Here is a 72,089-nt window from a genome sequence, read left to right as displayed (position 1 = left end):
GGATAGTGTTTGATTAAATTTAAATATATATATTTTCTTTACCTGTCTACATATTGCTGGTCAAGAAACGACCCACAGCAATTTAGATCAGTAATAGACAGGAAAAGAAAAAAACAACAACCAATTTAAGCAAAGTAATTTATCATATCAGCAATGATTTAGCAGACACAAGAAAAATAATTTCCTTTCCTCTAACTCTCAACAGACAATCAGAGGAAGTATTTAATTTCCAATATCTTGAAGTGGCTCATAAGTCACTTCAGGATACTGGAAATTGACACCAGAAGTAGCTGCAAAGGCTCTAGTTTAGTCCATTCCAAGGAAACCACTTGCTGGGAATGGGCTAAACAAGCTGCATCAAATAAGAAAAAACCCTGACAGGGGTTCAAAATGGTGCAGGTTGAGGCAAATTGGTTCACTACAGTGATGTGGACACACACACACACACAAAGAGTGGACCAACCCAACCCATTAGCACACCAAAACAGCGGGACAAATGACTGTATAGACATGCTCTGATATGGCATTTGAAATCGCTCCTAGAATATATTCTTGAAAAAACATTCATTCTAATTATACGCATTGCAACAGAGATATGGTTTTGCTAAGACACAACAGGAGTAATAATTCTGAAAGACAGAAATCAAACATCCAGAGTCACATTTAAAATGTCATTTAAAAATTGGTATGCTTCTGTTCGCTGACTTTCCTTTCTATTGCTACCCTTGTCAGTGAAATACGAATGTTGAAACATACTGGAGTTTTTACCACCAGCTTTACTTCTTGAGTAAAAAGAAGTGCCAGAGGTTTCTAGGGAAAGAACTGACAATTTATATTTTTAAGTTTTACACCTAGAATTTGCCTGTTTCGGTAGACAAAGGGACCCTTAGTCACATAAGTAGAAAAGCACCAATAAATTTGAAGTAGCTTATGCATGTTAGGCACTAATGAATGCCATCTTCTGTTTTGTCATGAAAAAAGATCTTTCGGCTGCTAAAGGAGACTGATTTAGATTATGAATAGCAGTCCTGATTTGCAAAAATGGCTCCAGAGAGAGAATCGGAGATTCCATAGACTTGTGGCACTTGAGGTTTCTGCCCTTTTTGTTGAAAATTAATTTGTCCTGTGGGTTATTGGATTCCAGCTCAGCCAATGTATATTGCTCAGTCATCACAAATTTACTTAAAATTTAGTGTAGCTGAAGTTCATTCAGGAAGACAAAAATCTACACCTGAAAGCTTCTAGAAAATCTTCTTGGAAAACCATCCAGTGCATTTCAAAGCCCTGTTTTCCCCAAGCACTTTCACAATATGTTCCTTTTATTGATATTAGACCACATTCCAACACCATATTCGAAAGCATATAATGAATAAGTCCAGAGAATATTGTCGTGATGGTCGTTTACTAGAGATTATTAATAAATAGTGTCTAAAGAATAGTATTATAATGGTCAATTTCCTTGACCACTATGGCCAAAATATAGTTCAGTTCTAAAAAAGAAACAAACAAACAAAAACACCAGTTTAGCTGTCATTAGCATTGTCAATATTCAGGTTTCTATGTAAAGCTTGGTATCCTTTTATCCTTTTCCTATAAAGCTATCTTCCCTTTTTCCAAACCCTTTCTCTGGGATAGGCAAGGTGAGAAAGAAAGGTTATATCAGATCAAAATCTCTATGGACATGTTATGTGCATGTTTTCCAAAAGACACTCACTTACGTTTTGAATTTTTTAAAAAAAATGGGGGGGGAGGTGGGAGTTAGCAAAGAGTTCCAGTTAGCACTGGAAGCTAAGGTCAAAATCATCAATATTATGTGAAAGAAAGAAAGGAAAGAAAGACAGGGGCAAAAAACAACTCATTTGAATTGTGGTATTGGAGAAGAGCCTTACAGATAGCACAGACAGCCAGAAAGGCAGAAAAGTGGATGCACAATGAGGTCAAAGCCTGAATTCTCATCAGAGTAAAAATTAGTAATGGAAATACAGAAGTGACCAGAATAAACTATATTGCTGAAGAAAGTGGGTTGAGCAGAGGAAAAGAGGAAGATCTAACATGAGATGAGTCCACTAAATAACGTAAGCCGCAACTCTTAGTTTCCAAGACATGAATAGAACATACTGGAAAAGACAATACAGTGGTGCCCCGTTAGATGCTTAGCCCGCATAACGGTGAAATCGCTTAATGACGACATTTTTGTGATCGCTATTGTGATTGCAAAATGGTGGTTCCAATGGGGCAAATCCGCTTGACGTTGATTAGGAGCCTGCTTTGAGAACCGTTTGTTCACAAAATGATGTTTTTTCCTGCTCCGCAAAATGGCTTCCCTCCCTTCTCAAAATGGCTGCTTTCCGGACGGAAGCTTCGCATTACAGCAATTTAGAACAGCTGATCGGTGGTTCTCTATGGGCAATCTTCACTGGACGAGCAGGTATTTCCCCCACTGGAGCACATAGACCAATTTTCAATGCATTCCAATGGGGATTTTTTTCACTTGACGACGATTTCACTTAACAGCAATTTTGCTGGAACGCATTATCGTCGTCAAGCGGGGCACCACTGTATTAGTAGGAAGAAGGGAACAGTAGGAAGAGAGAATAACTAAACATTAGAACTTGTTGGTTTGCAAGATCTGAGCAGAGTTGTTAATGATAGGACATTTGGGAGGTCATTAACTCATATAGTCACCACACATCAGAAAAGACTTCATGGCACATAACATCTTTGGAGTCTTTTTCTTAATTACCAGATAATTTTATAATGACAAGACAGATGTAATGGTTGAAACTATGGCAATATATAGGCACCAAAGCTTAGCTAATATTAAGACCACCACCCCAGCTACACAAAGCAAGAAACAGTAATTTCACAGCTTCAGCAAATTAACTTCTGAATATTTATTTTCTATTTTTTAAAAAAATGTATTTTTAAATATTTTTACGACCAGACACAGAATCCCAAAGGCCTGTTAGGCCAAAAAGGAGTTAAAAGTTATCCTACTGAGAGTCAGCTAACTGGGCCCCAATTGACACTGTCAAAAGTTCAGATTGTGCCAGACCTGGAGATGATTTCTCCTTTGAAGACTTGTGTATGCTAATTCCTTGGAAATACCTGGCAAAATATCCCTTTCTGGAACATTGTCAGTCTATTACTTTCTTTAAGGAAAACTCTTCGAAGAAAAACTGTATTTTGACTGTTTCTGTGACCTTTCATTGCCCTTCAAACATCTCCCTCCTCAGGCCACAAAGCTGCAACAGTGTATTTTCTTTGGAATGCTCTTGCTGGTAAACTGTTCTACCCATGCTCAGTATTATAAGAAAGTAGTTGTTTTTTCCATTTGAAAGGTAATTTTTGAGGATCAGTATTTCAGCCCCAGCAGCCTTGATTCTTTCCAAATAAAAAAAAGAAGTGGGACAAACCATTCTCTGTCAAGATAAGCAAGATTAGTCTTTACAATTTGTATGAGCTATTTTAAATCTGGGGACATTTGTTGAGAATTTTGGTTAAATATGTATTCTCAGGACATAAGCAGAGTTAGGAGATATCAGGTTGCAAAGACACTATAACACTGAGAGAATAAAATACCAACTTAGTCTATTAAAATATATACAGAGAGAATAAGCATTCATCTGGCAGCATAAGATGACATGGCACAATACATAGCATAGAAATAAGAGCTCTGACTTACAGCAGATAAAATGTCCCCTTTATATATGACTTATATAAATTCTTGGGACCAATCAGAAAATACATTACTTCATTTTCTACTTACATAAGATTACATCATGTACAACAGCTATACAACATCAAGTCCTTAACCTTGGTACCCACACCTGAATACACTCACTACATGACTCAGGTAAAATCAGCCATTTTACTTTCTACTATACAACATTTATATTTAATACATTTTGAGATCAACAACATTTGGGGTCGCTTGTCTCTGCATGGGGAGAAGGAGGTAAAGCAGCTTTACCTTTTAGAAATCCTAACTAGAAAATCCTTTGCCCAAACTTTTAATACCTTCATTTTAATACCTGTGAAGAGTGGGGATACAGAGTTGTAACAGAGAAGTGTATATAGATATTAGAAGGACAAATCATTCAATGGAACTAGAACAAAAAGAAAAGGGGGAAAAAACACAATACACAGTGAAATAAAGCGAAATAATGAGAACTTAATGCTCATGAAGGAGGATTCTTCACAACCACAATATCTATCTGTTGTCTGCAGAACGTTGATGCCTCATTTAAAACATTGGGCCTATCAAACGGAAACCTCTTAAGGCAAGATGTCTTTAGTTTAGGTAAGTATAAACTGGCAAACCATTTTAAAAATTCTTGTAAATATTTTCATTGCTTGGTAATTTTTATATAGAAACTTTATACTCAAAAATATGTTTGTCAGCCTTAGGTTGACAGGACAACAATGGCTATTAAAGACTAGCATGGTCAAAAATGTTTCATATCATACGAACCTTGCTGTTTAGAGTATTTTAATGCATCTCCCCTTTTTCACTCCATCGATATGTCCATTCCAGCTTTGAGGCTATCATCTTTGTGCTTTAGACACAACCCTTACACAACTACAAGAAATGAGATTCCATGTGAAAACCAGAGAGTAGCACAATGAACTGGAAATTTTTGATTAATAAACAACTTCTACTGGGGAACTAAATAACTTTTACAGTTTTATCTCTGGCTATTTGTTTCTTTGGAGATCTATGCTCTTTTTCAAAGATATGTATCCGATGTCTTATTTCTCTCAGTTAAAGAAAGAGAGTTTTAAAAAAGGTTTTTGAGTGGCACAATTGGCAATTATCTAGGCTTTTATATGAAAAAAAATGAGAAAGAGAAAGAGCCAACTTCCAAGTTAAATAAGAATATCTTGATGGCTTCCATTGGAATGGCCTGAGAAGGGTCTGAATATCAGTTAAATAAATCTAGTTACCTACCATCAATAGAACACCAACGTGCTTGCCCAGTGTTGCTAGCAACACTTCCTTTATGGTGGAATTAAAGCTCCTTTTCCTGAAGGCTGCTTTCATTGATTGATGCTTAAAGTTTGGAAACTAAAAACCCATTGAGCTATTACAAAGCTCTTTTAACCAAGCCTTTTCCTTTGAAAGCAGCAGGCTCAATTGAAACTGGCAGCCCATGATTTTAGGTTTCAGGCAGCTCTGTCATTCTGGAAGGAATGTGCCTGCCACTTCACAGGATGGGTTGAACTGAAAGACATGTACGTTGAATCAGGGAATCAATAGAACACTTAATGGACAATTAGGAGAACAGCTGTAGGACTGTCAGAGGCCCATCTGTATACTACTCAAACAGCCGTGGCCTGGACAGGGCACAGAAAACAAAGTACGCTGCTGCAGGGCATTAGCTTCCATTACAAAACATTGCTTCCATTCCCCCATTGAATGTTAATATAATGTAGGCTCCCTCTCACCCTTTTTTTTTCCATTGCAAAATTTAACACGTGTAGAAAATTATGGAAATTGCTTGAGCCATTTGTCAACTTACATCATGAGAATTGATCAATAAATTTTACCACTTTGTTGTTAATGTAGATAAATTTTGGCATTTAATTAAGCAATCGCAAAAATGTGGCCACTTTCAATTTCAGCAGATGCTACCTTTTCATCTCTAATGCAAGAGCCGCACCGGCAAATACGAGCCAGTTGCTAAATATTTATAGACAACATGACAATACAGAAAAGAGTTATCATCGGTGATTTTGATGCAGAAACAATTAACATGGTTAGAAAAGAGCCCATGTGTGATGATGAAGTGGAAATGATTTTCCTAGGAAATAAATTACCCTGATGTCTCAAAAAGAAAGAAAGAAACGCATTTATGCTCAAAGGCACATTGCATGCAACATACTAACGAAGCAATAATGGTGTTTAATTTCTTACTGCCCCAAGCCTTCAGAAAATAAAATGGATATATATGTGCACACATGCATACCTTTGCAAAAAATAGTGGACAGTTATCTAGAAGTATAGCTATATTCCATGCATAGTTGTCTACATACATAGGAATCGACATATATGCAATGTAGTCATACTTTGTATGACTACAGGTTTACAGAGGATAACTTAATGGCACCGATTCCCTAAAGGTGTGCCAAAAGAATTGTTGACATTTTCCTTTTAAATGACTCAGCTCCAATGTCACACTGCTGACTACTTTTGAAGCACTGGCTTGTTTCCAAACAAGGATTTATCTACAGTAGAGAATGAGTGGGCAATGGATCTTTTATAAGACATGCCAAAGCTCCCTGTGGGATATGGAATCCGTTGTGCAAGTTTATGGAGCCAAGCCAGTCTATGTAAACAACGGTGTACTTTGCATCTTGTCTAATATTCTCATCTGGTTTCTTATTTTCCGTAGTCTTGTCAACACTCTTGATTATGATGGCAAATGCAGATTTCTTATTCCTCCTCTCTTAAAAGATTTCAAGCACATCTGTTTTTTAAAAGACAAACAACAAGAAGGATGCAAAAAACCCATGATCATTACAACCATGTACTCAAGAAGACTCGTATGTTACAAATCTAAATATGACACGGCAACCTTGTTTGTTTTTAAAAAAGAGTTTCAATATCAGCAGACCATATGGACTCATTGCTGTTGAAAATTTTTTAACAGTATTTACTGTTACTAAACAGTAAGAATAATTCATATAATCATTATTACTATTTTTGCTGTACGTGCCCAAACCCTTAGACATGTCTAAAATATTTTAATGTATAAACTCTAGTTATATAGTCTAGTATAAGCTCTAGTTTGTTGTTTGTTTGTTTGTTTGTTTGTTTGTTTGTTTGTTTGTTTGTTTGTTTGTTTGTTTGTTTGTTTGTTTGTTTATACCCCGCCCCTCTAGACCATGTTTACTCGGGACGGCTTCAGTTGTATTCCAAAATGTGTCTATCTATTATAATAGAGTTTAGTAATGAATGCATTATTTGCCCCAGAAGAAGGGAATGGAAAAACCACTTCTGAGTATTCTCTATCTAGAAAATCAAGAAAAGGGTCACCATAAATCGGAATTGACCTGATGGCACACAATTATTAAACACAGAGGTGTGTACAGTTTTAGTTTACATGTATACACATAGTGCACAACAACTATTCCAATATTTCACCAAGCAAATTTATTTATAATTTTTATAATATTCTAAAGTAATCTGCTTTCAGACTATATGCAAATCACCACTGCTAAAGGAAGAACTGCAATTAAAAAGAGTTTTCTCAAAAACTGACTAAAATGTATTTGAAATTTTTGTGTTGGGCATTTGTGCTTCTGAATCCATGTGAGTGTAAATTTTTTTTACATTTTTTTATTTTAATTAAAACATAAACATAAAATACACAAACCAAAATACAATTTAACTGGGTTCCCCACCACCATAGATGGGACCTCTTGCAATAATCTTCTTCTTCATCCATCTATATTCTCCCTCTTCTTTTATTGTTCTCTGCTCCAGAACTGCATTGGTTCTTGATTTGGAGCTTTCCCCTTTCCTCTTATTAGTACATATTCCAAGAATCTGCCCCATGTTTCATAAAAAATATACTTTTTCAACTCTCCTTTCTTAACCTTTAGATTACAAGTTAATTTATCATTTATAGCTATATTCCATATTTCATTATACCATTCATGCATTTGAAATTCAGAACTTGATTTTCATTGCCTAGCTATTATTAATCTTGCTGCTGTTAATAAATTAGTTATCAATTCTTTAATCATCTTATCATATTCCACATTCTCAAATATTGATAACAAAGCAATCGCAGGATTCAATTCTATGTCTTTTTCACATATATCATTTAATTCTTTTAAAAATTATTTCCAAAATCTTTGTACTTTTTCACATTCCCATCACATATGAAAGTATGTACCAATTTCCTTCTCACATTTCCAACAGACATTCAGATAACTAGCATTAATTTTATTTAATTTTGTTGGTGTTAAATACCATCTTAGACACAGTTTAAATTTTCCCCCTTATTCTCACTGACATAAATCTTAAAACCCTCATATTCCACATCTTCCTCCATTCTTCCTAGCTTATCCTTTTTCCAAAGTCTTGTTCCCACACTAGCTTCACCCCTTCTTTACCTCTTTCTTTTTCTTCTAGATCGAGCAGGAATCCATAAATTTTATTCACTGTGCCCTTTACTGAATCAGTCATCTGAATGTCTTCATGTGATAATAGAAATTGTTCATACTTCATGTATTCTCTGCCTTTGTTATATTTCTTTATCCATTCATTAGTCCATCTTTCTAATTGTATATAATTCAACTATGAGATATTCTTACTCTGAAGAATTTGTTTCATTTGCTCTATTGATCTCCTTTCATACAACCAATCTTTCAGTCTAATCACTTTTTTTCGTTAAATAATTCCACATACAGGAAAATTCTCTATTTCTGTCACTAATCCAAATGGAGAGTTAGATGAGCATAAATTCTTTCTATACCATATGTTAACATTGTCTTTAAGAACAAGTTTTTAATTTCACTTATTTTATATTTCTTAACCATACCAAATAAATATTTTTCAATATCTACCTGTATTTCTGATGATTCCATTTTCCAGTAAATTAACCTTTCTGGGTTATATGTAATTGCTTCAATAAACCTCAACTGATTAGCCAAATAATAATTTTTTATATTTGGTAAACCTATACCACCTTTTGTTAATCTATACCAATACTTTTTATTTATTCTGGCTCTCTTCCCTTCATTATAATATTTGTTAATCATTCCTTGCCAAAATTTCAAATCATCCTCTGTTGACTGTACTGGTAACAGTCTAAATAAAAAATTGATTTTTGGTAAGATTTTCATTTTTATCAACGCAATCTTTCAAAACCAAGAAAGTTTAAAATATTATACTCCTGTAATTGCTTTTTAATTACTTTCTTTAATTTATTATAATTATATTACTTTATTTTTGTATGGTTTTTTTGTAAATTTATACCTAAATATTTAACTGATTTACAAATCTTGAAATCATATTTCTCAGCAAACTTTTCTTGTTCTAATTTATTATGATTAAACAACATTATTTCAGATTTTTGCCAGTTTACACATAATCCAGTTATTTTTCCAAAAGTTTCCAAATGAATTTTAGTTCTATCTATACTTTCTAACGGGTTTTTCACTGTCAATAAGGAATCATCAGCAAATAGATTAATCTTTATTTTATTATTTTCACCAGTACCTTCTATTGTATCATCATTCCTTATTAAGTTTGCTAACATTTCAATAATCAAACAAAATAGAACTGGAGAAGAGGGCAACCTTGTCTAGTGCCTCGGCCTAGAGCTATCTATTCTGTCATTCCATCATTGACTATTAGTACAGAGGTATTTTCCACATATAGTTGGTCTATTTTCCTCCTAAATTTCTTTCTAAAACCCCAGCCCTTTAAAAGAATCTTTAATGTTGGCCAATCTACGCAGTCAAATGCCTTAAAAATATCTAATGATAAGATACCTGCCTTTAATTTTTCTTTTTCTATATTATATATAATATTCAAGACTCTCCTAGTTAAAATTTCCATTTGTCTCCCCTTTATAAACCCATTCTGATTCTCTTTAATATATTTTGTGATAAACTTTTTCATTCTATTCGCAAGTATTGCTGCAAATATCTTTGCATCTTGGTTTAATAATGAAATGGGTCTCTACAAACTTGGATCTATTAAATCTTTATTGGGTTTTGGAATAAGAGTTATCAATGAATGTTTCCAAGAGTCTGGTATTTTCTCTCCTTCCAGTATCTCATTATAAAGTATTTTTAAGTTAGGGATTAATACTGATCCCTAAATTATATAATATTCTGGTCCTATTCCATCAAAACCTGGAGTTTTACCATTTTTTAGTTTATTAATAATATCTATAATTTCTTCATCCTTTATCTCTTTTTCTAATTCTCTTTTATCATTCTCTAATAGTTTATTCTTAACATTTTCTTTGTTCGTTTGTCATTTAGTCGTGTCCGACTCTTCGTGACCCCATGGACCAGAGCTTTACACCCAGAGTTGGGTCAAATTCATGTTGCTCGCTTCAGTGACATTGTCCAACCATCTCATCCTCTGTCATCCCCTCTCTTCTTTCCTTCACACTTTCCTAACATCAGGGTCTTTTCCAGAGAGTCCTCTTCTTGTGAGATGGCCAAAGTATTGGAGCCTCAGCTTCAGGATCTGTCCTTCCAGTGAGCACTTAGGATTGATTTCCTTTAGAATGCATAGGTTTGTTCTCCTTGCAGTCGAGGGGACTCTCAAGAGCCTCCTCCAGCACCACAATTCAAAAGCATCAATTTTTCAGCGGTCAGCTTTCTTTATGGTCTAGCTCTCACTTCCATACATGGAAAAACCATAGCTTTGACTGTACGGACTTTTGTTGGCAAGGTGATGTCTCTGCTTTTTAAGATGCTGTCTAGGTTTGTCATTGCTTTCCTCCCAAGAAGCAGGCGTCTTTTAATTTTGTGCCTGCTGTCACCATCTGCAATGATCATGGAGCCCAAGAAAGTAAAATCTGTCACTGCCTCCATATCTCCGCCGAAGAATTTATGCTTTTGAATTGTGGTGTTGGAGGAGGCTCTTGAGAGTCCCCTGGACTGCAAAGAGAACAAACCTATCCATTTTGAATGAAATCAACTCTGAGTGTTCACGGGAAGGACAGATCCTGAAGCTGAGGCTCCAATACTTTGGCCATCTGATGAGAAGAGAAGACTCCCTGGAAAAGACCTTGATGTTGGGAAAGTGTGAAGGCAAGAGGAGAAGGGGATGACAGAGGACAAGATGGTTGGACAGTGTCATTGAAGCTACCAACATGAATTTGAGCCAACTCCGGGAGGCAGTGAAAGACAGGAGGGCCTGGCCTGCTCTGGTCCATGGAGTCATGAAAAGTTGGACACGACTTAACGACTAAACAACAAAAGTTATGCATGGGTTGTAAATGAAGGGATAAGAATGAATGATAAGAAATAATATTTCACATCATTTAAACAGTTGTTATTGATTAAATCCACATCTGGGCAGTGTTGCCATTTTTGAAGGAGAAAAAAACAAGAGAAAAGTAAGTTCCAGTTACATTGAGAAGATACCACAAAGACAATCATAGTCGCAAGGACAAATGTGGACAAATTTGAAATTACATGAAGATAGTATCTAATATCAATATTTAATATCCTGGCTTCTTTCTTGTAGGACACAGGGCAGCTCACAACGGGAATTTTAAAAAAAATAGGGAGGGAGGCAGCTATAGCTTTAATAACAATGCATTACAACGTGCATGCATTATGAAATAAAGTTAATCACATTCAAACCACACAGAAAGGACAGAACTTTAAAATCCTTTTCAAACCTAGCAAAAAGCAGTATAACACCCACCTACCCATAAAATGTCGTTCTGTATCAGCCAGTTTGTAGTCAACAGTCTGCCTAAACCAGTGGTTCCTAACATTGGGCCCCGAGATGTCCTTGAAGTAAAACTTCCAAAAGCCTTCACCCGTAGCTGTACTGGCAGGGGCTTCTGGGAGTTTCAGTCCAAGAATATCTGGTAACCCAAAGTTGGGAATCACTGGCTTAATTACAAATATTTTTGCCTGCCAGATGAAGAACAGGCAGTGGGAAGGGACAACCAGTCATCCTTGGAAGGGTGTTCCATAACTTAATAGTGTGATATTTGGTCAGAGTATTGCCTAGTGGTTGGAAATAATCTGATTCTTCACCCATCTGGGAAATGCATTCTATGGTGCTAGAGTCTGTGTCTTTGTGAGGACCAGGCAAGGAGTGAGCCGTCTCCTCACGAACCTAAGATAGATCAAACAAGAAAAACAGCAAAAGCAGGAAGGGAAGTAGAAGCAGAACAGGTGAGAGGACAAGTGGCAGAAGCTCGCGCAGAGAAAGAGGAGGATGACAGCCACGCGGAGGAGCTAGCAGTGTCTCGAGTCTTAATACTGTATAGAATCTAATTGGGTACATGCACTGGTGAGCCGAGTTGGTCAAAGGAGCCAGAAGGAAACCAGTGTCCACACTTGGGTGCTCTCAGTATCGGGTCCAGAGGGCTGTGAAATGCTCCAGAGCCAGATTTTGAGTTCTTCGGAAGGCACGGGGAAGGAGGGAGAGAAGGAGAACATAGGAGTATGGAAATAGCCTGTTTGCATTTTTTTTTGGATGCATGAAATAGTTGCACATGTGTGTGTGCATCTTTATGTCTGTGTCGGTTCCCTACTATGCATCCCAGAAGAGTCAGCCTGTGTGGCCTTGGGCAAGCTACACAGTCCAAGGGTGTGCCCCCCCCCAGAGGAAGGGAATAGTAGACCGCTCCTGAGTGTCCTTTATCTGGATAACCCTGAAAAGGGTCACCATGTTAGAATTGATGGCACATGATGATTATTAAACAATGCAAAATATTTCAAGGACATTGAGACAGGGGAGTTGTTCCTCAAGAATGCAATTTAGTTATTATTAAGTACAACAGTTTGCTGTATCAGATGGAACTACAGGGACTGCTGAGAAGTCCACTGTGACCTTACCAAATCTAGTCATACCTCACTTCCAGGCCAGAAACCCCTCAGCTTGGCTGTCCCACTCCTTGCAAGGCCTCTTTCCAAGCAGGAAATCTCCAGGGTGTTTGTCTTCTGGCTTGTGGCACTGTGACAAACTCATCCTAACCACAGCAGCATCACCAGAAGAAGAAATGCAAAATGTTGTCCGTAAACCTCTTAGGAAATGGGAACATTTCGCCAAGGCTACCATAAGAGATGAATGCATAGTCATCCCTGTGCTACGTGGCTGAACAACATTTGGATAGAGTCCTTTTTTAAAAAAAAAATGCCAAGGATTTGAAGTTTTGGTGTGGAATTCATTATTTTAAGCTCTGCAAAGGATGATACGGTCTTGCAGGATCTTAACTAGCGGTTCTTTTCTTTTAATTTTTTTGTACAACGCACTTAATATTAAGATTTATTAGAAATGCTCCATTGAGACACAGAAGCATTTTACTAATAAACCGAGAGGTTAGCACCATTGTTTTTGGTACAACTGACCCCTGGCTTTGCTGTAAAACCAGGATCATTAGAAACGGTCCATTGGTTATATTGGAGCATTTGTAATGAACCGGAGGGTCAGCTCTATGGAAATAATGTAAAATATCCAGATTCATGATGAAAAACTCCATTGAAATGCATGAAACGTTTCTAATAAATCCAAATTTTAGTGGAGCTCAACCTTGAGTCCATTAAAACGTTATGAAAAAATAGTCACTGAGCATGCATCTTAAGTACTTCTTCCTACGTTAATCTCTCATTTATTTTAAAATGTGCTGTAAAAATAGCAAAAGGCACCCATGAAAATTTGTTAAAGTTTGCCCATTTCTCCCCATCTATCTATGAGCAGCAGATCACTTAGGGAAAGGCTTTCTTCTATTCCTAGTTCTGAAAGCTAAGATTACAATAGCAAATTTTAAGAAAACATTTTCTTTGCATGGTATCACACTCCACGGTACAAAAGTAATTTATATCGTCCATAAAGTTTGAACTTGTAAGCAGCTACTGCCATTATCACAGCCATCCCTCTATCACACTCTTCTGATGGACCTTGCTTTTCACATTCTGCTCCTTTCTGAGCCCATGTCAGGGGCATTTACTTTTTTGATGTGGATTGACACACTCTAGTTTAGTCCATTCCCAGCATGTGCTATCACTGGGAATGGATGAAAATCAAGACTTGCAGCAGTTGTTGGATATTTTTTAATTGGCATTACACACGAGACAATGAAAAAAATATTTTTAATTTAATGTAAGTAATTCAATGCATCAGCAATAGTCTAGCACAAGCAAAAGTAATACATTTTATTTATTTATTTATTTATTTATTTATTTATTTATTTATTTATTTATTTATTTATTGGATTTTTACCCCACCCCTCTAGACCATGTCTACTAAAGAACCAGATGAAGTATTCAATTGACAGCAGAAGGAGTTGGAGAGTTGGTGGAGCTCAATATGTTATTTGGACACAACGATTGCAAAAATAGCACATGGCTCCTCCCCCAACCTCAAGCCATCCTATTTCGACCACACCAGCCCACATCAAAAGAGCCAGTGCCGATGTGCCCTAAGTGGGTGCTCAATCAAGTAAAGCCTGAACTCTCGTTAGAGCAAAAATAGATAAATTGAGCCCGTCATAGCTTGGACAGAATAAGATATAATGTACCAGAAAAAAGGATATTGCTGGGAAAAGTGGGAGATGGGTAGTAAGAAAAAAGGAAGAACTAAATGTGAGATAGATTGACTTAATAAAGGAAACCGCAGTTGTTAGTTTGCAAAACCTGAGCAGTGCTGTAAATGACAGGACATTTTGGAAACCTCTGACTCAGTGGTCTCCAACCTTGGGCCTCCAGATGTTCTTGGACTGCAACTCCCAGAAGCCTTCACCACCACCTCTGCTGGCCAAGATTTCTGGGAGTTGAAGTCCAAGAACATCTGGAGGCCCAAGGTTGGGGACCACTGCTCTAACTCATATGTCAGAAATGACTTGATGGCACACAATAACATCTTTGGGTCTTGTTGTTTTTAATTACCAAGTAACAGCGTAGAGGCAAAAGGGGTGGAAAGGATGAGGCATCCAATTATTAACTGGAGGCCATAAGAGGAAGAAAAGCTACATAGGCACACAAGCTGTACTAACATGCCAGCATATTTTCCAAAAGATGGCTCCAGCTTCAAGATCTTTCAAAACAGAAAAGAGGGAAGGGGGTTGAATTTAGCAAAGACTGTTGACATCAGATTATGAATCCAAGAAGACAAAGAGTTCTATTATTCCTCACAACACCAACAGAATACAGAGTAAGGCAGTCACTTGCTCAGAGTAATTATTCTATTATGGTTTAGGGACACGCACACACTTGCCAAGTGGAAGTTATGATGCAAAGCTTAAAGAAAGAACAGAGATCGACATTTCTTAGGAAGCTTCTACCATATACCCCAGCCTGCTTTTGGGATTGCTCCTTTGTGCTTATGACATTAATATTTCTGGGAAACATTTCATGTTCCTCGATACAGGGCATCAGCTGAGATCTTCCCACAACTTCCCTGAAATATACCGTAACCGCCTGGTCCAACAGTGAATTCTTTACTCTTCTCCAGTCCCTTTCCCCAGTCATAATAATAATAATTTATTGTCATTGTAAGTATATACACAGTCATCATCAATACCATCCTTCTTCTTTCTCCTGTTGCCTTGTCCATTCCTGCTGGCCTTCCCTGTTGTGCAGGAAGCAAAGAATGAATCAGGTTTAAGAAATCAAACATATTTCTATGCATTGAATGTAGAACTTCACATCACTAATTGTTTCTTGTTTTGTCTTCCTCCATCCAGAAACTATCTAAAAGACAAGGGAATTGGAATTTTTTTAAATTCCAACAACTACAAATAATGAAGGTGCACATGTTCAAAAGTTATTCAATTTCTTAACACAAACCATGCTTTGAATAACTTGTATTTTACCCTTTTGTTCTCTTTGCCTCTGCCTATTGGTTCACCAAAGTCAAGAATATGGCTCTGAATATTGCAATGTCAGACACAAAAAAAGAGAGAGAGAAAGGAAAAGGAAAAGGAAAAGAAGAAGAAGAAGAAGAAGAAGAAGAAGAAGAAGAAGAAGAAGAAGAAGAAGAAGAAGAAGAAGAAGAAGAAGAAGAAGAAGAAGAAGAAGAAAACCCTCTATAGTAATTTCTATTGAACATGTTTAAGGAAGAATTCTGACAGGATGTGTTGGTCAATACCCATTGGAAATCTATTTCTTCCCAAGGGTAGAGAAAGCTTCCATTTTGTAAGAGACAAATGCTAAATCTCATGGGAACCACATGTACCTTACAAACATTAAAAGGGTTGACCTTGACAACAGTTTGACCTATGACCCAGTCGACAAGCTTAGATCTTCGTGTCAGCAAACTGCTTTCCTGTATGTTTAGTAAAAGCTTTCTTAGTGCTGCTTAGGCACTAAACCAAGAATTCAATCAGCACATACCTGTTAAGACATCAAGAATACTGTCCAGGATTAAAGCTATTTTTATGGGCATACCGGTCTAGTCAGATCTTACAAGGAGATCATCCCACTTCATATTCCATCAATTACATTGTTCCGGATTACCTAGGAACAGCTATTTCAGAAGTGACTAGAAATGGTAGGTTTGGGTCATAAGAGAATGTTCTGGAGCAGAGATGCTCTAGTTAGATGTCACCAGTGTGCAATTTGGGATTTGAGGAAACCACTCGAAGCAACATATTTCTGCGAGGTCTCAGCCATGAGAGAGAAAGCAGAAAAGGAGAGGCAAGAAATCAGATATGTTTTGATTTGGATTCCCACATTAAGAAAGGGTATTGTAATCAATGGCCTTATAGACCCCTTTCAACTTCATAATTCTAATTTTATGATTCTATATGGACACTGGCCAAAATCTTGAAATCTTTGAAATACTGTTTGGGTAAACAGAATCACATGAAAAAGTTTTTCAGCTTTCTGTCTGTCTGTCATGTAGGTATCCATATGCACAACCAATTCTGCAGCACAAGTATGCCTGAGTACGCGAATGATCACGCACCGTGGTTCCCAACCCAGATGTTTTGGACTGTAATTCCCAGAAGCCTTCACCACCTGCTGTGCTAGTCAGGTTTCTGGGAGCTGTAGTCCAAGAACACCTGGGATACCCACTGTTGGGAACCACTGATCACACACAACAGTTACATAGCTTCCAGTTTACAGCATGTGATTGCAGTAGAATTCTGGTCATTGTTGCATATAATGTACAATAAGACCCTTATTCAGAAATAGCTCAGTTTACATGGCTGGTTTTTTTTTTAACTTTAATACTGCTTTGAAAAAAAATCCCCCAAAACATGTTTTGTGATAGTTCCTGAAAAGGAAACATCACATTTGCTGCATCTTGACTGGCTCTATGGCTTTGCAATATTGTTTAAATATATATTCATTACAGTTTGCTTAAAACTATACAGATAATGCTCAACTCATCTTCTTTACAAGGCTCCAAATGAATTGGAATGGTGCCTGCTCTCCAGTTTTATAGCAGAGGCCTTTATATGGGGACCTTTGTTAATAGTCAAGGAGACGGCTTGCATCACAGATGTGGGGCAGGAAGAAATAGCCACCTAGAGTGTTCGCAATGACCAGATAGGCGGGGTATAAATAGAATAAATAAATAAAATAAATACAGGAACAAATGTTTCAGTGATTTGTTGGGTAACAGCTCCGCTGCTCAGTTCAGCTGTGTATATACTCTCTCTCTCTCTCTCTCTCTCTCTCTCTCTCTCTGTGTGTGTGTGTGTGTGTGTGTGTGTGTGTGTGAGCATATTAATAGAATTCTATCTCAACAGATTTAATTCTTAAATGCTACACATACTTGTTTAATCTCTCATTTTAAAAGTAGGAAAGGTTAGATTATAACATCAGTTTAGCTCTCTTTGAAGCAGGTAATAATTAAGTTGATTCACTGTTGCAATTACTGTCAAATCCCCCTTAATTACCAGAGATTTTATAGCAGCTTCATTATATGTCTGCTGTAATGCATTGTGGCCCTAAGGAGAAGGGGTTGCAGGAAATTTTGCATAGCATGTATAATTCTCAGCTGCAGTTAAAGCTTGCCGTGAAAGCCTCCACACTAAATTTATCCTTTTCTCTCTTAAAAAAACAACAACACACATTTCTTCCCATTATTTTAAGTAGTTTGACTGAAGTAACACCACTAAAATATCTACCTAACTTTCTAAGTGAGAATTGATCTTTTCACAGATATTAGAACTAGAAATGGTGAATGAGTAAATCAACAGTGAATTATTTGCCATGGAAAGCTCACAACCAAAAATATTAGGAGCAACAGCAATTTAAAATCAATGACCAGCACTTTTAATCACATCCATTTCTCCCATTTTAATAATTCCTTCAAACTCTGAATTTGAGTGGCCCTGTATCTTGCATTACACAGAAAAGTGACCAACTGAAAATAAGGTATTACTTTCGATATGTTATGTTGTAACAACTCAAATAGGGGTCTGAGGGTATATGAGATGTTCAAAGAGTGGTTTATAATTACCAGCTGCTAGTAAGATTCCAGTATTTGAACTCAGCCCTTCTGTGTCCTAATCAGACACTCTGTCCATTATACCACACTTGCTCTCTATTGTTCTAGATACTGATGAGATTTTCCTAAATACATATATTTTGCTTTTCTATAAAAATAGTTTAAAAAACCCAACATCGTCTGGCAAAGATCCATTAACTTTCAGATTATATGAAGAACAGAGAGAAACAGTAAGCCAAAAAATGGCAAGTTTTAGAGGTATGTGAGGAAAATAGAAATGAAAAAGAGTGAATTGATCTGTTCAAGCCTTGTGGAAATATTTCGTTAGCTAGCTAGTTTACATTGTGCTTTTTCTTTGAGGCGGTCTGAGAAGCAAACATAGCCATCTTCTCAATTTCTATCCTCACAATTACAACACTATGAAATAGGTTAAGGTAGAAATAGGGATCGGCTCAAGAACACCCAGTGAGTGTTCTATGATTAAATTGGAAATCTGAATCCATGTCTTACACATTTAGACCTTTTGTCCTGCAATATTTAATGAGTAAAGAAAGAAAAAAGGAGCCTATACCACCAAAGTGGGAAATTGGGTGAGATTTTTTTACAGGTGTAGTGGGGAACTCCTGTCCTTTTTTGAGGTCATTAGATTTCTACTGGCTACTTATGTGTCACTAAAAATATTTTAGGTTTCTGTGACGATTCTCTGTCACCCAGGTGAGGTTATATGGAAGCTGAGTCATGGCAACTGGACTTCTTTCTTGTTAAGTTGAAACGTTTTGCTGCTTATCCAAGTAGCTTCTTCAGTCTGAGGAGAGTTGGTAGCCATCACCATTGAAGGAGAGCATACCATCCTTCAGTGGCACCAACTCAACATCATTCCCTTTCCCTTTCTCTACTTGTAATGGCATCACACTTTCAGAAGATTTTTTTTAAAACAACACAAGTGTCCAATTTAACATGAGAGATCTGGGAAGGTTGATCCTCTGCCCTATGAATTCCTCCAAGCTCTTTGTTCTACCCTATAGGTGCTCTGGAGTCACACAGATATCATAGTTCAGACCATATTTACACATCTGTCTGAAGATTATGCTTTTCCCTAGTGTTCACTGTTAACTTAGACTTAAAACAAGAGGACAGTAGTCCTCTGTAAAGTGAGACTTAGGGCCAGCCTATCCTCATTGCACTGTACAGAAGCATTTTCTGTTCTGTGTTGTACAGTCCTAAGAGGTTCATGTTAAAGCTAGCTGCAATTCTCCCGTCTGTATACTTTGTAGCTATATTCTAAAGGGAGGAAGAGAAGGTCTTTCTTCCTGCATCTCTAAAAGAGAGAAAGAGAAACAGCACTAAAGGATACCGTTCTAGACTTGGTGGATCCCTCCATAGCAGCTCTCCTATGAGAGCTGAAGTTGGGACCATTTTGTTGTGTCTTCTTTGGGAAGATCTTAATCACAGCATCAGTGCTGGTGACATGCTCTCATTTCCCTATAATCATGTGCTGTTGAATAAATTCTGACTTATCGTGACCATTTTTCAGGACTTTTCAGGTAGAGCATACTCAGAAGTGCTTCCCTTCTTCTGGTGGATATCCTGGGACTGCGCAACTTGTTCAAGGCCACACAGTTTGATTTTACTCATAGGAGGTACTGTGGGGAATCGAACGCCAAAGTTCTGACTCTGCAGCCAGATACCTAAACCACTGAGCTACCCAGCCAGCACACAGCAGAATTCAAGACAGAGCTTGAAATGACTCAGTGGTAGAAAAACCCAGACTTGGCACAATCCTGAAATACGTGAAGCTATCTGTACTCAAGTTAACTCTCCCAGTTATTCACTTAATATGGAAAGGGGAAAGTGAGAGCCTGTTTCCCCACTGCCACCCTAAGAATCTCTACCTTCTACTGAATACCTGAAAACAGCTCCTGCATGCTCACAACTCTTTGTGTATTGAGATTTTGCACACTTTCAGTCCTGCTATATAGTTTTTTAGGTCAAACTAGGAACTGTGAGTGAAGAAGGGGTTGTCCTCCTCTCGTTTCCACTGACCAGTTCCAAAAATACCCCATGAGATCCTGTCCGTATATTTGGCCTTCCTATCAACTGCTGGAAACCCAAAACAAAAACTGTTCTTCACAGCTCACATCATCTTGCAGATTTTTTTCCACAGGGAAAGTGGGGGTGAGGGTGGGGAAATCATTACAGATCATAGCCCGTTAAAATGAGCTTGCAAAACTTCCAAAAGAGGAGAGTGAATAATAATGTCTCCCCTTGTAAGAAAGGCATTTACTTCCCAGCCTACAATTAGACCCCAAAAGGGCTTGAGTGTCACAGACACCCTTGGCAGCTGTGTTAACAGTAAAGGAGCTGCCTTTGTATAGCAGTACAGTTATTAAATTTCTCCAGAGACTATGACTCATTAATCAAATATTCATGCATCTCTGTAAATACAGGCTAAACTGTGAACAGCCTTGGTGCTGAGCACCCCAGCACAAGCAGTCTTTCATGTAAGGCTGACAAAAGCCCTGAGAACAAGCAGTCATGTTGTGCATTCCTAATGCTCTTATGTACCCGGATGCCTAAAATGAGAACACAAAGTGATCTTACTAAGGGCAAGTGTCACAATTAAAATTACTCTGCTGTTGCTTCATCCCGTCTTAGGAATAGGGAATCAAATCATACTGTTCTTTGTTTAACATCAGAGAAGTAACTTTCCCCCACCACTGGAGAAGAAAAACCATGGGCATGGTCCTATGAAGACAGGAATTCTCACTTGTACGAGCAAACAACGTGTTTTACAGCTTAAGCTGTGGGGTTTGGGAAATTGCACTTCTGCAAACAGACATTAGCTTGCTATCAGTTGCAAAGCCCTCCTGTAGTTTTTCATCCAGGAGTGCATTTCAAAGCACATTTGCCAACATGCTGGGAGTGAGGGCAACTTTCCAAGTGGAGTCTAAAGCTGCCAGGTATGATCAGTTTGACTTTTGGCTCTATCGGTCAGAACATTTGGAATCTGTTTTGTAGAGATGCACAAATGGCTGTAAACCAGGGTCTGGCACCAAGAAATATGCTGTTAGGACTCTACCATCAAGTCCCACATGTGTATGTGCATTCTGTGCCATCGAGTTGGAACCAGTTTATAGCAACCCCGATAGAGCTTTCAAGGTAAGTAAGATATTTCAGGAGTGATTTTAGTTCAACCCCCCACCCCCCAGTGAGTTTTCATGGCCAAGTGGGGATTCAAACCCTGTTCTCCAGAGTCCTAGCCTGTCGCTCTCCACTACACCACACTGGAAATCTCACATAGTCCCACATAGATCAAACCAAATGTTTCATATTGGAAATAATAAAACTAGTCAGAAAACTGTCTCATCCTGAATCTCTGTCACCCAAGGAGGGCTATGTTATGAACAGTGCTCTTAAATGCTTGAGGAAACCTTTCTGAATGTAGCTGGGGCTTTTTCTTGCTGCTAAGATAACTCTATCTGGCAATGGAGAGTCTTTGTGGCTGTTCACATGTTATTAAGACTGTAGATCCCATCTTTCCTCGTCATAGAGATAATAGCCAGGGCTGATGAGAAGAACCAATGTTCACTATTATCTGGCAGACTACATGATCCCCTCCCCTGACCTACAGTGATAGGTTGCTGTTCTCCTGGGTCTCCAGTCATTTAAAAGGACCTTTCTTTAATTCCTGTTTCTGCAGATGGTCCAGTTAAGAATTATATGGCACAGAAAGAGAATATTTAATCATACACAGTCCTTAGGATTTATTCACAGGGTAGGTCACCAGGCCCCTGCCACGGCTGGAGGTATAAGGATGTCTAGAGTGTGCAGAAAAATTGCTTTACTACATAAGCACTGCTACAGCAGTCAAGGCAGGCCCTACTATTAGGCTGTGTGTCAAAAGATGGTTCAGGCAGTAGACACACAGTGAAAAGCTTGCCTTGCTCCCCTGCCTCCAGATGCAATAGAGGATCTCAGTCTTGATCCAGTTGGCTTTTGTGCAAGGAATGAAAAAGTCATAATCTTCTCCTTCAGGCAGCAAATGCCCTGAGCCTTGAGAGCAGTTGTTATGACAGAGAACGTGGGCAGGGGAGGATTCTACCACTAAGGAAGTAGCCCTTCGGGACATACCAGCATTTTATAGGCACTTGGTTTAAGAGCTACCACTCTGTGAATGTGCCCAATTCTCACTCTAGGGCTGGACTATATAAGTATTGAGCAATATGTGGGAAGTGGCTTAGAAGCACAAATGCATTGGTTTGACATTCAAGGGACCACCAGCAGAGAAAATCGTAAGGGAAGATTTTCACCATCTACATGGTGAACATCACAACTTCAGACCAACAGGCTGAGATTGACCAGCAAAGCTTTTCAGGATCTAGCTGAGATGTTAAAGCTTTGCCTCTTGCTTAATTTAATTCAAGAATGGTTCTATAGACAATAAATTTAAATGGAGATAGAAGCAGAATCAGCTGGTGGGATAGAATAGCTCAGTCAGTTAGGTATCTAGCTGCAGAGTCACAGCTTGGAAAGTTTGATTCTCCACTATGCCTCCTAGGAGAAGAGTCAGCCTGTGTAGCCTTGGGCAAGCTGCGCAATCCCAGGGTGCCCCCAGAAGAAGGAAATGATAAACCACTTCTGAGTACTCAACACCTAGAAAACGCTAAAAAGAGTCACCATGTGTCAGTATCAACTTGGCAGCATGCAGTTATTAATTATGAGCAGAATCATTCTTATGCTAGAAAGTGTCACTATCAAATTGGTTCTTTTCCACAGAAATTTTCTGTAAAAACCTAAGTTGACCTTTTAAACCAGTAGGCCATTTATAGCCCAATGACATACCGGTATCTGAATTGCAATCTAACAACCTCTTGAGTTGAACAAGTTGCTTGCCCTTATCCTAGGCCAGTGGATCTCTGAACTTCCGTCACCAGATGTTTTTGGACTAAAACTCCAGGAAGCCTTCACCACTAGCAGCGATGGCCAGGATTTCTGGGAGTTGTCATGCAAGAACATCTGGAGACCCAAGGCTGGGAGCCATTGTTTTAGGCAAAGGACAGCCGTGCCCCCTTTTAAAAACCTGGTTCTCTCTCCCTGAAAGGATTGTGGCAAAAGGAGCATGATTTGGCTGGATGCAGATGTCAAACTTCAACTGGACAAGCCTGCAACAAAGACAAGTGAAAGAGTTCCCCTCCATACTGATGTCACTCGCTTAGCTATTTTGTCCATACCTCTCAATAAAGTCATGGTCATCTTTAATGCCATCTGTGCTAGCATCTGCATTCAACATATTATGTTACAGCCAGGTGTTCAGATGTAAAGATGCCTTGAAGAAAAAAAGCTACTGCTGGGTATGTGATAATGAATGCTAGGATGGTTTGTGTTTGAAAGCAGCAGCAGTAACAACAGTAATGACACAAATTAATTGCACAGATTTCCAGGAGATAATGCAGGAGAGGTAACGAGAATCACCATGCAATTAACCTGATTTCAAATTAAAGTCCCCTGTAGTTCCCGAAAAACATTAATTTATAGTAACTTAGTAATTTGACGTGCCACCACTGTAACACAGAACTTTAGGGATAGGAACAGTTTGTGACTGCCTTTCACTATTGAGTCAGATTTCTGTTTTATAAGAATTTGAATGCTGAGGCTGGGTTATGTGAAAGAACAGCCTCCTCCTGCATAAGCCAACCCATTCATTAGGATCTTGGGAGGCCCTTCTAATCATGACACATTTGACAGACTCCTGAGGCCAACTTGAAAGGCCTTCTCTACAGTGCCCCCCAAACTGTGGGATGACCCATGTTGTTGGATGCTGTACACCAGAGGTACATGTGTCCAACAGTTAGGAAAAAACACATTCAGTCATTTCTGGGTACAGATCTTTCGTACAGCTTTATGGAACTCTAGGTATCATGTGTTTCATTGTTGTTTTATTATATTAATTTTATCTTGTAAACTTCTTTGGCATAAGGACGCCTATAGTTTTGATTGGTCAACAAGCCAGGATTGTAGTCAAACTTTGACATTATGTCTTAACAGACTGCTATTTACTAGTAAATCAGAAAACTGTGCAACAGATGAAAATGAAACACCCCTATTGTATTCTTGAAGGCTTACACCTATATTGCCTTACCACACAAAAGTTCTGAGTGTGTTTTGAGCAATACCTAATTGTAACTCAATATCTGCCACTAATTCACGAGGAAAGTCCCATGGTTTCTTTGCTTGCCTGGCAAAATATTTCACTAGTTTAAACATAAAGTCCCCCCCCTTTCCTTGAGGTGACGATTTGGGAAGCTTCCTCCCTTTCTAAGTGAACATTTGTTGAGAAAAGATGGAGTTCTTATTTCTATATATAACTCTTGGCACTTGTTGACAGAGAAACCCATCCACCCCCATCTTCAAAGATCTTTTGGTGATTCTTGGAAGCATTGAAGAAAGTGTGATTTAATGGTTGTTGTGGGTTTTTTGGGCTCTTTGGCCGTGTTCCGAAGGTTGTTCTTCCTAACGTTTCGCCAGTCTCTGTGGCCGGCATCTTCAGAGGACAGGAGTAGCACCACAACAACCTTCCCATCAGATAATCCCTGACGACCCTTGACACCTTTTTTCCCTCTCTTATTGTTCCTCCCATCTTGTGTAATGTCTTACTATTTAATAATTGTTTTATATATCAACTTTATTGTATTATTTATGTTGTTAGCCGCCTAGAGTGGTCCTGACCCGACCAGATCGGCAGGATATAAATAAAATAAAATTAAAAAATTAAAAAAAAAAAAACCATTAGATCCCAGCCATGAAAGCCTTTGTGAATAAATGTGATTTCTTAAGTAAACCCTATAAAGTCTCCATTTCAAGAACAAAGATAAAACCTGATAGTTTTCCTTCCCCATAATTCCTAGCAAAGCAAGTTCTTTACTTTTTGGGACTGAACCAGTTGGCCAAAAATTATCACAAACCATTGTTTATTTTTAAAGGAAGCTAAAGGTATAGAACAAGACAAATTGAATAGTAGAGTGGCTTCAGCTAATTAGGAGTACAGAAATGGGTGAAAGAGTAGAAATGGTATCTTGCACTTTCTTGGGGAAAGTCTCTGACTAAATTACCCAATGGCAATCCAAGGTTTCTGCATTAAATGCATTTACCTGTGCAAAGGTCTTTGCTTCAGTGAATGGTAAAGTGTAAGGCAGAGATACAGCTATGTATATTTGATAAATGTATCCTAAGGATCCATTCACAGATATTGGCCAGAATCCTGTTGCCATTTCACACTTGTGTTATGGGAAGTCACACAAGTATTGACGTCAGATTGCCACTCATTAAAAAGGAGTTCATTAACTTGCTTTGGGATGCAATCTGCACCTAATTCATGAGTGGCAGTTTGCCATCAAGACTCACACAATCTCCCTTAAGTGAGCGGAAACTGGAAAGAGGATTTTGGCTACCAAATGCGGTACACTTTAAACAGCATGAACCATGATGTACATAGCAAAATACATTTAACAGTGTTAATAGGCCTTTTCTTTTCAAAGATTTTCTTTGCACACCAATTAGCTATACTTAATAAGGCATCCATGTAAGTAATGGGGAAAAAGACACAAATGGTTCAGATCAATACACAGATGCAGAAATATTTCAGTCATACCCATTTCAAAAAGCACAAGCAGCCAAACAGATTAAGGATGAAATCTTCGACAGCCTTAACATAACATACTTTAAACAAAGACAGCATTGTGCTATGTCATTTCGAAAATGTCCTTAATTAGGTCATGGTATAAGCCAACATCACACCTGCAGTTTTTCCATTCAATTGCATTGCAAGCAGCTTCAGATACATCTGCATCTATAACTATCTTTTTACTACAGATACATAAGCACGAAAGGAGGTTCTTATTTACTTAGCTGTGGCAGGTATGTTAATATTATTTTGCAACAAGTACAGCATTTTTCACAACTTTTCTTTAGACAGTAGAACGAAATCTTCTAGTAGGAATGTAAGCCTAACAATTAGAAGTTGGGTTTATTATGTCTGACATTAAATGGAACAAAAATATTCATCCCCTCATTGTCTATGTGTATTTTAAAATGTTATACTGAGATCAGGCCTGATATCAGAATGTTGTACAGTTAACTGATCAGTACTTCTAAATACACCGTGGCTAGATTTAGATTTACTTATATTTGAGAACTCGGAACATGTTTCTTAACCCTGTTTGCTCTTTAAGGCCTCGCCTTGCAGTGAGTCTTTGATTTAACAGCTGCATTAAGAACACAGGCATCCAAATTATATTTGCAGAAAGGAAACAAAACACAGCTCTCATGTAATAACTGTTTTTGTCTTCTATGATTGGTTGCAGTTTAATATTAGTAACATATCCTTTAAAACTGTGTGGGAAGCCAATACTGTATTACCTTTTCCTATTAAAGTTGAACTACAATCTTAACGACTAGTCATTATAAGATCATATGGCCAAGCAGCACCTTAACTCACTGTTCAGCTTACATAATTGTATCTGTATTGCCATTAGAAAGCAGAAATACTTCTGAGGGAGATGCACAACAAAGACTGGCATTTCAAGATCACATTATTAAACATTATGGAGGTTCAGGCAGAGTAACACTAATGTTTTTCTTGTGTCTCTTGTTCCGCACTAAATATGGCTCAGACAAGACATTATAAGTCCTTGTTCTCAATATATTTTAATCCATACTGTAAATTTGCAATACAAGTTATTTCACATGCCCGGTTGTTCATAAAAAGGTGTGAATAACTTGCCAATTAAATTACATGACGCTGCTCAGAGACCTGTTGCATCACCAGTGCTCTGGTTCAGGCATCACCCATCACGCAAAACAAAATCTGAATCTAAGTTTTTAAAATGTGAATCTAAATTCTGCAGTTGAATGAACTGGTCTTTTGTCAGGAACTGATCCGGATACAGACTGTTTAGACAACAGAGCACTCTGTAAAGTGTCTGACCCAGCATGCCTGGCATATCAACGTTCTTCCATATCTGAATGAGAACAAGTACATTCCACTGTGTTCATCTATTATCAAAGAAAATGATTAGTTTTTTAGTACATTTACAAAAGAGGGTTGAGATCTATCTCGTGTTGGAAAATTTAAAAATTTTCAAAGAATACGTCTCTCAAACACATTGTGTTGCCCTTGTTTCGAAAAGAAAATAATCTCTTAGAAGTCTGCTAAAACTCTTGAACTGCTGCAGCAGATAGTCTATATTGCCAATCTGTTGATGCACTGCTCTAAACCTTAATAAACTGAAAGCTAGCTGCCACGGCCAATCAAGTGTATCTTTTACACATACAGTGCTCATCATTCACTCTCATGGGAAAAAGGGCCAGGAATAGCCCCTACTCTGGTCTTGAGCCACCTACGGCATGGATGTACCCCAAGATAGATCTCACATGCACTGACAGTACTGCTCACAGGAATATACTGGGCTTAACACAAGCCTACTCATTAATTATATTTATTTGGGGGAATTGGAGTATTTTATGATGAAAATTATTGCCCAAAACTATAGTCATTGACATGAATTTAGAGTGGGCAAAATGTGGCCCATAGGCTGCAGGTGGGCACCCAAAACTATTTTTGTGCCCCCCCCAGAGCCCTCCAAGTACAAAAAAAGGGTACTTTGAGATTTTAGAGGGTTGAGAGAGTTTGTTCCTGGAGGTTCTCAAGAATTGCGATTTTTGCATTGAATGGGGGTAGCACCATCAAACCCAAAACACCTCAGAAATCAAAACTGGAAATGGACATCTGTTCATGAGCAGTTTAGATTTACTTATTTCTTCAAAAAATAAATAAATTCCAGGCCTTTTACAGACCTCTGTGGGTGCTGAGAGTGAAAATCTGGCTCTCAGACCCCACTAAGGCTTTAAACCATTTGGACAAATAAACATCAAGAAACCGTGGATATTTTCCTGTGCAAACACTAGGTTTACCATATATTGACCATCACTAACATCTGCTGTGAGGCATGCAAAGGGAGGATGTGCATCTGTAGTGTTGGGTAGAACTTCAGTGCTGGTTTCTTTCTCTACTTCAAGATGGCTCTGGTCAAAGGTTGTTGAAGCAGATGTTTGGAGAAATTATCCAGATCTTTCAGCATTTCCAGAATACCAGTTATAAGGGGACAGACTTGGTAACCACAATCAAGTGGTTCATAGCATCAGATGAAAGGTGCACAATTGTTACAGCACCAACAGCTCTTGCTGGATTGGTCATCTTGCAGTGTCTTCCATGAATTCTTCATTTTCCGCTGTCCATCAATGTCCTAGCTTTGGAACTTTCTCCTAAGGATAATCTGATCATGAGTTTGTTGTCTTCTAACACCAGCTGAAATTTTATTGTTTGAGGCCTTGTATTGGTTTATTAAAACTCTGCTTAAAACCATCTACTATATTTTAATTTCCCCACTTACACTTTAATCCATGCTGGGGTGTTTAAACAGAAATACAGTAGAGCAGTAATCATTGTGCTACTGCCTGACACATATATACTGCCTTAGGGTAGAAAACAGCTGTCCTTCATATGATCATTCTTTCTAATCCCCCTTCTGGCCATCCAGGCTGATAAAGCACTGAGTTCATGCCTGGGCGTAACTTGCTGGGATGTTGAATTCACTTCTGAGAGATTTTATGGGGACAACCATTTTGAAGGTTGGTGGCAGGTCACTGTCAGAGGCTTTGAGCTACATTATGGGGCTTCACCACCCTTCTGAGAATACTGATAATACTGTGAAAAAGAAGTGCAGACAAAGCTAGGACACAGAGGAGAAGAAAAAGGACAAATTAGAAAGGTAAACTTGTAGAAAACGAGTTAAAATATGTTTCAAAAAACTGATAATGAACAGCTGTTCTGTTATTCTTATTGTCTGTTGTATGGAGTGAGTTCGAGTTATGCTATTAACATCTTGTTTTTAAATACTACTGCTGTGCCATGTTGAAGTTCTGAAGAGATAGAAAGTGGCAAAAACATGTTCAGTTAATATTTTTTAAAGTCCTCACAATAAGACAAAGTCTTCAGTATTAAAGTGTTTCAACGTCTTCTTTTCTTCCTCAGAAAATAAGGCTTTCTCTTCCTGGACAGGGCTCACCATAAAATCATAGTCTTTAGAATGTCCATTTACAAAAGTAAATAAGGGATATTTTTCCTTAGATGAACATTTCAGAATCTATAACAAAACACAGTAACAGAAGAAAAACATTGGTTAGTAAATGAAAGATGCCTTTTTCAAACATGTGTTCATCAACTAAGCACTTATTTTTAATGTTAAGCAGGATATAAAATAACACCAAGCCAACCTTTCTGTTTCTCACTGCCATCTATCAGTCATCTCCTCTATGGATAGATATGTCTATTACATCTATATGTGGAACACCCACATCTTTGCACAGTAGAAATACAGAAGTCGCCATATGAGATCTTAACCCAAATCACAACAAAAAGATTAGTGAATCATTCAAGCTGTCAGCTTTTCTTTAAAGCTGAGCAAGCTCTTGGACAAGGTGAAAATTTGAGTTGGGGATTTTCCGGTTTACAGCTTTCTTACATCACATCAGTTCTTCGGCTAGTTATAATTTTAATCAGCTACATTCTATTTATGGGTACAGCACTATATTGTACTGTAGAGCAACATTAGCTTACAGCTAAGGTTCTGGAGTGGGGGCTGGTTAAATCATAAAACTCCAAAGACAGTTTTCATGACAAAATTAATCTGACGCTTTAAAGAAAACCTAAACAGTATTCAAGAAGGGTAAACTATTTTAAAAATAACAGCAAACATGCCCTGGGAAATCATGGTTGCAGAAAGACAGAAGTCCATCATTATTACTGTCCTTGACTGCTTTACTCTATTCCACTCTTCTTTAATCACATTCCTCTGATAACACTGTGAAAAAGAAGTGCAAGAAAAATAGAGGCACAATCAGTGATAGGCAGAAAAGAGGCACAAAAAAGAGGATCATTTGGAAAAGGTAAAATTTTAGGAAGGAGGTACAGGACAATCAATCTCAAATGACGAGATACCGGTAACTAAATGCAGCCTTTTAGCATTTTGCTACAGGATCAATGCAGCTCCGCTCAGTAACAGAACTTTGTGGCACCGTGATGGCTGTTTGGTAGCCTGTGAAATTAGCTGGCAGGCCCTGCTCCTTCTAATTGACAGGTGTCTTGCAACATGACAGCCGCCCCCACCACCAAGTGAGCAGCGTCTGATGAGTTTTTTCCCATTATACATAAATGTATACACACATGTGACTCTGAAAGACAATACATATTACTCTGCTGGTCTTAGTGGTGTATTTGAATTGAGAAGATTTCAGCTCACTACAATTAACTTCTCCATCTGCTAAATACCAAATCTCAAGAGAAATTAAGAGGGCCAAAAGTCCTACCACAAAACAAGTCTTTGGGGAACTTATGACACTGATTTTTCACTCTTTCTACATCTCTGATATAGGGTGGTAGAGGAGCTGTGAGACTCCATAATGATCAGAATCCTGTTTACGAAATGGAAGCCATGATCAACTTTGGTTTGATTTTTCTCAGGACACTGCCGATATAATTCTGAACTCCTCTTTTAATGGTGGCCTAGAAACTCCCTTTTAAAGAACGATGGTTATCAAATGTCATGTCAAATACAATGTTCTCATATCAGGAAGTAATATGCGCAGATGAATAAAAAATACATGGTTGTGTCCATTAAAAATTTTTGTTTGAACCTCCAGTGTTGTGTGCTGCTAGAATAATTTTACACTTTGGAAGGCAAAGCAGTTTCACTTTGGAAGGCAACCAGAGAAAAGGATTGCCTGTTTACCAACACAAACACTTGTTTTCAATGTACTGTCTGCCTCTTCAGAAAGACTTCAGAATAATTCTTGTGGAAGCATACAAAGGACAAATGCTACACTAAAATGAAAACCAACATGATGACTCCCCACCAACCTCTAGATGTAATTTGGACTGCCGTTGTCTTCTACAGAGAGAATACTCCTATTTACAACTCTTCGGCTTGTATCGTTGGCAGCTATAAAACATGAATCATCAACCAGGAAGTTCTCAATTTAAATGTCATCTGAGCCATGAATTTTCTGGTTTCAGACAGGCCACCCTCTTAGACTCCCCCTCTATCAACCACTCTTTAAGATGACATCCGTAACATGAATTTCACTATGTTTCAACAGCTGGCATGGGCAAAACTAGCGCCTGCAACAGAAATCGGCAAAGTTACTTTTCTGAAGACTAACTCCCAGAATCCCTAAGCCAACACGACCACTTTCTAAGTTCTGGCTCCCAACATTCCTGAACAGTTAAAAAAGGTGAATTCAAGTACCCAAAACAAACAAACAAATGAACAACCTAAATAAACAATAGTTTAAATGATAAATTATCACATGCTCCCTCTTCCTCCCTCTTCCTTATAGGGACGTGGTGGCGCTGCGGGCTAAACCGCAGAAGCCTGTGCTGCAGGGTCAGAAGACCAAGCAGTCATAAGATCGAATCCACGCGACGGAGTGAGCGCCCGTCACTTGTCCCAGCTCCCGCCAACCTAGCGGTTCGAAAGCATGCAAATGCAAGTAGATAAATAGGGACCACCTTGGTGGGAAGGTAACAGTGTTCCGTGTCTAAGTCGCACTGGCCATGTGACCACAGAAGATTGTCTTCGGACAAACGCTGGCTCTATGGCTTGGAAACGGGGATGAGCACTGCCCCCTAGAGTCGAACACGACTGGACAAAAATTGTCAAGGGGAACCTTTATCTTTACCTTACCCTCTTCCTAGGTCCTTACTATTATTTGGACCACCACAGTTCCATCTAGGAAGTCTACATATACTAAAGGAGCCTTTTCCTGTGTCACTTGAAAAATGCTACACCGAAACAAAAGTTCATTAAAATTTCTTAGGAGAATATTTGAATGTCTGTGGTGCTTTTGGGCAAGGCAAATCTTTATGACAACTTTGATGAGCATCTGAGTAAGTGGCAGAGAGCAAAAGCAATGCAGAGAAAAGGAAATCTTTCATCGTTATAGAACAGCAGTTTCCTTTTCTTGTGTTAAGTGAAGCAGCCTTCTTATCTTCTTCATACATCAAACGCAATAAACAAACCTGTGTTTATTTGGATCCAGGATTGTAAGTGTCATTGTAAATTTAAAATGGTCCTAAGACACAGTAATAATATCTTAATCTGTAAATGTAACAAATGTGCTAACAAGTAATAACACACAATTTAGTTTGATTTAATATTTCCATTTAAAATCATCCCTAAGGAATTGATTGCATCAAGATTCTTCTTTGCATTAAAGGTAACTCAGAGACTGGAAGAGACTCCGCCAGAAATATTTTTGTTTAAATGCTGCCACCTAGTGGGATAATTCTGTATTTGGTCCTCGTTTTATCAACGATAGAAAATCAGATAGTGATGATTTTCCCTTGACAATAAACTCATTTACATGTCTTTTGAGATCCTTTGATTTTTGTCCCCTATTTCCATAACTGTTTTTAAGATGCAGTTTAGTTTCAGCAGGGGAAAGAGGCAGCTGTCTCCCATTATAGGTAACTTTGCTTCAAAATACTTACTGTGTATGTAAGTAATGCATTATCCACTTGTGATATTTATACCGCAATTGTAGATTTTGTTATTCACTTGTACTGATATAATCAGATGACAGGAAACTGATGAGTTTGCACAACTATTTTAGCCTATTCACCCTATAAGCCCAAGCTCAGGCACTGCATCTAAACATGTTTTATTTAAAACTATCTTAAAGAGAAGAATGGAGAGACGAAGTGTTAGTTTTAGCAAGTGGAGACTTACCCTAGTTATTTCTTCAGCAGCCCTTTCAAAACCTTGTACATCTGGACAATACAGGCCTATTGTGCAACTAGGATCCATTTTTTTAAATGACATCTTCTTCGGAGAAGGACAGTGGAATGACTGGAGTTGGGAGGGAAAATGGGTTTAAAAGCATAAAAGAAGACAAATTAGATAGACACCACTCATTTGTTAACAAGCAGCTAGCATAGCAGCTCATTTAATAACAACACCTTTCTACAGAAAAACCATTGCCAATAAAGTCATCTAAAAGGCAAAAAGAAAGTAAGGCTTGTGGCATCTTGAAAAAGAACAGCTTTATTTTACTAAATGTCACATGAATTCATAAACCAAAAGTAGTAACCATAGTATAAAGATTCTGTGGTATTCCTAAGGTTCGGCCAATCCCAAACCTTCTCTAATAAGCTTCAGTAAATCTTTTCTGCCATGTACAGTGGGGCAAAGAACTGACACAGTGAAGGCTAGCCATGTTCACAATTATATATTGTTTTATTTTAACCTTCTTCATACCTTTACATGACAAATATGTTTTTCTTTCCATACATGAATCTGTAAAATGCATGTTATTGTGATACTCATTAAAACTGATACAGAATGATGTTTCCAGTATAAGAGGAAGACATTAGCCTACCTCACATTTCCCTCCCTTCCTCAAAGATGGAAAAGTTCTCTACTTTAAGATATAGCTAACTCTTTCAGGGAAATTCATGACTGCCTATGTAAAAGTCAATTTCTGTTCTCAGAATGCGGGGGCGAAGGGCAATGGAAAGTGCTCTTTCTGAAATCCTGGAGAGACACAGCTAGTGAGTGTAGATGAAGGAAAGGCGAATTCTGAGGATCCAGAATTGTATTCCTCAGATCCTTGGCAGGCATATTCCTCTCCCCTATAGTACTGCCCAATGACAACCTATACACCAGAAAACTGGTGGAAGGGATTTAGGAATTTGCCATTTAAATGCAATCTGACCTCAGGATCTGTTTTGAACCAAAAAAGGAGCCTGCCCTTCACCCTTTTTTAAAAGAAAAACTGAAAATTTTATGTCTGAGGAAGTGGACTTGTCCATGAAAGCTCACATTAAAATATAGCAGTTAGTCTTTAAGGTGCCACAAAGTTTTTGCTTTCTTTTGGTTTTGCCTGATACGAAGAGACTGGCTATCTTTCCAACCTGGCACATGTGAGGGCAGGAGGAGACTACATTTAAATGTCAAATTGTGGCCCTCAAGGCTTCTGGAAGTACAATTTGAAATTCTGAGAGGGAAGAAAAGTTCCAAGGTGTTGAGGGGCTAGAAGGTTCCAGAGGGACTGGGAACCCACATTTTGCCTATTCACAGTGTAGGCAATACTGAGATGGGCGCCCATGACTTTACTCAATAAATGCAGCTTCCTCAAGAGACAGGATGGCACACAGCCAATAGACAGCAACTATCTTGCTAAAGTCACCTAAACATTCAGCAAAAATATGCAGAAGCTTTGAAGAATTGCACAATATAATAGCCCAAATCCTCTTACTGAGTTGCACTGCCACAGCACAAATGACGTTAACTTTTGTGGACAAATTATGCCAAGTCAATCAGTATGCAACTGACCATGTCTATGGCAATTTCTTAACCAAAGGCAATTCATCACCAAAAATTGCCATTTGCATAGCAGCACAAGAAGATTTTGGCAAACGTTTCATTAAACTACTGCTACACTGATATCTCTTCTCATGGCACTTTTATTAGTGAAATAACGTAAGAAGTACAACAGTATTTATGCTAAAAGGATTGTAAGAATGTTTTAAAATTCCTCTGTTTAGAATGTTTGTTTTTTAAAGCGACTTGTTCCTCTCATCCTTCTGGTACTGTATGCTAAGAAATGTGGCTATTCATTTGGGGGGGCAAAAAAAAGTCAATCTTCTTTTGGGGATCAAACACTTGAAGTGTTCTGGAGGAGTTGTGGAAAAGAAATCAATCAGGTATGCCTTCATCATGCCCATAATTACATATTGGCAGAATGGCAGAACTTACAGAGCCAGTAAAAGAGGAACAAGCTGCTTGCCTGTGACTGTCATTCTTTGTGTGGCGATCTGTAAACTCCCACACATGGATTTTCCTGTGCAGATGCAGTAAATCCCATATGTGTGAGCCACAAAAACCATGAAATAGAAATCTAGTTACAATGAATATAACAGTACAGTATTATAACTTAATATTATATAGAAGATTAAAAGTAGATGCACAGGTTTATTCAATCTAGGAGTCATGTTAAAAATGTTGAAGTCTAAATGTTGCCATTGAAAGGCGTACAATTAACAGATTATAATCAAATGGGATGAGTACCAGTCTGCAGATGGTAAACAGTCTTGTTTGTGTAGTCTCCCAGGCAGCAGAAGGTGTTAAATTCTCCATTCTACTGGCCCCAGAAGGTCAACTCCCCAATTATTATGCTTTATGAGCATACAAGATCAGTATTTTTAGTAGTAGTATGCATCAATTTTGGACAAATTCAGAGTAATAAACTCAAACACAGTGCTTCATAGGCATCCATACCTGCTTATGTACTACAGGGTTAAGCTGGGTTCCAAATCATGGAGACCCTAATATGATTTTCAAGGTACAGTATGTAAGATATTGCATGTTCACCACTGCCATTCCCTCAGTGTGCTTCTACAGCCAAGCCTACTCTTGAAGTCTTATCTACTGAATCCTAGTACAACACACTATCCACTAGGACACACTAGCTCTTAATTCTACTCTGATCTACTCTGAAGTGAAGCTGGTCTTCCCTAGAGTTATCCAAAGTTAAATAAGATTGCCCTGAAACAAACACAGCTAACACACACAAACTGAGAGGACATTCCTTCACAAAGCACTGAAGCTGAGCTCCAGCACTTCTTTACGTACTTAAAAAATTTATATCCTGTCAACTTGTGTGAAAGGGAAGTGAAGGTGGTTAAATCAATGGCATTTTAACTAATCTTAGAAGAACAAAAAACAAACAACAATGATACATATGTTTAAAACAGCATCAGCCATAACACCAACATGCAAGCATTTAATAGAAGGACTATTACAACTTTTACTAAAATACTGGCAGAGTGCAAGGTGGCTGATTTAATGTAACACATTTTTTTTTCAAAAATATGTGGCTGGGGGTCATGTGAGAGGTTCTGTAAGATCAATAGATGGACATATGCAGCTCATGGACCTTTAAAGATTGCCCACCCTTCCTGAATTATACATTCCAAGTGAAATTAAGGAAACTCATAGAAGTGTAACACAGTACATGGAGTGGGGGGGGGGAGAGTTAATGAGGACTGAGATGATATAAGCCCATTTTTAGGATCCAAGCTGTAGTTATTAATAGCAAAAATCTAATACACCAATAAAGTCCATTGGATGTATATTCCATTTTATATAAAATATCAACATCCAACACAAAGTATTTCACCTTTATACATTTTCCTTTTTTAAGTAAAAAAAAAAAGGAAGAGAAGCAGACATCTTAGCAATTAATGTTTGGTTCATATATGAAGCAAACAGTGTCAGTTTGCTATATCCATTGTACCTCGAGGGGGAAATCCTTTATGCTTACATCTACAAAAGACTGGCAGTAATGAGGATCCATGTAAATCAAGCTGTCATCTACAAGGACAAAACAAAAGACAAGTAATTCAAAAAACACCTTATTATTACACTGCTTACAATCCAATTTCTATGCAGAACAGTGGAGGGAAGAAACCCCCAGCAAGTAACTGCCAGACTGATATTCATTGATGGAAATGTAGGTTTTTGCAGGACAGATTAACTTTTGCATAATCAAATATGCTTGTAGAAGCAGAATTTTGATAAAGTGATGAGACTGTCATTTAATTTTGGGAGATAAAATTACTTTTACAAACACACAATTATATTCCAGGAGTTTGCATATGAAAAATGCATTGCACTTCCTCATCCTGACAGGAAGAACATATTTGCTTGTCATTTGGTCATCAACTTGCACCGTTTAAACTACTAAAGGGTAAATATATAACTAAGAGCTGCCAAAGAGCAAGTAGCAGAAGATCCACAGAGTTTGATGAAACAGATAAATTATGCCTTGTTTGTGCAACAAAGAAAATTAAATGTACATTTTACAGAATCCAATTACCATATGGGGCAAATGACAAATGACTGGACTTCAGTAGGTCTGATAAATTAATAAAGTACTCATTTTGCTATTTTAATCATTCCACTTTCCACTGGTCTTATATTAACTCTTAAGCAATAGGGGCGGGGGTGGGAAGGAGAAGAGGCATATCACACTGAGAAAGACATAGCTGATTAAAAACACCAACCTTGAAATCCAGCAAAGTAATATGACTGTTTCGGTTTGCCACCAATGATACCAATGCAGTAATCAAGACTCAAGATCCCCTGTCATAACAACAAACAGTTAATTCAGATTTAAAACTACACTGAGATTACAATACAGTGGTCTTGACCTTATGGTAGCTAGTACAATTTAAACAAGCTGCTTGCAAATAAATCCCTCAATTCACCATGCCTTTCTCATCTTCTTTTCTTATAAAGCAAAACTAAAATGAAAGGAAACAAAAGAAAAGCCCCTCGGCATGCAAATGACTATGCCTATTGAGAGTATTTCATGTAAAAACACTGTGAATCCTGTATTCATAGGGCTCTAGATTGCAGCCAAACAGTACAAATGGTAAGCATTACAGAAAAATCAATTCCAGCCAAAATATCAGACAGAAAATATTTCACTCAAGTCCCTTCAGGCCCATCACTGAGAACAAATAATGCAGCCCTGCCAATCTAAAGAGCAATGTCATCTTGACTATTTCCTTTAGAAAGAGGAAGTTGCAACATCCTGTCTTGAATCAGTCTATATGTGAATCACCCACTCCCACCATCACTTAGGTCTTAGTAAGGTTAGATTTTGTTATTTGTATTGTTGATCTACCATTTGGTTTGAAGGGTAGGACTTATGAATACATTTTTATTTATCTGTTTATTTATCAGCCGCTTTTCTCCCGATAAGGGGATCCAGGGTGGCTCACAATATTAAAAGAGTAGAATTCAAAACATAAGTTGAACTTTAAAAAGCAATTAAACCGTAAACTAATTAAATATGACTAAAAAATTAAAAGTGAATAAACATTTAAAAATTTAAAAGAGGCATTCAGGGTATCAATCATGATTGATTAAAAGCCTGCCTGAAAACATGGGTCTTCAGCTGACGGTGGAAGGATAAAAAGTAGAGGGCCAAGCTGCCCTCCTGAGGGAGAGCATTCCATAATCTGGGAGCTACCACAGAGAAGGCCCTCTCTCGTGTCCCCACTGTGGTGGCACCGGGAGGAGGGCCTCCACTGATGACCTTAAGCACCAAGAAGGCTTGGGGAGACACTGTCCAAGTTTCAATCAATTTTCCCTGATTGTAAACTGCCTAGAGTAGTGCCTAGCACTAAGTCAGGTGGTACATAAATATTTGAATGAATTATGAATAAATAAATAAATACACTTTAATTTTGCTCATGTATCACATTTATTTATTATTGGGATGTACAGCACACCCTTCGTCTTACGGCCCTTAGTTCTTTTGATATACATGAGATCCATATACTGTATATATATATATATATATATATATGTGTGTGTGTGTGTGTGTGTGCATGTATGTTCCTTACAGAGAGAGAGAGAGAGATCTCAATGAGAGAGATCCCCATATATACTGTATTTTTTGCACCATAAGACTCACTTTTTTCCCACAAAACAGGGGTGTGGAAAGTCTGTGCGTCTTATGGAGCGAAGAAAACAGATTATATTTTCCTGTTTTCTTCTCCTAAAAAATTGGTGCGTCTTATGGAAAGGTGCGTCTTATGGAGCGAAAAATACGGGTATATGATGTATATCAAAAGAACTATGGGCCATAAGACGAAGGGTGTGCTGTACATCCCAATCTCTCTCTCTCTCTCAAAGGAACATATAGTATAAAAGCGCAATTGAAAACACCCAGTTGAAGTACACCGCTTCAATATACATATACAGCTTCAATACTGGGTCGGGGGAGAGGACAACCTCCTATCACTCACTCACTTCCTAATATCTGATCTTGTAGATAAGCATATAATGGCATAGTAGGTGCATGTATTTCAGAGAAGCAGGGGTTCCATAATCGAGAAGCAACCACAGACAAAAGCCTTTTAAAAGTCAATGTGTCTCCAAGGAGGGCAGAATAAATAACAAGGTTTCTACTGTTGACATTGTTACACAATTCTGCACTCTTCTGCATGTTTGGGATCTGATATGTAGGGTTTTACATGTTAGCATCAACACTCCTGAGTTTGGAAGCAAACTTGTAACCAGATTCTACCCTTCTGCTTTTCCCGTTCTTTTCCCCTTCGTATTTTTAGTCACAGCGATGGGGAAAACAGTGAGGATGCGCACAGGGCTGTTTTCAGAGGCAACTGTGTCAGCTTTGTTCAGTGTGTATAATAAAAATAGACACAAAACACAAAAATAAAAACAAGGTGTCACACAACTCTTTTGTTTTTATTTTTGTTACACCAAATATTATGTGTAGCTTGCCTTCCTTATCCCGCCCCTGTTTATTCAGGGCAATTGGTTCCTGAAGCACCAGCAGCTTTTTTACATACAAGACAGCAAGGCTTCTTTTACAGGCGATAGAACACATCCAATTACTATTCTAAAAAGCTAAAATAAAATTAAAAAATAAATCTAGCAAATACTGATATTTCTGTTGATGCCACTGATCACTTCCAACTACTAAGATCCTTCTGGAAGAGGTTTCATTGGAACTGTACATTAGGGCGCCCTGGTGTCTCTAATTACTAAAGAATCAAATCCGCCCTCTTTTCATACAGCAGATGCCACGATTATATGTGTGTATAAATTCATATAATGCCAATCCTTCCCTAAATCACAAGTCAGCAAATGAGAGGAAATCACTAAACCCTCTCACTTAGCTAAATAACCCACACTTCTACTGTAATTTTATTCCCGCCACCCACTTCATTTCAACACATTTCTCTTGGCAGTCAGAAAAACAAAGCTGCTCTCTTTCGTTTCTGGATCAGGCTGCTACGTCTGAGTAGGCAGGTCGAGATTAAACTCTCTCTCTCTTTTTAAAGCCACCTCTAGTCCTTGTCCTTAAAAAGTCTGACAGGCTAGTTTCTGTACACAGAGAATATGATGAACTATAACATAGAGGTCTTAACATCATCCAATACCTGATTTTGTTTACTCATATTTGTATCTATGCATACCATGGAAAACAGCTAATACATGTAGACTGCTTTTGTTGGTATGGGGGGGGGCAGGAAAGCTAGAAGTTGTTAATTTAAATGCACTAAACTGTATATATGGGGGAAACAGATGAAGAGCTTTAGTAACATTTTAAAATCCAGGTCTCATGGGGACACACATCAGGTGAAACAGATGAGTTTTTACTCTGGGCTATTGTATCAGCAAAGCAGTCATTTAGGGACTGGAATAGTTGCAAGTGGCTTCACGGGGAATATCTGTGCCCTGCAATATTTGCATAATGAAATTTCAAACTTCTGAAGCCAAACTTTATGATCTACTGCCGTAAAAATTATAAATACATTTAATAGGATTGACGATTTTGTTCTTAAATCTTTTACCATCCAGGATTACTTTCTGAAAACTGAATTTACTGCATACCTTTACAAACTCCAGGTATTCCATGTTAGTTCTTTCGCCACCAAGTCTCACTGGAATTAATATAATCACAGATCTGGCATCTGATCTTTCAGAATCCACGAAAGAGCACTGCATATCAATCACATCAGACTTGTAAACTTGAAAAAGACACAAGAATAAACCAGGTTTATTTGAGCACATCTACAAATGCAAACTAACAACTTTACCAAAGAAAGAAAGAAAGAAAGAAAGAAAGAAAGAAAGAAAGAAAGAAAGAAAGAAAGAAAGAAAGAAAGAATACATCCACTGATTTGAACACAGATAGGAAAACATCATCATCATTTTTCCCCTCTGATGGATCTTCATGCTGCCCCATTACTGGCCAGCCTACTAAGAGGTACATCTGTTGGTCTATTTGCCCAGTTCTATCTGCCCAGTTCTATCTGCCCAGTTCTATCTGTCCAGGCTAGCAACATAATTATTTGTACCAGTTGTAGAGCTACCTGAAGTCTACCTTCTTTTTCTTTTTGTAGCAACAGCGGACCTGGTTGTGGATGTAGCATGCAGACTGGCTACTGCATTGCAACCATGTGAAAGCCACACTAGTGCTTTGTTCATTGGATTGTAACATCCTGGCATGCCTGTGGCACTACAGCAATCTTTTCCCAGCTGGTAACCCTCCAGATGCTTTGTATTTCAATTTCAATCAATCCCTGGCAGCACAAAATAATGACCATAAATCCCGGAAAGAATAGTGGAGGGCCCCAGACTGAGGAAGTCTATAGTATGAGATAGAATTCACCCATTCACTGTGGCAGGAGCTGGTGTTTAAAAGATAAAAAACATTTCAGTGAATTAACCTTTCTCAGCCAGTGATGGTCTTCTTCATTGAAAGACATCAAAGCAAGCAATTAGACCTATCAAATGGCAGGCATATGTTGTGGTGTGTAACACTGTATACTCCAGAATAGTGGTCTCCAACCTTGGGCCTCCAGATGTTCTTGGACTTCAACTCCCAGAAATCCTGGCCAGCAGAGGTGGTGGTGAAGGCTTCTGGGAGTTGTAGTCCAAGAACATCTGGAGGCCCAAGGTTGGGGACCACTGCTCCAGAAGAAAAGCAGTTGAGTGTAAGAGAACCTTGAGAGGCAACTCACACCTTCATCTTTGACAAAAGTCTAGAATTTTATCACTACAACCACCTACATCTTTCTATCCATCAACAATATCCAGCAGCAAATGATCAGCACCCATCACACTGGGGGGGGGCAATGTGTAGCCTGCATAATTAAAAATGGTAAACCGCCCAGAGTGTGCTTGAAGCGCTATGGGGCGGTATATAAGCAGCACACTTTGCTTTTTTGCTTTGCTTTTTGTCCAATTCATTAATTGCTGGTTCCCACTGCAACCCCACATACACTCAGAATGTGCTGCAGAGAGCTCTGACCAGGTGTGAGGAACAGGGTTGAGGAAACAAGGACATCCAAAAGCACAATACTAGATTTAGGCCCAAGAAAGAGATTCCAACACTACTGGCTTTATTCACTTTCTAAAACATCTGTGTATCCAATGCAAAGTGACAACATTCTATTATATCAGGTCAGAAAAAAAATATATTTTTTTCATTGATCTAATGACATAGGAGAGAAGAAATATCTTCTTTAAACTATATTTTAATTACCCAGGGTATTTTTTTGAGACAGCGAAAGAAAGGGGTAATACATCATTTTAAATGGTTTGTGCGTGAGGGTGAAAAGAAGGAATCTAAGAGATTGAATCACTAAGTTCAGGAGACCTGTTAATAGATGCTACAGAAGCAAAGAAAGTGAACAGCCTGTTGGCCAAAATAGAAAAGACAATACTCCCATAATCTTTGAGTTAACATTCTCTTTTTCAAATGCTATGCAGCAACACTGATTTTCAAGAAAACAGTAGCCATCATAAAAGAAACAAAGGTCTTCACTCCAAAACTTATACTACTTTATTATTAGCATGTGTTGTAGCTTTAGAAAATGTTAAATTTGTAATAGCTTGAATCCAGAATAACATTATTGGAATTCTGGTTGGGCAATGGGAGATTCTCACCCCTACAAGCAAAAAAGGGGAAAAGCAAAAACAAAAAAGTGAATCTGAGAGTTAGGAGACCTAACTCAAAATGATGTGTCTCCTTCGACGAAACTATCTTTCTGCTTCTGAAGACATTTGACACTTAACATCACTATGAAACGCTTTGAAGATTGGTCAAGCATGCCAGTTAACGCACTTACCTGTACAGTCTTGGGCAACATAGACAGTTATCCCTTGCAACTCAGGATCTCTTGCCTGTTCAACAGCTTTTCTAGGTACAAATAACAAACTTATTTCAGGTTCATGGTATGCAAAATTTGAGCTAACCTAGAACATCCATCTTAGATTGATTTACCCCAAGGAAACTGACAAGCTAGGAATGTTTGAAAATTATTAGCCTCTGTCTCTCATAAACACTGAAAATTCAGATTGCTACATCTGGAAATCAAATTTGTTGCTAAGAGGAAATAGAAATAAGTAGGTTTAAGCAGTTTACCAGCTTTGAAATGGACATGTCTATACCCTAAATTAGTGGTCCCGAACCTTGGGCCTCATCATCAACTCCCAGAAATTCTGGCCAACAGAGGAGGTGGTGAAGGCTTCTGAAAGTTGTAGTCCAAGAACATCTGGAGGCCCAAGGTTGGGGACCACTCCCCTAACTAAAAAGAACTACCAGAAACACATGATCATTTCAGTCTTTTTCATTTTCCTTACTTCAAATGAGCAGATAAAATACTCTCAAAAGAAACAACACTTCATGTTTTTTTAGGGGAACAAAGTGGGCCTTTTCCTTGTTTGTACACTGCCCAGAGTAGTGGGAATTCACTAACCGGGCATTACATAAATTAAATAAATAAAACTGAAATGATTTGTGGTTCAATTTACTGTACTGAAGAAGACCTGCTTGGAAAAAAAATTAAGATGACTTCATACAGGACGTCATGCTGCTTTGTACGAAAGCCACTTGCTCCTGTTGTTGTAACAAAATGTACAATCTTATTATGCACAAAGAACTGAAAATTTCCACCATATCCTATATCTATACTCAGCAAGGCAGAATGAGTGCCTGCTAATAATTATATGCCACTGATCCTGGGTTATGGTGACCCTACCAGGGTTTCTTAGATTTAAAGGACCAGAAGTATTTTACTAGTCCTCCTCCTTGGTGGTACAGCTTGCCCAAGATAGCGCATGTAACCCAACGAGCCTTCCAATGGATAAATTCTGGTGGAATTTGTTCACAGAAATAACATACAAATTGGGCATGCAGACCTTGAACCTGAATCTCTCTCCCTCCCAAAAACATCAAGTGAGGTTGCGGGTAAATATTAACAAGCTTTCCATGCCAAATTTCAAATATGTACCTGTCCAAAGTCCACCGGATACATAAATAACCTTCACCTCTCAAACACAGTATTATTTCCCCATAGTCTCATTCAAGGTGAATATTCTTGCTATACAAGCACGTGCACCTATACAGATGTAAAAAATTTACATCTGCACTTTGGCCTCTTGCGCTTAGAAGACTTAATGATTCAATTTATGACCATATTGGGAACCACCTAGAACATAAGACTATAAAAATAGAAAATCAATGGTATCCCCCAAAAGTGGCATACAAAGACATCCTATACTGAGAAATCTGACTTTCAGCATTTTTTTAAAAAACTAGCCTGAATGTCACAGACCCTTTACTTTTACTATTATGTAATTATAATATTAATAGTCCCATACACTTACAATTTCATAAGAACCTGATATGTGCAAAGAAATGCTGAAAACATCAATTTTAAACTCTGACAGTTCATTACACTATCAGTACATTACAGCCCCCAGGTTACAGTATTTAAAAAAAAAGGAGAGAGAGAGGTCTATAATGTTATGCATGTTCCAAGGTTAAAAGAGTTGTTAGTTTTTAGAACATTTCATTAAAAGTGCTGTATATAAAGCCTAGCTTTGGAACAGCTCTTGGCACCTTTGTTCTCTGGAAGGGGTGATGGAAACATTTCGAAAATGGAAGAAATTAAAGCAAAATATATATTGAGATATTCATTACAACTACTTTCCTTGCTGTTATTTGTCTGGAACACATCCTATACATTTGACTCACTAGTGACTAAGCAAGGAAATAGTGCTACGCTTTAATGGCTATTCTGTAATTCACTTAAAATCTGAAAATAAAGGTAACATGAGTAAGTCCCAATCCATCTGATGAATTACTGAAAGATAATTTAGATGTGGCTGGGTTATTGTTTTACCTCAAAAGGTGTGCGACGACAGCTGGCCCATACCAATCTCCAGCTATTTTTCCAGACGTGTTTCCATATTCTATCAGCCGATGTAAGCCAAAATTTGCAAGTGGAGAATCACCAAACCAAGATATGATTTTTCGGTGGTAATGCTCATTTCTGCCTTCTCTGTTTCCCAAGTCTCCCTTTGACATTTGCTTAGGGTGGCCTGGCTGGTTCTTGAATCCTTTCTCTCTTACAAGTGATGCTTCAAGGGATGACGTCAGTCTTTTCACTGTGTGACTCTTCCATGATTCAGTGTCTGGATTTTCAATGACCAGCGCATCTGGCCACGTCCAGTCTGTGACAATATTATGAAGGGAGTATAATTCCTGTTTCAGATTAAGAGCTTTCTCCTCAATCCTTGCTGTTAGCAATTCAAGGAATTCCTACTCATGTTAAATTAGTTAAATTGAACAGTTTAATATTAACTGCCAATAGTTTAAAATAATAGCCAGAATCTTACTGTGATTTATCTTTGGAGTAAATGAAATCACGCTAACACAGGCACACAACTGACACCTCATTAATTAGTTAAACTTAGCATTGTGAAATACATGATTTTGTGAGGTCCACAGAAAAATCCCTATAGGATTCTGGCCATGAAAGTGAAACATTCCTTCAACTAGCTGTTCTGAGTGGACAATTTAGCATCCGCCAAAGTACTGTATTTTGCATATTTATTTTCCTCCATCATTTGTAGGTTGCCTTTCTTTTGCTGAGAGGGCCCAAAGCATCTCACCAAGTTAACAAAAGTAATGCTAAAACCACAATAAAATCTAGATAAAAAAACAGTTAAACAGCCGCCTGGGGTTCTTTTTAAGATGAAAGGTGGGATAAAAATATTTTAAATAAATAAATAACAAATAAACCACAATAATAATTTTAAAAACCATTGAGTAATTTGCAACATTTAAATATTTAAAAGCAAACTTAGAAAAGCTAAAAAATCAGCATCTAGGGACTCAGTCATGGTTATTGAAAACCTGCCTGAGGAGATGGGTCTTCAATGGTTGAGAGAAGGATAAAAGGAAGGGGAGAACCTAACCTCCTAAGGGAGAGCATTCCACAAATTGCCTGTGATTGCAATGGGACCAAGAGAAGGGTTGTCTCTTAAGATCTTAATGGCTTAGAGACTCATATGGAGAGATACAATACTTTAGATAGCCTGGACCCAAACCACATATGGCTTTATAGATGATAACCAATACAGTATTTTGAACTGGGTCCAGAAACAGGCTAGTAGCCAGTGCAGTCATTGTAGCAGGGGCATTGCATGCTCCTTATAACTGGCCCCAATCTGCTGTCTGGCGACTGCATTTTGAATCAGCTGAAGTTTTCAAACCATCTGTAAGTGATGCTTCAAGTGATGCCATTATTCTATTACACCAAAATGTTGGTTGTATCCCAACACAAAACAGAACAGTCATTCAAAGGAATCAGAATTAAGACATTTCAATATCCCACATTCCTAAACCAGAGGAGTTTTTGGGTTTTTTCAAAAAGAATTTATGGAAATTTATTTTTTACAGATTTTACAACTATATTGCAAGTTAGGCAGCAAATAGCAGATTATTTGATAAATTATGTCAAATGTTCCCATCTGACACAGTGAGATACTCAATATCTATGGGTGTTCTGTTGTTTTCAGCAAAATTGCACAACTATCACTGTGGTGCAGTGGCTGGACTGCTGATTTAGGATTTGGACACCCAAGTAGAGGTGGAACCATGAACTAGGCTCCATTGGAAGCAAGGTGGGATATATCACTGAAATAAAATATGCATTTAAAATTTCTCACAAAGTGATTGTTGCAGACTTAAGAATACATTCCAAAAACAACACAAAACAATCTTCCATTTAAAGAGCTGACACATTCTTTACAGGAGTGTCCAATTACTCAGGTGACCAGTGCTTCCCTGTCAAAATCAAAATATATCTTAATATTCCAACAAATTTTTTAACTTGCCTCTACCAAGAAAATGAAGAATAAGCCCTTGTGCTAGAAGCATCTGACCAGTCCTCAAAGTACAGCCCCAGCCACAATCTGTAGTTAATGTTGAACCCTTGATTTGGGGAAATTCTTCTCTGTATGTCAACCATATTCTTGAAATAAAATCTTTACGAAACTCTTCAACATTTCTTGAAATCCCTTCCTCTGTAATATCATCATTCGATCCATTTGGTGACACGTCATTTGGCTCTACAAAAAAGAAACCATGCATTACATAAAATGTATACACTGGATGTACCATAAATTCTTTATGAACCAGTACAATATTCGTTGTGCAATAAGTGTGTGTGTGTGTGGGGGGGGAGAGACCAATATTTTGTACCAGAACTACTGAAAACATAAAGCTTATAGAAACATTTTTCTACCCATAATGAAACAATATCTGGAAATAGAATGTACATGTATCTGCCATAGGGACTCAGATAAAGCTAGTAGCTTTCATCTGGAATGTGAATGGACAAAGGTACATTTTCTTCATAAGTCAAATTTAAGAGCACTGTTCAACAAAGTTTTCAATAAAATCTTCACTTCAGAAGGAAAACACGGACAATTGCTGCTTTGAATGGATTCTTGTTCTATTATAGAAACAACCGTCCTCTTCTGAGCACAGAATACAATGAAGACCATAAATCTGAATATCATATTTCCAGAAAAGGAAACAGAAGAAAGTACTATCATTAAAGCAGGACCTTCTCAGTGGGTTTATTCCTTGCCTAGATGTGGAGGGACGGCCAAATTATATAACAGAGCCCTGTGTTTATACTCAGTAGAGACTCACAAATCATTGTAGGATCCACTAATTGCCTCACATTCCCTATCCTATTGGCCTCTTTTCATCAAGTTCCTTTTCTAAACATATAGGGAAACAATGTATGTACAGTACATCCTTCTTGACTGCTCTTCTACCTGGCAGGACAACAGAAAGGAAATGGCAGAATTTTGTCATGCCCTATGTTAGGAGTCCCTGTCATGTTTTAGATCACTTATGACAAGTGGTAAATCAATGGTCCAGTAGTACTATAAATGAACCACACAAACAATTTTAAAAGGGGAACAAGAAAACAAACAAACAAAAACCAATAGGCTTGGAAGAAGTTATGTATTTGAGAATCATACCATCAGTCTTAAAATGGTAACATTTTCCAAGTAAAAATACAGGAGAATTTCTGCTAAAATAAGTTTTTGTTTTCAAAACCCAGCCTATAAAGAGAAACAAAAACAAAAAATAGATATCAGCATGTTGACTTGAATAAGATTAGCAAATAGTGAAGTGAAAACAAAGACAGGAAGTTTCCATTTAGCTTTGAAACAAATTTATTTGCCTTTACATGCCATCTCTAGTTTGCAAGAACTGAGCAGGGTTCTTAATGACAGGACATTTTGGAGGTCGTTAATTCATAGGATCACCATAAGTCGCAAGCAACATGAGAGCACATAACAATAAGTACAGTATAATAGGTGAAAACAAAAGAAAAAGAAAAAAGTCAAAAACGCGGTGGCACCTTAAAGACTAACATTTATATTTTTTTAGTGTGAGCTTTCATGGACAAGTCCACTTCATCCAACATAAGAGCCCAGTAGTAAAAATAAATCACACAAAGAGCCTCTTATGTCGGATGAAGTGGACTTGTCCACGAAAGCCCACATTAAAAAAAACCAGAAGTCAATCTTTCACACGCCACCACATTTGTCTTTTTTTACTTTATACTTTTATTTTGTCTTCACCTATAATGCTTGCACCTATAACACAGCTACCCCTTCTACAACTACAACAAATATGATGTAAACTATTTTTAGAGTAAGTTTGTGAATTGCTATTTTACCAAGGCCTGCAGAATTAAGATCTCTTGCATGGCAACATAATTTAAGCACCAAATCAAATGTTAGTCCTGTGGCTTTCATTAACACATAAAAACAACTAGTTGGTATTACAGTATTCAAAAATGGATTTGATAAAATTATAAAGCATTCTAAGAAATTATGAGAGGTTTTTTTGGTACACTGCCTTGAAATATTTGTGTGATATGGACAATACATAAATTATATAAACCAAGCAAATGTCTGAAGGCAAGCTGTAATAGAGAGCCTGAAAGACTTTAATTCTAATTGATAATATCCTAAAAAATAACTATGATTTATAATACAGATGAGCAATATGTGGTTCTTCAGTTTGTTGGACTGCAGCTCTCAACATCTCCTTCCATTCATGAGACTAGCTAGAACGAACCAGTAGGTGCTTTAGTCCAAGAACATTGGAAAGCCCACTAGTTGTACAGTAGTTGTGGTTGAGGATATCAAGCCAACTTCAGAAATGGCTTGACTTGTCACTGGATCACTGTCATGACTAAACACAGTTTGTCCATCTCTAGATATAATCCTATTGCTAAAATTAATTATTTTTTAAAAAGAGGTCAAAGTTTGCGATCATTTTACAACACACTGGCTGAAATCCTGTTGCTCAGCATAATAAGTCACACCAAAACAGGCTTATTGAATCAGTGGGGATTTGCTGGTTCAACATAGGTTCCATTGATTCAGGTGGGCTACTCTAGTTGCTACTTATAGTAAATCAAAATTATAGTAGGCATATTTTAATCAACAAAACTTATGGAACGGCTGACTCATCAAATCCCCACTGATTCAATTAATCTATTCCAGTGTGACTAAACAACAGGATTTCAGCCACTGAAAGAGAAAAGGTTAGGAGCATATGAGTTTGGATCTTTTTTTATATAAGATTAAACTAGTTTAGCATAATAGCAAAAGGACATCACTAGATGTTGGCTTTTATACTAACTCCCTCTCTTGTGCAAATTCCTACTTCCTTCCTTTGATGTTAATGGTTGCTCCAGGTGAGCAATAACACTACACAATCAGCTTGCAAACAAATCTGAATAATTTAAGACAACATGCATATTTTTTAAAAGGGTAAGTTCCATTCTTGCATTAATTTCTTAAGATATGTCATTTACTGCATTTCACTTACTGTATTTCATGTTGTGCCATGCTGACAAAAACTTTGATTTAATTTTTTCTACTTCATCTGTGCCTGTGGCCTCCATATTCAAATTCAAGAGAAAAAGCCATCACTGTCTTGAAAAACACCAACTTCTGCTACTATGAAAATAAAGGAATAAGTACATTCATGAACGATCAGGGCATAACTAAGCATGCTTGGATTGTTAGATACCTAAACCTATTGTGACCAGAACAGCAATAAAATTACCAAATCCTCATTTTGTAGAGAAAAAGCCAATTGTAAGTTCTATGAATAAGTAATAAAAACATTTGATTCCAAATATACAACAGTAAAATTGCTCTGCAAAACTAAATAAAACATAATGTCCTCCAACTGCTCTCTCTTTCACAGTAAACTATTCTGCATACATAGACTCCATTTGGTGTACATCTGAGAACATCTAAACACTAATTGGAAGGCACAGGAAAATATTTGAATTGCTGTAAAAGGACACAGTTTTATATTATGTCTGTTCTGTTCAGAAGCTGAGCTTATAAATATTAATGCTCTATTTAAGAGTTGGGTTCTCTCCCATTCCAAAAATGTGTTAGGCAGAAAAATCTGGGCTGCGCATAAAAAGATGAGTATGCTTAAGGAGAGAAATAAAAGACATGACCCAAACCAAGCCTTCTGTTACAGGTTACAACTTAACTTGATCTTACACAACAGCTACTTTCTGTAAAGAGCTACTTTAAAGATTTACAAGAAATCCATGCCATTACCTGACTGCCATTTATAGTATAAAGAGCGTTCACTTTAACCTTCCTTTCTACATCTGTAAATATAGGCACTGAGAGATAACTCGGCAAACATAGCAGGACTGATAAAACAGAGATTTCTTTAGAGGACAATGATTGTATGCTACTCAGGGATACAAACTGCTGTCAACTATTCAAACAGCACTGCATGGAAAGAGATAGGTATATCACCCCACCCGCCTTGATTGTATTTCTTTAGCATCAAAAAGAAGAGGGAAGTGAAACTTTGCCTATGAGCAATCAAGTTTCTTGCATGCCATTTGAGCAAATGGCAGATTTACATCTGCAGATTGGAGTTCTTTACTCTTCTTTGAAGGTCCCTGGAAGGACATTCTTCCATAACAGGGATGAAGAACTGGTGGCCCCTCCATAATGCTGGTCTGCAATTCCTCTTGACATCTACCCCTAACTACGTCAACTGTAAAAAGAGAGCTATATGTTCTCTAACCCTGATTTACAGCTACTAATGATTTGTAAGTCAGCAGCCCCAGTTCTGCTTGGCTATTTTCTGTGACAAAAAAAGGCCAGGGAGCCCAAGTGAATCTTACCAATTATAATTTCAGTTTCCTATAAAAGGCTACCAACCAAAATTAACTCTTCATTCTATGAACAGTATTACAAAGCTTTCCACATTTACTTATATATCATGAATGACAGACACAACAAAGGGAAACTACATTACAGTACTTCAAGTGTTAGACTGTAATCAGTCACCATCCTATATTAATTGGGTTGCTTATACAGTACGTAGTATAAAGACAGTAACAGGAGAACCCATGGTTTGGAGAAGTATGAAAAAATCTTTCAATGGGCAAAACAGAAAACTCCATTAAATGCAGAAAAGGAGGTAGATGTTTCCCTGGGTCCTATGTTGTCCAAGCATCTTGACTGCCAAACTAACATCTTGCATCTATTTCAGGGATGAAGAGAACACCAGAAGGACTGTTCTCAACTACATGAACAGGCAGAGCAACAAGGGGATGAAGCAAGATCCTGGGAAACATAATTACTGGATTATATATCAAGGCCAAGTCAAAACTGCAGACTCAGCATTCTTAGGTAAATGCAATGGCAAAAATTGCTGAGCCCCAGTGATTGCATAAAGATAATTAGAGCCCAATTGACAGTCAAAAACACTGCTTTATTTATTTATAGAACTTTAGAGAAGCAAATTCAAATATGACAGTAACAGAGTGAAATGTTCCACTAATGTACTTCCACCAGATTTCACTGCTCTGCAAGTTGTAATTTGAGATAGTGTACATGTGTGTTGCACACTGAAAATTATGCTGGATCTGTCCATTGCACTAACTCTAGAAATGCAGTCCACTCAACAGAGCAAATCTTGCACTACTGCAATTATAGCACTGAATTCAGGTAATGAACACTGATAGCGACAACAGCCTACCCTTCTCTCTGCTGTCCTTTTCTCCCTCTACTTTCTCCTCTCCACTTAGCATGATGTTTGCTAAAGGGACAGAATGCTTTTCCTGGGCACTTTTGAAATTAGACCAATGGGTGCCTGTTGTCTAGCTTTCCATTAAAGTCTAGTCTGAATTAAAGTTTTGATTGCCCTGTTTAGAAATTGGAACAAGCTGTGATAGTCGGGGGGGGGGGGATTTTTTATGACATGTCACATTTTCTCTGCAACCTACTGTACATATAACCTATAGACAAGCTCAAACATGCTTATGAGTAATCTGGTGTTTCTCACCAGATTACTCATAAACATGTTCAAACTCACCCCTAAGATCAAACATAAGCTGCAGAAAAAATATGACATGTCATAGAAATCCTTCCCTTAGTTATAACTTATTAACAGAAGTATCCTATTTTGTAAGGTTTCAAAACACCCTTTATTATCTACTCCATGCTCAATGAATTTTCCCTTCTGATCACTTTCCCTTTCAACTGCCAATGATCTGGCCCTGTTTCATCAGCAGCATTTAATGGAAGAGATCTTTCTCAGTGCAAAGTAACTGCTGATTGTTGTATGTTTTATAGTTGCTTCTCTTGCACTGGTTTTATCTTGTAAACTACTTTGCAGTCCTTTATGATGAAATGTGACCTATAAATAATTTTAATAAACATATTTTAAAAATGTGATTGGGCAGTGATGTGTCTACCTCTATTAAAAGATGCCACCAAAATTCATCAACTTTTTTGTGTAAAAGATTACACAAAGGTAATAATGGGTGATACCTTTTATTGGAACGCTAAAAATAAAACTAATTGCAAGCTTTTGTGGAGAAATTCCACTTCTTCAAACACAAACCCTTCATGCATACTGCAGAAATGAAGGATTAAGAGTTTTTTCATGTTTGTACTAAATATTGAGACAGTTCTAGACATCTGTATTTTCAAAAAAGGGGATCAATAATTATTAATATGTAATATCATATTTGTGTGTGTGTGTGTGTGTGTGTGTGTGTGTGTGAATATTACATATTAATAATTATTGATCCCCTTTTTTAAATACATACACACACACACCAACAATTCATTCACACCAGGTCTGCTAAACAAGAAACAGACAGGAAGTAAACCTAGTATACATTTTTTTCAGAGACCAAATTAACCTATTTTATTACTGTGTAGTAACCAGATCTACCAGAAATGAGAGAACTCTTTCCTGGCACATTTTTTAAAGTAGTCAACCAGAAAAAAAATGCAGAATTTGTGTCATTCAAAATTCTAGTGATGCAAGAGCTATATTATGCCACTTGGCTTAAAAAGTGATTTGAGAAATGAGTAGATTTGGTTTCTTCAGAATCCCCAAACCTAAGCATTTCTCCTCCTCCCACAAGGGACACAAACTCTACTGAACCACCCTTCTGCCAGTATCATCAACAAGGGTGGAGATGGACAGCCTTCACTGGAAAAATAAGGGTCTCAGTTCACCACCCTTCTGAAGAGCCTGCTATCTTCAGACTCACTGCTTTTTGTCTTCCACTATTTAATACATTCTTAAAACTATTCTATAGCATTTGTGCTTCTTTTTCTCCCCTCTTTTTAGTGTCTGGTTTTTAAAGTCTCTCAGTCCATATACACTTCTAAGTTCTTGGTCATTCTTCTGAAGCTTCTTCATAACACTCTTTTGCATAATATCTATCAAATAGCCAGGATTTTTTAAAACTATTTTGTGTCGCTTTTATATTTCTAGTCAAATTTGTTGTGATTAAGCTGATTAATATAACCATAGTATGTTTCCTCATTGGGGATGGAAGAGCAGATAACCATTGCTGTGCTCTGCATGGTTATATTATTATACTCGCCAAATACTGAAGTCTGAATGTCACAGAAACGACCAAAGCACAGATAAGGGAAAATGCAGGCGTGTACATTTATGTTAACTACTGCACACTGATTACAACCACATACTACCAAACAGTTTAACCCTTCTCGCCTCCAGAAAAAAATATCCTGTAGACACCCATTCTATGCCCTCATTACTAGAAACTCCGATCCCAAATTAAGTAGCCACATAGGGTATTAAAAATAAAAACCATTACTTCCCAGAAGTTAATAACCCATAAAGGGGGGGGGCAGGAAGGAGAGCATCTTACTCCAGACAAGTTTAAATATCTTCTCTGAACTCTCCATCCGCCCACGCTGCCCTCTTGAAAGGACCCAAACCCTCAAAAAGTAGCTTTTCTCCCCTTTCCGAATCCTAGGAAATTTCAGAGGCCGTTCCTCCAAGGCCCATCAGGATCCCAAAGCAGCCCCCTGAAAAAAGGGAGACCTCCCCCCCCCGCCAGGTCTCCCATATGCAGAAAGGCCCGATCCTGCGCTCATCAGAGGAAAGCCCTAAAACATGCAATGTCCCAAAAACCCGCTTCCGAGCGCTGGCTCACCCACGACATCGGAACCGCACTGGATCTGGGGAAGGGTCTCTCTCTCTCTCTCTCTCTCGACCCTTTAATTTCCACCCCACCACCGAGGCGTTCGACCTCGGGCGGCTCACACAAATCCCTCTCCGGTGCGGCTGCACATCTCCTCTACGGACGCCGCCGCTTCCGGGACCGGAGAGGAACCCATTATTACTACCACTCGAGAGCGGCTGGAAGAAGCCCCAAATGGAGCCGGCCTCATTCGCTGGCGGCGCAAGGACTACGCGTCCCACAATTCATTTCCTTCCAGCCGCAAGAGGACATCCCAGTCACTCTTGGGAAGGGGATTCTGGGAAATGTAGGCACCGTGGATTAGAGAAGTTGCTTGAAGAAGCGCCAGGCAAAACGCGGACAGCTTTATTTCTCAGAGATCTGTTGTTATTTATGTGCCGTCAGATTGGCTGCAATTTATGTCAACCCTGTGATATCCTGACCTCCCAAAGTTCTCATAATGGATAACAGCTTTGCTCCGATCTGGCAAACTCAAGGCTGTGGCTTCCTCGTTTCCTGCTGCCTTCAGTTTTTCCCAGCATTATTGTCTTTTCCAGTGGGTCTTGTTTTATTTATTTATTTATTTATTTATTTATTTATTTATTTATTTATTTATTTATTTATTTATTTATATCCCGCCTATCTGATTTAGCAACCACTCTTCTCTTAATAAGTGCCAACTTGTTACATTTTCAACAAATAGATTTCTTGTTCGTCAGTTCCCATGGTCTAACTTTTCCATCTGAGGTACACCAGAGAAGGGATGATCTCAGCCTTGGTCTCCAATGATATATCCTTACTCCCAATGATATTTCTAGTTCTTTCATAGCAGTATTTATTTATTCTGATTTCTTCGCTGCCAGGCTTCAAATTATATGATTCTTCTTAGTCATTATTTTTGTCTTAAGGATCAACTGCAATCCCACTTTTCCTTTTGACCTTCCTGAATGGTCCTTTCAAGTACCATACAGTATTGCTGCTTTCTGCCCATAATATGGTGTTATTGATGTTTCTTTCCACAATTTTTACTCTTTCTTCATATCACTCTCATCCAACTTACTGTATATGTTCTAGAAAATAAACATTGTTCTGTTTTTCCATATTCTATCCTAACACTAGCCTCGTCCAGTGTACAAGTTACAGTTCACTACATTCAAATGTTGTGGCACATCCATTTCTTTCAGAATGAGCCATAACTTTTTTTTACTTTGCTGTAATCTATAAACCATAAACTGATTTCCTCCTGAAATTATTTTGTGTGCTCCAGCAGCTAATATATATTAGTTATATAATCTTTGGTGCCTCTTTCTTCTGCGAATCCAGCTTGAACATGTGGCATTTCTTTTTGCTCCATATATAGTAAAAGTTTTTTTTGCAAAATCCTATGTATCACTATGTATCAATCCTATGTATACATGTGAAATTAATGCAATCATAGTTACTTTCTCATTTCCTTTCTTAGATATTTGCCATTTCCAGAGTAAATCACTTTGCAATCGGCTGATTGAAAATGTCCTAATATTCCAATGCACTTTAGTTCATTCACACCAAATATTGTAATGTTTCATTTCTTGCTTTATGGTTTCAAATTTACTTTGATTCATGCTTTCACATTTCATGTCCCAATTACTGTACAGTATACTGTTCACTGACGCCATCTATTACAATGTTTAAATGTTTCATTTTTTGCCTTGTGATTTCACTTTTACCTGAATGCATACTTATCACATTCCATGTTCCAATTATATGTGTGGTGCTTCACTAGGAGTACTGCTACTCATATTTTTTTTCTTGGCTCTTCCCGTTGCCAATTCAGTGCTTTCTGACCTGGGAGTCTCATCTTCCAGCACAATCTCTTGTTTTATTCTGCCTTGTCTCATTCTCATATGGTTTCAAGGTGTAAAATGTTCTGAATTACTTTAGAATTGACTTCCGCTGTGCAGTAGCAGCAAGAGTAAGACTGAGTGCTATTGCCATTGTGTATGAAAGATTGTTCAGTACCATTGCTGCCCAGCAGCTTCCTTTGACGTTTCTCCACCTCCACCACTAATGGAATTATAAAGTGGCCTCAGGTTTTGTTCTTCTGCTGTCTCAGCTTTGACCATTGCCTTGGATAACCCCTCCTAGGAGTCCAGACTCATAAGAGTCTAGTCTTCTGACAGCATTGCTCTTTGCTTTCCTGACATACCCAAACCGCCTCTCCACATTAAGATGTGTGTTAAAGAGGTTCACTCTTGGAGGTTATACAACCAGATTATTTATAATAATCAGTTGAATCCTGCCAATTGTACATTGAAACAAATAAAATAAACCAACCTTTGTTCCACTCTTTTTTCTGATTGGCCACACATTTTCCTGGTAATATGATATGTCTAAATGTAGTTTCCAGCAGTAACCACATTTCCTGCCATGATAGGATGATGGACACCACTGCTAATCTGCATTTAGCTTTCAGTTGTATACTATACACAATTACCTAGGTGTTAGTGACATTGATATCAATAGTATTTAATTTTAAAAAATGAAATTGATTTGTGGTAGCATACCACTAGCTGAATCTCTGCTGCAAGACAATAGATGCCCATAACTAGCCAAATAAAAACAAGAGTATTTAGGATCTATGCAGATACCTTTTCCAATGCTCATTTTTCACTGAGTGAAATAATTCTGAAAATAGACTCTACCTATTTCAGAGCATCTGTGATACATTTGATACATTTTACTACTTGCCAGTAGATGGCCCTCTTAATGTAAATTCCCATGTGGTTACTTGGCATTATGTACCAACACCACCACTGCTACTACCACATGCAAAAGTTCAGTTTAATTTTTGTTTAGAATTTTAAGTTAAAAGAAGAATTTACAGAGGACAACATACTGGTGCACATTAATTAATTTCTGTCACATGATTTTTGTTTCTTCTCTGTAAGGAGAAAGGTGGCATATAAATGAAATAAATAAATACATAAATTAAATGAAACATGCATGCCTTCTTTAAAAAGCAGTACATATTGGTCATGTTCAACACTATTCAGTTATTATCTGAAAATCATTCAGTTCTGGCATGTATGTAATTCTAAATTAAGTTCAGCAGCATTTCCCCTCTCTAATAACATGAATGCCTTATTAAAATAGATGCTGTAGCTCCAGATTTAGTCATACTTAGTCACAAACATTCATTCCTAAATTGTCCTATTTATATGAGTAAATGTAGATCCTACTTTATAACTGCATCTACTTCTACAATTTCATACTTAATGTAATCTACATCTCATTTATAATATGAAATGCATTAGCTTCTTCCTGTTTCAGGTTTCAGTGACTACCTCATGAACAATCTTTCTAGCTTGCAAAGCAAGGTAGATAGATTTCCTTTACGGAACAGGTTTTTCCATTATCCTGGACTGATTATAAAAGAGTTAAGTTTGTGTTATGAAATTGTAATTCACAGTTTTGGAAACAGGTCAGTATCCTATAAATACCCAAATACTCTAGCAAAGAACTATAGGATTACTGTATTGTTAAAATCTCTGAAAGGTTGTATTCTTAACTGTGAAGTGCTACATGTTCATGTCTTTTCATGCAGCACGTTTGTCTGATTGATCTTCATTTTCAGATAACAGGTAATTCCCAGTTGTTGGAATAACCCAAATATTCAATATTAGATATACTTTTATATATTACATAGAATTATTTAAACATATTTTAAATAAAATAAATAAAAGAATATAAATAAATTTATGTCAATCAACACATCAGTGAACCATTGTACAAGTAGCACATTATTTAAACAATGCATATTATAGTTATCTTCCAATAGATGTTTAGATGGACCCAAAATAACATGTGAAAAATAATGACACAGTACTGTTTGCAAAGTGATTTATACTTTTTATGGTATTTGGCAGGAAGGCCATTATTACTAAATTATTTATTGTATGAAAGAGGCTTAGAGGCAGTGACTTGTGCAAGGCTACATAGCATGTGTGTGGCAGGGTTTAGATTAAACAATAATTAATGAAAAACAAATCAGAATTAAAGTTTTCAAACTGAAGTCATTCTTGTACACTTTCTAAGCTTCTTTTTTCCTCTGGAGAAAAGAGATAATATAGCATGTCAGCAAATAATAATTTGCTTGCTTATTACGAGAAACCTTTTTGAACCAGGAACAGCACTGCTTCAATGGGACTTCTCATTTGATATCTACCCTTACCAAAGTGTGCATGTATATTGCTTCTGCTTTCCTATTTACTGTTTTATTTCAAACAGACACGGAGTTGGTAGGGTTTTTTTTCTGCTGGAGAAGAATAATTTATATCTCATGTACAGGAAGTTTCTAAACAATTGACTTCTGGCTATTCACTTCCTTTGACAGTAAATTGTTAACGTTAATGTTTCTTGTATCTGTCGCTATCTGAAAACTGAGGAAACGGCTCACCGTTAATTATCTACATTTCAAGAAAGAGAAATAATTACAAAAATCTAATGTAGTGTGTATGGCTATGCAAGATTGCATACAGATATCTACCAGTAGCAGCAAGTGTTATGATTATGTAACTATGAATACTACAGCAATACATAGAATTTCAGACTGTAAAGGAGACTGTGTCTGCAAGTTCAGGAAGCAATTGGCCTCTAACTTTGAGTAGACGTACAGTATATAGAATTGCACTGTATGTGGCTCTGGAACATTAGACATTTATTTATACATCTGACAAACAAAATCTGAAAGTATAATTTCCTTATTTCTTCCTGCTTCCTGAACGATGTTCCATTGTGAAGCTGTTCCACTATTATCTAGTGTTCTTGTTTCTGTAAAAATGGAGCACAAAAATATCTGTTATGTTTATCTTTTTATCTTGCTTGTAGATGGGGAGTATTATAAATACATTTGTGTAACTGATGAAGTCTGAAAGCAAATATGTATAACAGAGCTTAGAAAAGTTCTGGTTTTGGACTATAGTTCCAACAAATGCACAGCCAGGGGACCATGGATAGTTGTAGGCCAGAGAGAGAGAAAGAAGAAACTTTAATGATTTGTGCCTAATTGCATACTAATATGGCACAATAGCTACCTGAACACCCAATTTGTTTGCATTCAGCAAAAGTCCATATCAATTTATATTCAAATATGTGGATAGCACATTTCCCTGGATGTTTCTATTAATTACTAATTATTAGCCATCAAGTCAATTCTGACTTTACAGTGATCCTTGCCAGGGTTTTCTAGGTACAGAGTGCTGACTAATGATTTATCATTCCCTTCTTTGGGGGCATTCTGGGGCTGTGCAGCTTGCCCAAGGGCTGGCTCTTGTCCCAGGAGACATAGTAGAAAATCAAACTCCCAACCTCTGCTTCATATCTACCCGTATTTTTCGCTCCATAAGACGCACCTTTCCATAAGACGCACCAATTTTTTAGGAGAAGAAAACAGGAAAATATAATCTGTTTTCTTCGCTCCATAAGACGCACAGACTTTCCACACCCCTGTTTTGTGGGGAAAAAGTGAGTCTTATGGTGCAAAAAATACAGTAACTCAGGGAGGTATCGAGCCAGGTTCCAATAGCACTGCTATAAAGAGTGTGTGCTCCTGCACACCACATTTTCATCAGCAGAGCATTGAATACATGGATGTTAAAAATTAGTGTGCATTCCAGAGGAGGGCAGGCCTGAAGGCAAAAGGTGGGACAAAAGGATGAGTATTTTAGCTTAAGCCTTCGGAATACTGTTTCGGCCATTTCGTATGGGGAGGGGGGTGAAACTATGCAAAGCTCATAAAGTGCCAAATGATTGAACACAAGGGAAAGAATAAGGCTTTTTGAGGAACCCCCAATGGCCAAACTGAGCCCTCAGAAGGCCCAAGACTAGACTTTACATAGGAGCTGACATTTCCCAACCATAACTTAATGCATTGGGTGGTGACCCTATTTTCATGCATAAAGCTCTTCACTTTGCATTTTAAATGCTAATGGCAGTCAGAACTGGAACATACTACTGTATTGGGCAACAGAATGGAAGGAATCCAATAGCAAGTCACAACTAGAGTACGGCCATTGAATCAATGGGACTTACACAGAAATTGACTTATCAAATCCATAATGGGCCTAATTTACTGCTGGATTTCAGCCAGATAATTAATTTGGAAAGGTTTTGTGACATGTACAATTGCTCAATTGCTTTAACTTAAATTTCTTATTTATTAATAGGTACTATACTCCAGATGCAAATGCGCTATTATTTTTTATTTATTTAAGATCTCTAAATGCCTATTGTGTACTGTAGAGCTTATTTCACTGACTAAGACTGTGTGTGTGTGTGTTTGTGTGTGTGTGTGTGCGCGCGTTCTGTGTGGTCAAGTCAGAACGGACTTACAGAGACTTAATAGGGTTTTAAAGGTAAGTGAGGTATTTAAGAAGTGGCTTTACCTGTTCCACTTCCCAACTCAGTTTCTATAGCCAGGTTCCAATAAATAACACTGGTCACTGATCTCTTTCTAAACCCAACACCTACAGCTCAAAGTTGAACAGATAGGTTTTCAAGTTATAATTACACTGCGGTCAATTCACAGTGTTACTTAGCTTTTGGTACAGCCTGCCCTATCACTGAAAAACAGTGTCAACATGGGTGCCTCAGCAAAATGTAGATAAACTTTTGATACACCCTTTGTTCGAATGTTAGAGTTCTAGTTCCCCTCCCAAGCTCCACCTGAACATCATTGTCGCAGCCATACAGCACCTTCCCATATAAATTATCTAACACATTAATCCTAAACACTATTCTACTGGAGATACTATTATTGCACTTTCCACTTTCCTGACTGCTGAGACATTCCTATGACAGGACAGATATTCACGTCTGATATCACTGGGTGGCAAAACTCATCTGTGTGTATGAGTGTGCTTTTGTTTTGGTGAGGGGGATTTGGTAATATTTGCTTTGCGCATAATAAAACTAATGGGGAGCAGAATTGTAGGCTCCACTCCCAACATGGTGGAGATATTATTTAGTTTCCAGGGAGGCCTTGTATTTTCCAAAATGATTTCAGCTTTCAAATCTATTTTACATATTTTCCTTCCCTTGGACAGAGATGTGCCAGCTTTCCTAGGTTCTGATCTACACCTCATTCAGCACCAGAAAAATTCCAAACTGTTTAGTGATGTGATCTCTTTCCTATAAAATAAATATATCAAGACATAGTTAAGCAACAATCTGCCCATGTCAGGAAATAATGTTCAAGCCACAGATAAGACAGCCATGCTGACCAATTAAAAAATAACAATCAAAAATCCATATCAAGGTGTTCCTTTTATTAGGTCATTGAGACAGCCACATCTGAACACATCTGCTTTTATCTCTCCCTTCCATCCCAAATGGGACAAGATGAAGACATAAGGCCTCAATATCTGGTCTTTTTTTTGCTGTGTCACCTCTTCCCTTTCCACCACTTTTTGTAACAGGATGCTTAAGGAATAAGTACTAACCCCAAAAGCTGGCATGTATTTTTTTGCCTTTTTAAAAAGCTGGCCTGACAAACAGCATGTTGATATGGATTTAGGAAATTATCTGCTAGCATCAATACGTTATAACAAAATAATGAAACATATACTAAAACATGATGTTTAGATGTCGGTTAACGAACCTACTAAAGATCTGCATATCATTACGCACTGACTTACCAACCAACTACGATCTCTGTAATTTTTATAACTATACCTTGATGCCATGTATACATTATGTCATATCTTATTTTCTTAGGTCTGATGAAGGCGAGGTGTCCACAAAAGCTCATATTAAAAAATATAAAAGTTATTTTTATGGTGCCACTACGTTTTTATGTTTTTTTTTAACTTTTTATTTTTATTTTGTTTTCACCCATAGAGTTAAAGAACTGTTGAGGTAATGCTAAAACAAGATCAAGAGGTTGTTGTGGTATGTGACATTCCACCCCACCCTGGATAAACATCAATTAGCTATCGAATCAGCTCTGAACTAGTTTCCTTTGCTAGAATAATTCTGATCTACTCATTGAACACAAGTTGTAATAAATGGCATAGATGAGGTCTGAGGCAAATCTGTGGTTAATTATGTGTCAGCTTTCAAAACTACATTGAAACTAGAAGTCTGCAGCAAAGAATTAGCTGTCTGGTTCAAATAAAACCATAGCATTCCACCCTACTGTTTTTGTGGTCCTCTTCTGCCGCTCTGGGTTGCCAGGATACAGTGCTTGCAGTGACAAAATTATCTATCTGTGCAATCCTTAAAGACAAAACAACTAATGTATGACAAACTGTAGAGCATCTTGGAGCACAAAATTTTCTTGGCTCAGTATTCCATTCTCCCCACTCACTTTGTGGATTCCTTCTGTTCTGTTCTTATGGTATTTTTCACTCCATGGTTTTGGGAGACATTCAGAGACATCTTGCTTTATTCTTTTCTGTAATGCCTATGTTGATAGTAATAAACAACAGGCCATAGGCACAGAACCTAGCTGTATATTTGCCTAAAATAACAAAAAGTATTAGTGCTGACTCTTGGGCTACGGTGAGGGGTAGGGCATTCTATGTTTAGAGGTTTAACAACATGTCACCCCAAGTCCCAAATCCTTTATTAAGTTTGCCCTGTCCTGTTTCTAGTTTCACATTCCATTATTTTCCTGAACCTGTGTTTACCAGGCCATAAAGGTAAAGGTAAAGGTTCCCCTTGACAATTTTTGTCCAGTCGTGTTCGACTCTAGGGGGCGGTGCTCATCCCCGTTTCCAAGCCATAGAGCCAGCGCTTGTCTGAAGACAATCTTCCGTGGTCACATGGCCAGTGCGACTTAGACACGGAACGCTGTTACCTTCCCACCGAGGTGGTCCCTATTTATCTACTTGCATTTGCATGCTTTCGAACCGCTAGGTTGGCGGGAGCTGGGACAAGCGACGGGCGCTCACTCCGTCGCGTGGATTCGATCTTACGACTGCTTGGTCTTCTGACCCTGCAGCACAGGCTTCTGCGGTTTAGCCCGCAGCGCCATCACGTCCCTCCTTACCAGGCCATATCCCACATTATTTAGCCACCTAGCTTTTGGCTAGTTCCTTAACTCTTAATTGCCCACCATATCAATGTTTTCTCCTACCCACAGACCTTATCCATCACTGACTGTAATCTGTGTTTCCTTATATTATCCAATGACAGTACACAGATTGTTCCTCTGCTTCCTTCAGTTTGTTCCTTCCTCTATGTGACTTAGCTGTTTGTTTATTTAATTTAATTTAATTACACTTCCTCTGTCTTCCTTTAGCTATTTTGTCTTTGGGCTACCCTATCCTTAGTTGTTTTATCTCCCAAGAAGGATACTTCTTGAAAGTACTTGTTGTATCCCTAGGACCTGTGGAGTTGTCAAAGGGACAAACTTCTTTCCCTCACACAATCTGGACTCTGAATACATTCCTACTACAAGTGTTAACCTCTGAACTACAGGGATGTTTTTCAGTGTTCTGCCTTCATAAAATTACCTCACCCAGCAAGTGTCAAAACCTTCACTGCCATTATCACAATGCTATATTGTTTATTAACACATACATTTCCACCATGAGAAGAACTGCCTTTGATTTAACAGGAAATGGAAAATAATTGACCAAGCGATGCAGGATGCTTACAGAACAAAGGATATGTACCTGCCTATTTGAGACAGTGGCAGCCGTTGTCCATTGTGGTTGGTAGAATGGAAGGCAAAGCACAGTGGACAGAGCCTAGGCAACAGGCAAATTAGGTTATTTATATGCACACATAGTGACAGTCTAGGAAGAGAACATTTCATATTTTAACTACTTACATAGGGACACAGCGCAGCACAAACAGATGTGCCCTGACCCTCTGCCTCTAGAAAAGGGCCAGGCAAGAGTGGTCTGGATGGGTATAAACTGAACTGAGCAGTGCCACGTTTGTGCTAATAAACAAACCTCTACTAGCATGAGGTATGGGAGACAAACTAGCAAAAATATTATCCATGGTTAATTTAGACCCTGTATCTGGAGGTCTCCTGGTGACATAATATACAAGAATTCTGTGACTAATGCAATGCACCTACACATTTGTATAGTCAAGTGCTGCTTTTGTTTAGGATCAGGTGAGACTGCAGTCCTGTTATAAAGCAAACTGCGAGCAAGACGGGAGTCATAGCGAGTAAAGAGTTGGATGAGAATTTAAGACTGTGGCTCTCAGATAGGATGCCTGTCATCAATGGAGAGGCAAGATTTGTTGTTCACATGAATTTCAGTTAATAGTGTTGTCTGAAGATTATGGAGAGGGGCACAACTGTGCACATTTTCATACACTTATTCAGTTTTCCCTTTACTTCCTTTGGTTAATGTTCCATGCAGAGAGAAAAAATGAGTCAGTCATTCTTTGATATCTGTTGGTCTTCCTTACAAGGTCATGTATACATTTTTCCTAGCCTCACCCATCTGTTATGACTTAAGTTTATAGGCACAGATCTAGCAGCTTCTTGTTTAACTGCAGCTATACCGGAAAACATAACGAGGGGTACCCCCATACACAGTTGCTTGCTGAGATCAAACATTTCATTCTGCTTTTCATAGAAAAAGCAGAGAAAGCCCATCAATCTACAGTGTGGAACACTGGGAAAATAAATAGTGGTATAAGAAGAACCTCAATTTTCCAGTATATGTGTCAATGTCTACAGTTACCAGATTCTCCACTCATGAGTATTACTCACCAACCTCAGGATTTATTGAGACATGTTGCATTTAAAATTGACAGATACACTTGATTTTTCTTGTTGGAGGGTAACAAGGCAATGGTGAGATGGCAACATATCATTTTAAGCAGAAATGGAAAATGTGCTTTTTTTGGTCCACAATTCCCAGAATAGCTGAGGCACCCATGTTGGCTTGGGTTTTCATGAACTAATTGCAGTCAACGTAAAGCAAAGCAAAATAGCTTTTCCAATATTTTAAGCAGAATCTATGACCAACAAGTCAGATTGTTTTGTTGTTATTAATTTCTGAAACCATCTATCAGAAAGTTGAGAGGATGAAGACTTAGGATGAAAACAGGAAGTTGTTCTAAATGTGAATAATACATTTGGAATGCCTGTTCTCTCTTCTGAAAACAAATGCCTCAGAATACTGTGAATGGTGATTCAAACCACTTCCATTCCATTTTCTAAGGGCTGCTCTTATTCTCAGAAGACACTAGGCTACAGATTACAGAACAAAATATGGTCAAGAAAGACAGAAAGTGGTTACTGAGAACAAATATAATGGAGCATGCAAATACTGTAGTTATACAGTGAACAAAATTATGTAATTATGATTATATTGTTCATCTTCTGTTAGTCGCCCCATCAAATCTCTATGGCAAAAACACAGTGGCAATCCAGGTGTTATTACATGGACTTCACATAGGGTTGTGCTGTTCTGCCTTTTGAGCCCTTTGATATTACAGCACTGACAGCCAAGACCATTTCCCTCCATTTCTCCAAGGTGATAAAGGCACCCACTTTCCAGAATTTCCAAAAACACATTGGGAGAGGTCCTTTGAGATGCCAAGTCTACCAGCAGTAGGTAGAGCAATGCCTGTTTTATTTACAACTTTCCTGCCTCATTGCCTGGCTTCAGAAGGTGAAAACAATGCCTTCTGGTTTTGTAAGCACATCCTGCCCAAACAAAATAAACATGAATACAATTTCATATTCCTTTAGCACCTCCCTTGACGATCTAAAGATGGTTGTATGTGACCCCTTCCTACATGCGTGGAGCCTTTCCTACTCAGTGCAACATACACAGCAATGGAACAAATAATTTATGAATAGAGTATATCCTCCTATACTGTTTCTTACCCTGTCCTTCCCCTTGGATTATGTTTATTTTATCTTTTGGTCATATTTATCATGGACTCTCAAGGCTGAGAGGACCGCTTGTAGGTTTTTCGCTCCAGGCACCAAAATACCTTACTTGATACTATATACCTTCACTAATAAGTTGAGCAGGGCACCATTTGCTCCTCTGTGCTAAATATCTTGGCCTGGCTTTAGACAAGAGTTTTTAGCTTTTTTCCCTCCGTTTGATCACATGCAAATTGTCACGTTGCAGGAAAAACAATAGAGAGCCTTGAAGACCAACAACCTATGACAATCGGGATTTTTTTAGTTTTTAATTTCTAAAGAAGTCCTTCTATGTTCCTGACAGAAGCACCACAGTACAATTAATACATTCATTTAATTTTTTTCACCCAATAATAGGCAGCCTCAAGAGCATTTGGGACAACAAATACCAAACCTTCCACAGTACACGTTGTGGGGGGGGGGCAGAATACGTTGCCATAGATGTGAAGTTGCCTTTTTAGGTTTGAAAAGGAGGTATGTCTGTGCAAAAAGCCCTTTTTTCCCAGCTCACTTTTGGGCTTTGGCAAGTCAACAGCGTAGCCTGTTGCTAGTTTGCCTCAAGAATGGTGGCAAAAGCCAAGGGGGGAAAAGAAAAGAGAGAGAAGCTGGGAAAGGTCGTTGTAGATAGCCAGACACTGCCCAGGGGCGCCGGGGAAGTACTGTAAGAATTTGGAGTCGGGCGTAACACAGAGGAGGAGCATCTGAACAGCAGGGCAGACTAAAAAATACTTCAGTAACATAGTCACTGCCGTTTAAAAGTTTGTACTCCTAAAACGCACCAAGAACGATGGAAAAAACAAGGGGGGATATTTTAAAAAGAAGAAAGTAAAACTAGTAAGAATGCACGAAACCAGACAGGAATGGACTTGTGTCACTGGGCGGCGGTGGCCTGGAGGGGGGGTACGAGAGAGGGAAAGGCATCCAGGGGAGGAATTCCCTCCCCCCGCTTTGCCAGCGCGGTTGCACCTCCTTGCTCGGCGGCGCGTCCCGCGTCTCGGATGCCGGGCTTCCCGTCTCTCCCTTGGTGGGAGGGGCATGAAGAGGAAAACTTGCCAAGAATGAAAGAATCCCGGGTGTGTGTGTGTGTGGGGGGGAAAGGAGTTGGGATGCGCCCCTCCCTGCATTTTGAAGAGGGAGCGCGCCTCCACTCCCGCTCGTCCCATCGCTTTCAATGGAGTTCGGGGGGAGGCGAGCCTTTGCTTTTTCCTCGCCTTCCGTCATTATTCCGCCCCCCCCCCCCCCCCAAATGACCTCCGCTCCAAACCAGGACGCGCTTCGATCCCAACCACTTCCCTTCACTGATACTTGGGGGAGGTAAAAAAAAAAGGGGGGGAACAGTCCCTCCGGCTTAAGCCCCCCTCCCCCAGCTCCGTCTAAGCAGCTAGTTAACCAGCCTCAACCGGGCCATATATCTCCTAGGAGAGACGCATTCCTTTTCCTTCTCGCCGCTCTCTTCCCTTCCCACCCACAAAAAAAGCACACCGCATTAGAAGAGGAGGCGGGAGAACGGGCATTGTGCCGGCGAGTGGGTGGGTAGGCGCCACGCACGACTTTTGGGTGCGTGCCATTCATGAGCATTACGGCACCCATTCCTGGGCTCCTTTTGCCTGGGTTTCTCCGGAGGCGGCGGCGGCGAGAAAGGCGAGAAGCGCCCTCTTTCTCTTTCTCCCTGCCCCCCCCCCCCCAGCCCGGCCCGCTTTGGCTTCTCGATCCTGAGGAGCAGCCATGGCCGAGCGCCGCGCCTTTGCCCAGAAGATCAGCAGGTAAAAGAGCCCCCAAGGGGCCGGCGGCGAGGGCTGCGGGGAGGGCGAGTTCCCCGCGCAAGAGCCTGAACTTGTGTCCATAGGGCGAAGGCGCGCCAGGGGCCTAGCAGGGGCCAGGAGGTGATCTGCCCGCGCCCCAGGCTCCCGGGTGCGTGCGTGTGTGTGTGTGTTGGATTCTGCTGGAGACTTGATGTGATTGATGGTGGGGGGGGAGGTAGCTTGCGTGTGTGTGTGTGTGTGTGTTTTTAATGTGGCGATTTTGCGGGAGCCGGATCTAGCCAAGAGTCCCACCCCTCCCTTCTTTCTGTCTCTTGCATGTCCCTGTGGGCCAGCCTCGACGTGGGTGTGGGGAGCCGTGTGTGGTCGCTTCTAGACCGTGGGTTGGTGCTGCCGCGGCTGCTTTTGTGTGACCCAGATCTTCGGGCATCTTGTGTGACTGCGAGACCCCGCTGGTCTCTAGCGAGGGGGCGGGGTGCCTTCTGGATCCTCTTCCCGGAATGTGGGTGTCCCCTGTGGGGTTAGGCTCCCACCATTGTGGGTCTTTGTGAAACCTTAGGGCTTTATAACTCTGGGGCTGGAATGCATTGTGTTTGTGAGTCCCTACCAAGTACTGTACTGTATTCTTTGTATTCAGTTTTCTGGGCATGGGCTCATTTGGCAAGCATGTGCTTGCATATATGTGTATGGCTTATTCGTGTGTCACTTCTAAGTTAAAGCTCAGATGGTTATCCATTTGAGGTTTTTCTCATCCCATTTGTGGCATGGCGTGCAGGTGCTTGGCCTGTGCACGTAGGCCTCCTTTGTGATGCTTTGTTCTTGGGATCTGTGCATTGCCGCCGGGGTGGGGGGTGGGCAGGATGACACCCAACCTCATGTTTGGGATTTGCTCGGTTCTAAGCTGCACTTTCTGTATTCCTGTGGTTCTGACCTTCTGTGCTGTTCTTTCTGTGAGGCTGAGTTGTGTTGTGCTTTTACCTTTGTCCTTATGAGATGGTGTCTCTCTGTGTGTAGGTGTGCTGTTAAGTAGGCTTCTAGATGGAAGGTTGGATGCATTGTATGGCAAGAAGAATCTGGGTGTGGATTCTTGTTTACGTAGAAAAGCCACATTATGTCCTGTGTTTACAATATGTCAGGTTCCTCTCCCTTCTCAGTCTGTGAACTAAGATGGGCAGGAGACACAAAGGTGGCATTTGGGTGAACTGCCAGATCTGAAGAAATTCTTTACTCCCTGGCATGTCTACTCCCAGCTGTTGTGCTGTTCCTCTCCTACAGTGTCACTCCCCTTCTTTCTTCCCAGTAATGGGAAGGAACGCCTTTCCTTAGCATATGAAATGGGTGTGTTTGTGTGTGTGTGTCTAGTCTTCTAGGATAAGTTCCAGATTCTGTATTATTTATATATTTATTTATCTCTTTTCATAAATAACTTTTCTTTAAAAATGGCTTTAACTGGAATATTCTCATTGTTTAGCAAGCAAAAATATTCTTGTTGCCTTTTCTTTGGGAGTATTGACCACTCTTACATATCATTTTGATGAAAAAACCCCGCTCTCCCCACAGTATGTTTTCTCAGAAAAGCCACTGCCATTTGTTGTAGAACTTCTACAAGGTATTAACCCCCAAAATTTGAGATGTTCCACCTTTGTTTCCTTGAAGGGATTACAGTGTGTTTCTGAGCACATTTAGTTGAATACAAGTCTCATCATGCTAGTGGGACTCACTTTCTATTAAATTTGTTTTAGTTAAATAGGATAAACAGACAATAATGTTTTGTGCATACATGTAGTTTGTGTCTGACTTTGGTAATGTATACTCTTGGTTTTTCAGATCATGACCAAAAAGGTGTTAATAATACCAGATTAAAAGATTATGATATTCTGCCATGCTCTCTCTCACATTTTTTTCCTATGAGACAGTAATAGAATTACTGTATAGAAGTGGGACCTGCAAACAAACAGACAAGAAGTTGCAGTCTAGATTGCTCCTGTTTCTAGCCAGCCTACCAAACAACCAAGCCTTCTTTTAGGGTAGGCCCTCCCATTCATTTTCTCTTGCTCCACTGTTTTAATTTCCAGCTCAGCCTTCTGTAGCTACTGAGGATATTCAGTCTTCCTTAAACTGCAGGAGCAGGAGGGGAATGCACTTATCCTTTTTCTACTGCTCTTCCTACCCCCTCTTAATGGCCCAAATCCTGTAAGGTTTCAATAACTTGCTGTGTTGCTTACAGTCAATTGACAAGGTCCCAAGATGCACCTCGGTTGTCTTAATTGGTGTATGGACCAGGCACACAACAGAAACACAACTTGGGTTCTCATCATTTGACCCCAACTGGCCTTTGCAAGTTATAAAGATCATATGTAAACACTAATAGAATCCTGGCCAATGTTTTTGAATATTTCTGTATTTCTCAGAAATGCCCAAAGTATGCTGGCATTTCAGGTTTACATTCCCTTTGTTTTGACTGCAGTCATGTCAGCACTGTCCTAAGCAGTGTGGCGAAAGCAGCTGAATACTGAAGGTGCGTTCTATTGTGCGAAATACGTTCCATCGGAATCAAAGGGATTCCCGTTTAAATCCATCTATGCTTGGAGCAACTCCTGGAAACTAGAAAACGACCACTGATCTTTGAAGTCCGGAGGTTACAGGCTACAGTCTTATCTATATGTATCAGAAAGTAAGTCTCACTGAAATCAATGGGACATCCTTCTGAGTATACATTAATACGATTGTTTCAGCAGAGACTTCTCCCTTTACCCACCAGTTAATTTAAAGAATGGGTTCTGTTTGGCAGAGCATTGAGCAGATTGATCAAATGCCCTGGACTGTGCCCTTTGTACTTTTTCTCAAGTAGTGGTCACATCACTGTGACCCAGCACTGGCCTGTTCAGTTGTCGCTATTCAGAAGATGGCAGCAAGAAGAATGTTGCTTTCACTCTTTTTGAGTGGCAAGCTGTAGCAGCATTGACTGAGTCTATTCGTGGGAGAGGTCTACTCCAAACGAAAAGTGAGGGGAAGAAGGTCAGTCTTTCTCTAGTTACTGATTTTATTGTAGAGGAAAGGAAACTGAGCTGGAAGAGGAGGTCTGTATTTGATTATAGGTATACCTCGGTTTACAAACTTAATGCTTTCTACGGGACGAAAAAATCGTAAACCAAAACGCAGCTTGCCATAGGAACAGGGGTGTCGCTACAAACCTCCAGGCACAATGCATCCTGGGGAAATTTTCTTTGCAAACCGAACCCCCCCCCCCAAAAAAAATAACACACATTATTTTCAGTGGATTTTCGTTTGTAAACCAAAAATTACCGGTACATTAACTGAGATGTTTGTAAACCAGGGTGCTACTGTATTGGTTGCTAGTTGGTCGTGGTGGTGGTTGGATCAGAGTAGTATTAGAACATATCGTCTTTCATTGTTATAAGCTGCTTTGGGTTGTTTTCAAGGAGAAAGGCTGGGTAAAAATATTTTAAATAAATAAATAGAGTCTTATGGTACAAAGAAATGCTCTAGTTGGGGGATCATTTGTAGTGTTCAGTAATGAACCTCTAAGAAAGCTGTCTTGATGTGTGTGTGTGTGTGTGTGTGTGTGTGTGTGTGTGTGTGTGTGTGTGTGTGTGTGTGTGTGTGTGTGTGTGTGTGTGTGTGTGTGTGTGTGTGTGTGTGTGTGTGTGTGTTGCACTCCATAGCAATGCATTTCCATACGTGGCAACTTCCAGAGGGTCAGCCGTGCTAGCCTATTGCAGAAAAAACAATGAATGTAGTTTTGTAGCA

General features: G+C 38.6%; 2 protein-coding genes across 15 annotated transcripts in view; one reads left to right on the top strand and one right to left on the bottom strand.

Annotated features, from left to right (window-relative positions):
* Positions 1-25,069: 25,069 nt before the first annotated feature.
* ATG4C (autophagy related 4C cysteine peptidase) lies at positions 25,070-54,910 on the bottom strand. 3 transcript variants are annotated; one of them, XM_020807737.3, is made up of 11 exons: positions 54,642-54,910; positions 49,997-50,127; positions 48,127-48,210; positions 46,966-47,199; positions 44,967-45,297; positions 42,909-42,979; positions 40,666-40,802; positions 37,299-37,377; positions 36,530-36,606; positions 32,962-33,081; positions 25,070-29,319 (listed from the first exon to the last, which is right to left on the bottom strand). In XM_020807737.3, the coding sequence occupies exons 2-11, from the start codon at positions 50,070-50,072 to the stop codon at positions 29,149-29,151; spliced, it is 1,380 nt and encodes a 459-aa protein (XP_020663396.3). In that variant the 5' UTR covers positions 50,073-50,127; positions 54,642-54,910; the 3' UTR covers positions 25,070-29,148. The 3 variants fall into 3 exon arrangements, with proteins under 3 accessions (XP_020663396.3, XP_020663397.3, XP_078249066.1); XM_020807738.3 differs by having other exon boundaries at positions 49,997-50,124; positions 54,642-54,899; XM_078392940.1 differs by lacking the exon at positions 48,127-48,210 and having other exon boundaries at positions 54,642-54,899.
* A 13,256-nt stretch (positions 54,911-68,166) lies between these two features.
* The window catches only part of DOCK7 (dedicator of cytokinesis 7), a 157,008-nt gene continuing 153,085 nt past the window's right edge, over positions 68,167-72,089 (top strand). For all 12 annotated transcript variants that reach the window (XR_013544958.1, XR_013544959.1, XM_072997730.2 and 9 more), the window contains exon 1: positions 68,167-68,321. Coding sequence is in view for 10 of the 12 variants with exons in the window: in XM_072997730.2 (XP_072853831.1) it covers positions 68,284-68,321 (38 nt within the window). In the remaining 2 variants the exon portion in view is untranslated. The remainder of the gene's footprint in view (positions 68,322-72,089) is intronic.

This window comes from Pogona vitticeps, chromosome 4 (assembly GCF_051106095.1).
Source record: "Pogona vitticeps strain Pit_001003342236 chromosome 4, PviZW2.1, whole genome shotgun sequence".
Lineage (NCBI taxonomy): Eukaryota > Metazoa > Chordata > Lepidosauria > Squamata > Agamidae > Pogona > Pogona vitticeps.
This window is presented reverse-complemented; position numbering and strand designations above follow the sequence as displayed.

Excerpts from the sequence above, each read along its gene's own strand:
- ATG4C (XM_020807737.3), bottom strand. The coding sequence starts at position 50,072 with ATGGAGGCCACAGGCACAGATGAAGTAGAAAAAATTAAATCAAAGTTT. Across the intron at positions 45,298-46,965 it reads TCTTCATTTTCTTGGTAGAG|ACTGGACGTGGCCAGATGCG; the intron begins GCAAGTTAAAAA and ends ATATTGTCACAG. Across the intron at positions 37,378-40,665 it reads AATACCTGGAGTTTGTAAAG|GGGATCTTGAGTCTTGATTA; the intron begins GTATGCAGTAAA and ends TTGTTATGACAG.